The sequence below is a fragment of the Salvia miltiorrhiza genome, chromosome 3 (assembly GCF_028751815.1).
Source record: "Salvia miltiorrhiza cultivar Shanhuang (shh) chromosome 3, IMPLAD_Smil_shh, whole genome shotgun sequence".
NCBI classification, from domain to species: domain Eukaryota; kingdom Viridiplantae; phylum Streptophyta; class Magnoliopsida; order Lamiales; family Lamiaceae; genus Salvia; species Salvia miltiorrhiza.
The window spans coordinates 22,500,330-22,572,418 of NC_080389.1; the positions used below are offsets into that span (position 1 = coordinate 22,500,330).

At 39.6% G+C, this 72,089-nt stretch overlaps 3 protein-coding genes and 2 long non-coding RNA genes across 6 annotated transcripts; 2 read left to right on the plus strand and 3 right to left on the minus strand.

The window, feature by feature from the left end:
* Positions 1-3,283: 3,283 nt before the first annotated feature.
* Positions 3,284-5,546, minus strand: LOC131015642 (uncharacterized). The gene is made up of 2 exons (XR_009098622.1): positions 5,211-5,546; positions 3,284-3,466 (listed from the first exon to the last, which is right to left on the minus strand). It is a non-coding gene; the product is annotated as an uncharacterized LOC131015642 (long non-coding RNA).
* Positions 5,547-14,470: 8,924 nt separating this feature from the next.
* Positions 14,471-17,603, minus strand: LOC131015652 (uncharacterized). Of its 2 annotated transcripts, XR_009098633.1 has the most exons (4): positions 17,237-17,603; positions 17,106-17,140; positions 15,243-15,303; positions 14,471-14,737 (listed from the first exon to the last, which is right to left on the minus strand). It is a non-coding gene; the product is annotated as an uncharacterized LOC131015652 (long non-coding RNA). The 2 variants fall into 2 exon arrangements; XR_009098632.1 differs by lacking the exon at positions 17,106-17,140 and having other exon boundaries at positions 17,374-17,603.
* Positions 17,604-20,160: 2,557 nt separating this feature from the next.
* On the plus strand, positions 20,161-21,581 carry LOC131018537 (uncharacterized). Its single transcript, XM_057947253.1, has 2 exons — positions 20,161-20,484; positions 20,592-21,581. The coding sequence occupies exons 1-2, from the start codon at positions 20,161-20,163 to the stop codon at positions 21,579-21,581; spliced, it is 1,314 nt and encodes a 437-aa protein (XP_057803236.1).
* A 4-nt stretch (positions 21,582-21,585) lies between these two features.
* Positions 21,586-22,173, plus strand: LOC131015635 (uncharacterized). Its single transcript, XM_057944078.1, has 2 exons — positions 21,586-21,643; positions 21,721-22,173. Exons 1-2 carry the CDS (start codon positions 21,617-21,619, stop codon positions 22,000-22,002), a joined length of 309 nt encoding a protein of 102 aa, XP_057800061.1. The 5' UTR covers positions 21,586-21,616; the 3' UTR covers positions 22,003-22,173.
* Positions 22,174-22,416: 243 nt separating this feature from the next.
* Positions 22,417-23,239, minus strand: LOC131015633 (uncharacterized). The gene is made up of 2 exons (XM_057944076.1): positions 22,803-23,239; positions 22,417-22,728 (listed from the first exon to the last, which is right to left on the minus strand). Exons 1-2 carry the CDS (start codon positions 22,980-22,982, stop codon positions 22,459-22,461), a joined length of 450 nt encoding a protein of 149 aa, XP_057800059.1. The 5' UTR covers positions 22,983-23,239; the 3' UTR covers positions 22,417-22,458.
* Positions 23,240-72,089: the final 48,850 nt, after the last annotated feature.

Here is a 72,089-nt window from a genome sequence, read left to right on the forward strand (position 1 = left end):
AAGGGAGAGATGACGGTCGTCAAGAAGACGCGTGATGAAGCCCGTCAGGTTGTCAAGAAGTTGGAATCTGCCAAGTTGGAAGATGTTCGCCGGCTGGAGCAAGCTGTAGCGGACTGGAGAACTAGCCCCCCAAGACTTGGGATGTCCAGCAGTACGTGGATGAATTTAACGAGTGGAAGGCTGGCAAGGAGGAGCAAGAGGCGGAGCTAGCTAGCAACTTGGCTGGGATGACCACTGAAGATGACCATCCTCAGACGGGAGAGTGACTCTCTTAGGCGGAGAAGGGATTTTGTTGTTTGTTCGCTTGTTTTTATTGTTTTCTTACATTGCACTTATTTGAGACTTTACTATTTAGCCGGCTTCCCGTGTCGGCGTATGCATGCTTTATATTCAGCTTGGACTTTAGACCATTGTGTCCTGTTTGAGCAACTTCTATCTTTTTATTTGAAAAAACTCTTGGAAAGTTGAAACTGTCGACCATTTGTAATATTTGCCTTCTTCTATAAATCAATGTGGTTTGTTGAAATCTTGTATAACCATTTTACGTATAAATCCATTTAGAGCATACATGAGCCTTTTTTGAAATCATGGTTTCAATGTCGTATGGATTGATGCAGTGTAGCTTGTATATTTGAAAGAACACAAATATATCGAAGAGATGAATAGATGCAGCTTGTTATTCTCATCTTCATTTTATTGCACCAGCCTGGACCGGATGTTGGAGAGTTTATTTGTTTTTTGGGCAAGGCCAGGCTGGATTTTGATTTTCTTTTGGTTATACAAGTTAGAATCGACTGACGTTGGCCAACTTGTGATTTTGACTTGGGCGAATTGTGTCCTATCTTGGTGTGTTGGCTGATTTAATGCTTTCATGCAGCATGCCGGCTTGGGATTATTTTTTGAAGCAAAATATGGAATCGTAGAGTTGTTGGCTCTAAATTGTCCAAGTCAAGTATTTGAAATTGAAGCAAGTTGGAATTCATTATATTTGGGTCGTACTGATTTCGACCAACTGTGGCTAGTACCATGTGGACATTTGAACAAGTGGCTAATTATAGCTTTAAAAAAGATAAATATTTACAAACTTTGTGACTATCTCGTTGATTGCTCCAAGCTGGGTGGTTCGTTCAACTGGATGACTAGAGACCAATGGTCTTGAATTTCATGTTATGATGATGTTTATTTCCTTAATGATACAGGTTGATCATGTCCGTGTATAGGAGTCATCATTGGCGACTTGTATCTCGTAAGGTGCTAACATCGCGGAATAGGCCGAGACACGTCGATTTGAGGTTGGTGGCTGCACCCCGGAGAGTTTTCTACCTACATCTGGCGAGGATCAAACCAAATGTAGTGCTTGGGCCAGATTGTGCTCCGTAGAGTTGCCTACGTACCCTTTGACGAGATCAAGAGTGATGTAGTTCCGTCTTGGTGGCGATCCAGGCGGCTTGGTCAGCCTAAGTAGCCACGTGGGGTGCATCAGGAGTTTCAGATTCGTCACAACCGTCAGACATGATTGATGCTCGTAGAGATCTAAGGAAAGTGCGTTGATTCGCTTGATTGTTAGGGCCCCACAGTTGTAGAGGCTAAAATCTACAATTGAAGTTGACGTCTGCACGTCCGGATAGATTGGGCACTAGCAACCTGTCAACATAAGAACACGTAAGAGCCCTAGGTTGAGCACCGGGTGGGGGTGTCGACCGTAGAGCCTCCGACGCTCAAGTCAGTAACGGAATAGCAAAATAGAATGATAAGCAAATTGAAATAAGAGAGAAAGGCAGGCTGGAGTGTGCGGTTATTCCAGGCTGTAAGCGGCGTCGGAGGGTGGAAACGGTGACAGTGTGTTGTGATAATGGAATATGGGAGGCCGAGATAGGCCAAGTTGGCTAGGCGGCGGAGTAGAGAGAATTCAAGGAGTCGATAGCAAGTAAGATTTTTTCGTGTTTTTCTTTGATGATCTAGTCAGGCTGTTTATATAGTGGACATCCAGCCGCTAGGGTTTCTACAGTCTGGCCTCGTCAAGGCCCTTATCTCCCAGGTCGTTGCGATTTGGACGGGATTGTAAACATTCACCATTTGACTATGTCAGCTTGGCGAAAGATGTTTCTTAGGGTTGATGGCTAAGTCATGTGACTTCGTCAACAAGGTGGGCGGTAACCCTTGGGCCGGATGTGATACCTCCAGCCTGGTTATCGATTCAAGTTGATCTATAACTTTTTGGGCTAAATAGACCAATATATTTGACTGACTGGGCCTTTTAGGGTCGTGCCAGACTGGCGAGCTAGCTTGGCGGATTGACTTGATGGGCCAGGCTGAGTGCGAATTATTCAGCCTGACGGTTCAGACAGGTTGGTCTTGAAGTGAAGTATTCAACCTGGATCAATCCAGTTAGGCCTTTCTAATTTGACTTATCGGGCTGGGCTAACAAGTTTTCTTAAGTAATTAGACTATCATCGTTATCGACCCAAGTTGGTTTGAAGCTTGTCGGACTTGATGGACCGGGTAGCTTGACTCATTGGGTCAGCTTGAGATGTTAATTGGGCTTGAGCCAAGTTGACGAATTTTGCCCACTACAATAACAAAAAGAATAAGTATGGCTACATGATTACGAATAACGTTCACGTTATTTTATTTTTTTTATTTTTTTAGTATCTCTTTAAAAAATGTCACTATAATCACAATTTATGCATGAAAATTATAAATGATAATTGGGGTAATACATAAATTCTATTTTTATTTATTTTAATTTCACTAATTTATAATAACAGTGTACTCCCTTTGTCCCACCGAAGATGAGGCGTTTCTTTTCGACACAGAATTTAAGGAGTTAGTGCTTAGAAGTTTAAGTATGTTTGGTGGACTTGTGATTAACCTATATAATTAATAATTATGAATTATTTTTAACTCAAGAATTTAAAAATTATCATCTGATTATTTTTAAATTTTTTATTTAAAGGAGTATATTTTTATATCCTAAATAATCACTTTTTTTTTTCTGGTCATATAAATGAAACTGAAACAAACAGCCAGTCTTCGTCGGAGGGAGTGAAGACGGAGGACCAGAACAAGGGGGCGACGTCGATCTAGGGTTTTGAGGCCCGTGGCCGCCACAGTTGTCACGACCGAACTTAATTAAGGATAATTAAGCCGGAAAATCGCGACTAAAGGAGGGAGATTAGAAGCGGGGATAGAAAAGGGGTAACAATAGCGAAGGATCGTACTTAATAGTTGTAACGGAGGTAAGACTTATAAAATAACAGATGTTTAATCAAAATGACTCGAATAAGCTAGTAAGTTCGAATAGCTCCGACTTAGCCAAAATAACATAAGATTTATGAGTACACAGCGGAATAAGGGGTTCTGATTACATGTATGAAGACATGTACCCCCAAGAGTTCATTAATACATAAGACTAAGACAAAAGAAATCCCGCTTGTCACTTCATCACCACCTACCGCTGCTTAACCTGCACATTTAGAAATATATGCAGAGGCTGAGTATAAAAGTACTCAGTGGACACGTATGCCTAAGTATAAAAGGAAACATGCTTCGTAATATTTTAAATTGTCATGCCATCAAAAATAGTACAACAAGGGAGTTTTCGTTAAAAGAAGCCCAAGCTTACTAAAGTCATTTGTGATTCTTAAAGTTCACCTGATCAGACTAAGTTCTCTTCTAATCTATCATATCCGTAACTGAGTGCCGGAGAGGAGGCCACCTCTCATGGACACTTGATTGGCCAACACGCTAGATGACTCACGGTCACTGATGTACACTAGCCCTGGTAGGATAGCTATCTAATGCTCAGGACTCGAATTCGATTTTAATAGGCAGATAGATATCATACTAAAATTGAAACATTTATGGCAAGAAAATAGTTGAAATAATTCTCAGTTCAAAGATTTTGTAACGAAATAACTTGATCAAATGTAACATTTAAATCATTTGATGTATATGAAAATAAATCTACTTGTCTTCGGTGTCAATGAAGTAGAGCTCGGCGTCGTTCTAACGTCGGCTGTCACTCGTACCTTTAATGATTGGCGTCGTTGAGGTTGCCATGCGACAAAATAAATTCTCGTTAGAAACCAATCCAACTCAATCTCCACACTATAACCTTATTACAAGCTTCAACCTTATCTTATAACTCTCTTACTATTTACCCAAGTGAACCTCTTACAAATGGGACATCTTACCCAACTATAAGACTCTCATTCCTATCGGTAAATAGCACTCAATAGTCCACATAAGTCATTCACACATTAATAAAACTCAGGAATGCACAAGTACAAAATCCAGAATAACCGCACTCATTGCCTCTGCACTGACTTAACTTTGGAGAATAAACTGTTTTCACTCAGAGCTCATCTGAGTTCAAAATTTATATCAATGAAAACCTCTCTGAGACTATTTTCATTTAAAAAAAAGTAGGCTAAAAAACTCCAAGTGGATAAAATGATATGGCCATTTTCCCACCGTCTACCAGATTCGGCAGATTCGAGCAACTGGAAGTTTTGATTTTTGAAAAATAGCAAAAATTGCCAAAATAACCTGAATTTTGGTGTGTAAATATCTGACACATGTGTCTTCCCACCATAAAACGTTTAGAAATATAGAGTGGCAGAAAGATACAGAAAAAGAAGACTAAATGGTCTACCTTCCGAAAATTTTGGCAGAAATTGGCAGTAGGAGTTTGGTATTTTAAAAAGGTAGTAAATGAAGTCCAAATGACTTGAAATTTTACATGCATGTTCAGGACACTTCTATCGACCTACCATAAAATTTTCAAGATTTTTGGGTAACAAAAGATCCGTCGAATCAGTAGGTCAGTAGCTTATTTTAAAACTCTCAAATGGTTAAAAACCAAAACTTTCACTTTCAAAGTCTACTTCGCATATCTCATATAGATCTATTATTATTCACTCCAAACCACACACTTCCTCATACTAAAATTTCATTATTCATCACATATTATAACATGTAGCCAACATATAGGTGTTCAAGAGCTCATATTCAACTTATAAGCATCTAATCATATAGAGATATATAACTCATGGGTTGAAGAATACTTGCAAATTTTTTGTTTCCTCAAGGACCATGTTTTTCGAAAATTCCATGAACATGAGGGGAATGATTTTTCATGCTTCAAAACACACATGCATAACTCATATCATACGTATATACCCACAAAAGGAATATTAGCAGCTTACTCCAAGAAAACCAAGGAAAATGGAATAGATGATGCTTAGGATTTCTTGAAGCTTTTCCTACTTGATGCTTGAACTTGAAGTTTGGAAAGGCTTGAGGCACTTCTTTAGTTGGTGGGTGTGAAAAGGGAAAGTCTTGGAAGCATTGTCCTTTGTCAAAAATGGAGGAACAAGAAGAAAAAAGTGTGAGGGAGAGAATGGGGGAGGGGGCCGAAAGTTTGAGGGAGAAAGGGGAGGATTTCTTGGTTTTTGTGGTGAGCTCAGATGCCTCAATATTCCCTCAATCTTTGAGGATCTTCACATGATTGGTGGGTGAGTGAGGCAAGAGAGAGAAGAAGAGAGAGAGGGAGGGTGGAAGGGGGGGGGGAGGAGTCATGTGGGGGAGAGAGAGAGGAAGTTTTGTCTTATTAATTCTAAAATGAGGGGATTAAATCATATACTACCCCATTAAAATAACCCATAATTATACTATATGCATGCATCTCATAAAAATCAAATAAAACTATGAGGAAGTGAAGGTAGGAAAAAAAATTTCTTTCTCATTTATGATATTAATAATATCATAATAATAATGCATCAATAATCATGCGTGGATATTCTACTAAGTAAAATAATCACATTGACATTCGAAAATAGTGCGAAGTTGGGTTTCTAACGATTAGGGTTTGTAAGACCCGAGAAAATAAAATCGCTCCCAATTAAACTCTCCTTAAATCTTATCTCATCATACGCCCTGATGCATAAATACTCTACTAGTAAGAATAACCCCTTTATAAGACTGAATCAGGATTACTAGGCTCAAGAAAATATAGGGTGTTACATCCGCACCCCCTTAAAGAAAATTTAGTCCTGAAATTTGAAATATCACCTTCGGGAAACAACTCTGGGTATTTCTCCTTCATCTAATTCTCAAGTCACTTCTTCTTGATCCTGATGTCGCCATAAGACTTTTACTGATGTGATTGCCTTATTTCTTAGATGTTGTACTTTCTGATCCAAAATGGCTTCGGGTCTTTCTTCATAACTCGAGTTTGGACTAAAGATCATCTCTTCTTGGTGGATCACGTGCTTTGGATCATAAACGTACTTCCTGAGTTGTGATACGTGAAAAACATCATGGTCGTTCCTAAAACTTGGCGGTAACGCCAACTTATAGGCCACTAGACCGATCCTCTCTAGAATCTCATAAGGCCCTACAAATCGAGGTCTAAGTTACACCAAACCTAGTTATCCCTTTGGAGGGAGATACCTTTAGGAAGACCTTGTTTCCTATTTCGAAATGTAACTCGATTCGACGTGCATTAGCGTAAGATTTCTGCCCATCTTGTGCCTCCTTTATTCGTCCTCTGATCTGGCGGACTATCTCAATCATCTCACTGACCGTGTCCAGTCCTAAATTTTTTCTCTCGCCCACTTTATCCCAGTAAAGTGGTGATCTGCACTTCCTCCCATACAACGCCTCGTAAGCTGTCATATCAATTGTCGCCTGATAACTATTATTGTAGGCAAACTCGATCAACGGCAACATCGATTTCCAACTTCCGCCTCTGTCTAACACCACTATTCTTAACATGTCTTCGAGGATCCGAATTATCCTTTCGGATAACCCATCTGTCCGTAGGTGGAAGGCGGTGCTGAAATTTAGCATCGTGTCCAACTCCTTCTGCAAACTCATCCAAAACCTAGATGTGAACTTCGAGTCTCGATCTGAAGTAATCAACACGGGCACGCCGTGCAAGCGAACAATCTCCCAGACATACAATTGAGCTAGCTTGTCTGATCCATATGTGATTGGTATTGGTATAAAATTGGAAAATTTCATGAGTCGGTCCACTATTACCCAAATGGCAGTGTTTCCTCTCTTTGTCTTGGGCGAACCAGTCACAAAATCCATTGCAATGTGCTCCCACTTCCATTTCGGGATTTCCAGTGGTTGTAGCTTTCCATATGGCCTTTGGTGTAAGGCCTTAACCTCTTGGCATGCTAGGCATTTCTCTACAAATGACGTTATGTCTCTCTTCATGCCATCCCACCAGAAATGCTTCTTTAGATCCTGATACATCTTAGTGCTTCTTTAGATCCTGGTAGTATAAGGAGTATCATGAGCTTCGCTCATGATTTTATCCTTAAGTTCTTCGTCGTGGGAGATGCATATCCTTCCCTGAAAGAAGATAGCATTATCCGATGCTTCTTAGTAATTCTTGAGGTCTCCTTTTCTTATCGTTTCTCGAAGCTTCTCCATTTTCTCATCCTTTCTTTGTACTTCTACAATCATCTACCTCAACCTAGGTATTGTTGCAACAACGCTTATCATTCCTGGCGGTTTGACCACTTCTATGCTCATCTTGTCGAATTCTTTTATGAGTTCATTCTCTCGAGTGATGAGAGATCCCAATTGAGATTGAGTCTTACGACTCAATGCATCAGCCACTACGTTGGCCTTGCCTGGGCGATAGTTAATACCGCAATCTTAATCTTTCACTAGTTTGAGCCATCTTCTTTATCTCATGTTAAGGTCCTTCTGCTCGAAAAAGTATTTCAGGCTTTTGTTGTCCGTGAATATCTCACACCTAACTCCATATAGGTGACGTCTCCAAATCTTCAGTGCGTGCACCACTGCAGCTAACTCTAGATCATGGTTCGGGTAGTTCAGTTTATGTGGTCTAACCTGTCGCGATGCCTATGCTATCACCCTTCCTTCTTGCATCAGTACGCAACCAAGTTCATTTTTGGACGCGTCTGTGTAGATCACATACTCCTTGTCGGCTATTGGAACGGTTAACACTGGTGCGGTAGTCAACTTTTCCTTGAGTTCATGGAAGCTCTTCTCGCACTACTTTATCCAATAAAACTTTATCCCTTTCCTGAGTAGTTGCGTCATTTCTATGAACCTCCGATAGTAACCTGCCAATCCTAAGAAACTTCTTATTTCATTAGGGTTAGTAGGCGATCTCCATTCGCGCACCGCTTACACTTTTTCAGGGTCCACTTTGATCCCTTCTGACGACACAATATGCCCCAAGAACGTGATTTTCTTGAGCCAAAATTCACACTTGCTGAACTTGACATAAAGGCGCTCTCTTCTCAATGTATCTAGGACAATCCTCAGATGTTCCTCATAGTCTTTCTTGTTCTTCGAGTATACCAAGACATTGTCTATGAATACTAAGACAAATTTGTCTAAGTACGGGTGGAACACTCGATTCATGAGGTCCATGAACACGGGCCGGTGCGTTGGTTAATCCGAATGGCACAACTACAAACTCGTAGTGGCCATATCTAGTTCGCAAGGTCGTCTTAGGTACGTCTACTGGTTGAATCTTCAACTGATGATATCTGGACCAGAAATCTATCTTTGAGAACACACTCGCCCCCTTGAGCTGGTCAAAGAGGTCATCTATCCTTGGTAGAGGATATTTATTTTTGAGTGTTACTTTGTTCAATTCTCTATAGTCTATGCACATTCGCAATGTGCCATCCTTCTTTTTCACAAAAAGTACGAGCGCATCCCAAAGTGATACGCTCGGTCTAATAAACCCCATATCCAAAAGTTCTTGGAGTTGTATGTTGAGTTTCTCAAATTTCTTCGGAGCCATCCGGTACGGTGCTTTTGAAATGGAAGCCGCCCCGGGCTCCAAATCAATGGTAAAATCGATTTGCCTATCTGGTGATGGCCCTGGCAAAATCTCCAGAAACACATCTGGAAAGTCTCGCACAATTGCCACATCTTCTATGCTCTTTTCGGATCCTGGCTCTCCATGCAATCACACGAGGTAAGCTGGATATCATTTCTTCATTAATTTCGTTGCTTGCAGGGCGAAGATGATCATCTTTCTTCTCCCCATGCTGATTCCATGGAAATGTGTCGGTTCCCTTCCAGGAGGTCAAAATGAGATTCGTCTTTCGTTGCAAATGATGGTGGCGTAGTTCTCAGCTAGCCAGTCCATTCCTAGGATTATGTCCACGTCTCCCATCGATATAACATATGAGTTGTTCACTACCATCTTGAGTGATCCTATGTTCAGTTCTACGTTCAAGCACACATGTTTTACTGTCGTCATCCCTCCTATTGGTGATGATATACTTGACTCAACTCAAAACACCTATTGAATTGACTCGCAATCGTGCGAGGTCATCTTAGTGCAGTAAGATAACCCAAGTCGTCTCTCAAGGAAGATTTAACAGGGCTTTCAATTATATCACACATAGAAAATAGTAAAACCTAAACACTCTAATTGATTTGTTTGTTTGCACTATTATCCTAATGCATCTAATTAAATAACTTAAAATAAATCTAATTCTAGCAATGACAAAATAGAAATAAACAGAACACAAGTACCGATGCAGAAAATAAATATGAACCCTAGGCAATAATTAAAAGAGAATTAACTAACAACTACTGAAATAAAATACTAAAAATTGAACTAACGAATTGAAAATACCGAGCATTAAATCTACTGATTTAGAATGACATAAATAAATCAGTATATTGAAAAGTGCGACAAACTTCAATCAAAATCAAATAAAAGGAAATAACTAAATAGCAATAAATGTTTGAAAAGATGGAATCACAAGTCACTGCTTACAACTCCAAGGAATAGAAATCCAATGCTGAATTAAATTCTAACTAGAACAAAATACTTGAAAAACTCAAAGAACTCAAACCCTAGAAAAGTAATGTTTTTGGTGCCAGAACATGGGCGGAAGTGATAGGTAGGTAAAAAAGAATCCAACTCTTTAAATAGTGACCTCTAAAATAAAAACCTGAGCGCGATAATTCAAGAAAGGAAGGCCCAGCGGGCGCTGGGCCTTGTGCTCGAGCGCGGAGCAGACCTCGACCGCTGGATAACAACACTCGGGCGATGGGGCTTGGACCGCTGGGCAATTAACTCGGGCGATGGGGCTTGGAGCACCCCTCGACCGTTGAGATGGAGTCGCTCGCGGGAGGCAAAAGAAGCCTCGGCCGCTGGGAAGAAGAGTTCGACCGCAGGAGGCAAAGGAGGTGCCTCAGCCGCTGGCTTCTTGGAGCTCGGGCAAGGGATGGAAAAAAAGCCTCGATCGCTGGCTTCTTGACCTCGGTCGCGGGGTAGAAAGGAGGCCTCGGGTGATGGCTTCTTGGCATCGGTCACGAAGTGGATAGGAGGCCTCGAGCGCTGGATTCGGCTCGGGTGATGGGGCTAAGAAGAGCCCTCGCGCGTTGAGATTTAGCTCGGTCGATGGGGCTATGGGGGCCTCGATCACTGGGGAAGAGGCCTCGGCCGCAGGAGCTTTAAGAAGCTCGACTGTTGGCTTAAAGCGTCGGCCGCTGCTTTCGTGCACGTGCCATTCTTCATCTTTATTGCTCCCATTTTCCTAAATATAAAAATATTCTCCATTTAAACTTTTCTGTAACAAGTAAAACACTCTTCATCAAAATCACCAACATCAATAACTAAGAGTTCAAATTATCATCAAATTATTATCAAATAAACCCCCCAAATATGAACAATTAAGCATAAATCAATAATCAACTCCTGATCAGCTCTTTCCGTTTTAAGTCTTAAGGTGTCAACACATGCGCTTGAAATAAAAGTATGTGAAGCGCCCGTATCAAATAGGAGTACAACAGGAGTATTGAGTAGCATGCCCATACCTGTCAGGTTTCCTTGGTTGTCCTCGGTCTGTTTCTGCCTCATAGCATAAGGCCTTCCAAGTTGTTGCTATTGTCGCTGTTGTTGCTGAAACGGTTCTTGAGGTTGTGGCTGATACTGTGACTGCTGATGCTGTTGTGGCTGCTGATACTATGGCTGCTGCCCTGGGTGTGGTTGGGGTAAAGCTTGGATCGCTCGAAGATGCGGAGCCTGAATAGATGGGTTCAGTTTTGGACCCGTCCTATGTTGCTTATTCGGGCACCAATTTGCATAGTGCCATTTCTGGTTGTAGATATAACAGCTATCACTGCCAGCCTTATAGATTTCCACATGCCTTTTGTTACACTTGGGGCAAGGTGGAGTCCTTTGCTGGCTATTTCCCATCTGTTTCGGTGCGCTCTGGCCCCCGTAGCTCGGCGACTGGAAAGTCAGCCCCTGCCATGGCCTCTTCTCGGCTTGGCTCGGGTTACTGTTGTCCCATCTTCTCTTTCCCTTAAAATTCTGATCATGATTCTGATTATGTGGAGGTGTTGGCGTAGGTATAGTTGTTGGTCTTGCTCCCAGCATTGCTTCCTTAATGTCCAATGCTCGGCTGAGCGACTCAGTATAGGTCAGTCCTCCATGGCTTGCCAAAGCCATCCTGATCTCGTGCCTCGGGTCGGCACATAACTTTTCAGCCATTTTCTCATCCGTGTCAACCTACCCTAGCGCATACCTAGACATATCGCAGAACATCCTGTCATATTGAGTTACCGACATCTTCTCTTGTTTCAGATTGTAAAATTCGGCCTCCTTCTTGTTGGGATAGCTCTTGGGTATATACTTGTCATATAAGCCCGCTTTGAATTGTTCCCAAGTCAGATTTTTAACTGCTCAACTGTCATCATTTCCATCCTTGCTTCCCAGCAGAAATTAGCTGACCCCCAGCTGAAAGGACACGCAAGTCAGACGCTCTTGATCAGTGCAGCGCAAAAAGTTGAAAATGCGCTCAATAGCACATACCCAGGTTTCAGCCTCTGTCGGATCTCCTATCTCATTAAAGGTAGGTGGGTTCTATTGTAGGAATAATTCTTCAATTCATCATTCTGGCTACTGTTCGCTATTTTATTTTAACACGCCGCAAGTGTACGGGTGCAATTGTGTACAGTAGCAAGCAAGGTCGTATTCCACAGAGACTAATTATTATCAATTCCTATCCTAAATTATTCTACTCTATCTGGATAAACGAAATTGAGAATTTTGTTCTTAAACTAAATAAATAAATAAACACTGGAAAGAAAATAAATCAAGCTGTGAAACAGAGAAACAGATAAGACAAGATTTCCCAAGGCAAAGGTTTCAACAGATTCTCCTAACTAACATGTTCAATTCAATTAATAAGACGATTCCTAAGGCAATCTCTAAGCTAGTCCATACCCACTCCCATGGCATACAAACCGTTGATTACATGCAAGGCTACCATCCCTGGATCGCACTTCTAACATGTAACTCCTAAAAGCTCATAGGATTAACGCCCTCACAAATATCAATTCCCTTTAGAATTAAATATATGTGTTCTATGTTCTTAGTTCAGGTAATAATTATCATCTCCCGATCTCAAATTAAAACCTATGATTATGCTAAATTGGTGGCCAATCAATAAAGCAAACAATAATAACAAGAACATAAAAAGGAATAACAATCTCAATTAATTGAATCAAATAGTCAGAAATTCAAATCATGTTTACTCCCTAAACCCTGGGAAAAAGAGATTCTAGCCACACATAGACATATGAACTAGAATACAATTCTCAATAAAACAAATAAACATCCACAAGAAAAACCGTAGTAGAATTGAGAATCTTCAGTTCTTGATCTCGCTCCGTTCTCCGTCTCTCTCAGCTCTCAGGAAAAGTAAAATATGATATAAGCTGATAAAAAGTTGCAGAGAATAAGTTCTTGGGGAGTATTTATATGCCCTAGGTCTTGTAGCTCTCAAAAATACCCAAAATTGCTAAAAAAAACGAATTTTGGGCGGAAATACGGCGACTCGCGCGGCCACGTCGAGCGGCCGCATGACGAGACCGCATGACGAAACAGAACTCCTGACAGCTTTGCGCAGCGATTTTGTTTTGGCTCGTTCTCCTTCGTCCGAACTCCGATTTATGATCCGTTTGCGCTCACGAACTCCTATCGAGACGAACTACAACTTGTATTTCAGCCAATTCTTCCAACTTCTGCTTCATTATTTCTGAAAATTCGTTCAAACACAAGCAAGTAACAAGTTCTTGACCATAAACGAATATAAGCTCAAATAGACCATCAAACACACAAAATCCTCACAACTAAGCATAAAAAAAGACACACCAAGAGGTAAAAATGCATGTTTATCAGCTACACAGGTGGTGGGATAATTTTCGGTTCTAGCCCAGTTGTCGGACTTCTCTCTTCACTCCGAGGAATCCTTCCATTTCCTCGCAGACGTCCTCATCTCGGTGGCATTCTAATGAGTCAATACATAAGTTGTCAGCGCAATATAAACATAATTAAAGCATATTATTTTTTCTATAGTCGCTTCTTAACTCCTCGAGTTCCGTTTATGCTCAACTTAAGCAAACATATAAATAAAACATAACGGAATGACTTATCGCGAAAGACCAATAAGATCACTATATATATCATAATGAAATTGTCTCCATGAGGACTTTACATCAATATGAGAGTCTAGATTCAAGGATCTATCTAAGTACTACACCTGATGTACTGGCTATCTAGCGAAGCCATCACAAAAAGTACTTAGTCATGGGACGCTCTACTGTCTCGCGCTTCCATACTAATACTAATCAAAACACTATACCAACACCTTCGTTCGCGGTTCGGGTGATCACAATTCTAACTACTGCACATCAACATCGTAAGGTCCTAACGCTAGACTCGAGTATAAATCGTGAAGTCTCTATCAAGTTGTAAGTAGTACTAATTGAGGTTCGGAAGGAGGCAACTCTATTATGTCACGACTAGCTAACCATATATGTGACACACTCATCGCTATGAGTGATGCTTAAGATATTCATTGATTAAGGCAATAGCTGATTCGGTGTTCCGCTACACGTGAGCAATCTGAATGATGAACTATGCCCGTGTCACTATCTAGCACGTGACACATTTCTTTACACCTCGTTGTATCTTGATTGTCGGTTTCTCGTGTCTCCCTGAGTGACGTTTGATTTCCATTCTTGTAACTTACGCGTCACCTTCATCTGTAGTGAAAAGTAATTGTGTTTTCGCTAACTTGCTTTTATTATTTTCCTCACAATAGTGATCATGCATTCTTAACGCATCTAAGTTCATTGAGTGATCTTCTCAATAAAAAGGCATAAGTATGATAATAAACACTTGCACATTCACGCGAAATATAAGCTTTCGACTCTTGAAACCTTTAGTTGTTTTTCCTCCTTGTTGAGCATGGCGATGTGATGAAGTGCCGAGCTTTTGTCGACTGACTCTTACATACTAGGAAAATTGATTAACTCTGGAGTTTAAAGCAAATGAACTGCTCTGATACCACTCTGTCACGACCAGACTTAATTAAGGATAATTAAGCCGGGAAATCACGACTAAGAGAGGGACATTAGAAGTGGGGATAGAAAAGGGGTAACAATAGCGAAGGATCATACTTAATAGTTCTAACAAAGGGAAGACTTATAAAACAACAGATGTTTAGTCAAAATGACTCGAATAAGCTAGTAAGTTCGGATAGCTCCGACTTAGCCAAAACAACATAAGATTTCTAAGTACGCAGCGGAATAAGGGTTCTGATTACATGTATGAAGACATGTAGCCCAAAGAGTTCATTAATACATAAGACTAAGACAAAAGAAATTCCGCTCGTCACTTCATCACCACCGACGGCTGCTCAACCTGCACATTTAGAAATATATGCAGAGGCTGAGTACAAAAGTACTCAGTGGGCACGTATGCCTAAGTATAAAAGGAAACATGCTTTTTAAAATTTTAAATTGTCATGCCATCATAAACAGTACAGCAAGAGAGTTTTCGTTAAAAGGAGCCCAAGCTTACTAAAGTCATTTGTGATTCTTAAAGTTCACCTGATCAGGCTAAGTTCTTTTCTAATCTATCATATTTGTAACTGAGTGCCAGAGAGGTGGTCACCTCTTACGGACACTTGACTGGCCAACACGCTAGATGACTCACGGTCACTGGTGTACACTAGCCCTAGCAGGATAACTATCTACTACTCAGGATCCGAATACGATTTTTAATAGGCAGATAGACATCATACTAAAATTGAAACATTTATAGCAAGACAATAGTTGAAATAATTCTCAGTTCAAAGATTTTGTAACGAAATAACTTGATCAAATGTAACATTTAAATCATTTGATATATATGAAAATAAACTCACTTGTGTTCGGGGTTGATGAAGTAAAGCTCGGCGTCGTTCTAACGTCGGCTGTCACTCGTACCTTTAGTGATTAGCGTCGTTGAGGTTGCCATGCGATAAAATGAATTCTAGTTAGAAACCATTCCAACTCAATCTCCACACTATAACCTTATCACAAGCTTTAACCTTGTAACTTTCTTACTATTTACCCAAGTGAACCTCTTACGAAGGAGACATCTTACCCAACTATAAGACTCTTATTCATATCGGTAAATAGCACTCAATAGTCCACATAAGTCATTCACACATTAATAAACTCATATGAATGCACAAGTACAAAATCTGGAATAACAACACTCATTGCCTCTACACTGACTTAACTTTTGGAGAATAACTTGTTTTCACTCAAAGCTCATCTGAGTTCGAAATTTATATCAATAAAAATCTCTCTGAGTCTAGTTTCATTTAAAAAAAAGTTGGCTGAAAAAATCCAAGTGGATAAAACGATATGGCCATCTTTCCACCGTCTACCAGATTTGGCAGATTCGAGCAACTGGAAGTTTTGATTTTTGAAAAATGGTAAAAATTTCCAAAATAGCCTGAATTTTGGTATGTAGATACCCGACATATGTATCTTCTCACCATAAAAATTTAGAATCATAGAATGGCAGAAAGGTACAGAAAAAGGTGACTCAAGGGTCTGCCTTCCGAAAATTTTGGCAGAAACTGGCAGTAGGAGTTTTGTATTTTAAAAAGGTAATAAATGAAGTTCAAATGACTTGAAATTTCACATTCACGTTCACGACACTCCTATCTACCCACTATAAAAGTTTTAAGATTTTTGGATAACAAAATTTCCGTCGATCAGTAGATCAATAGCTTATTTTAAAACTCTCAAATGGTTAAAAACCAAAACTTTCACTTTCAAAGTCTACTTCACATATCTCATCATAGATCTATTATGTCACTCCAAACCACACACTTCCTCGTACTAAAATTTCATCATGCATCAAATATTATAACATGTAGCCAATATATTGGTGTCTGTGATGCACGGATTCGCGTAAATGTAGTATATTGCAGTATCGGATACGCACAGGGTGCGGGTGCGGGCGCGATTCGCGTGGGATTCGCACAAGATTCGCCACCAAAAAAAAAAAAAATTGAATTCGCGAATTGGGTGTGCCAACCTCACGAATCCGGCTGTGGCGAGGGAGGTGGCGATGGCGGCGGTAATCTCGCCGAACATTTTGAGGGGGAGAGGCACGCGGCGCTTTCAGTTTGTGTGAGAGTGTGTCGTCGTGTAGCAGCTTGAGAGAAAGAGAGATAGAACGGAGGCGACGGAGAGGAAGATGAGGGCGAGGGAGAGGGCCGATCGTCGGCTCTTCATCGCAGGAGGAGCCGCGACGGGCGATTTTGTGTGGATTGCAGGCGTGGGTGCGTGAACAGAGAGAGAGAGAAACAGATCTGAGATCTGTGCGTGTGTGCGTGTGATAGAGAAGGAGAAGAAATTTAGGGTTGGGTAATTTGGGTTAATTAATTCAGCTGGGCCTCTATAATTTATTAAAGTAGTTGGGCTTATTTTTAAATAAGTCTTGGGCTGCCCCGAATATTTCTCTTGACTGTCCAGTTTCTTTTAATTAAATGATACCCAGCTTCTTTTACTTAAATAAGACATCATTAGTTTAATTAATTTATTTAAAGAATAATTTGCATAATAATAATATTATTATTATGTATATATTTTAAGTAAATTAATTATCATATGTTTAAAGCATGACATGTATTACTTATCTCATATATATATATATATATATATATATATAACAGACGTATCCTTCACAAATCGCACCCTATAATTTTTGAAAATCCGTATTCCCGTACCTGAATCGTATCGCTCCCGCCCCCGCCCCTCGCACCTGTGCAACATAGATAGGTGTTCAATAGCTCATATTCAACTTATAAACATCTAATCATATAGAGATATATAACTCATGGGTTGAACAATAACTTACAAATTTGTGGTTCCCTCAAGGACCATGTTTTTCGAAAATTCCATGAACATGAGGGGAAGGATTTTTCATGCTTCAAAACACACATGCATGACTCATATGATGCTTATATACCCACAAAAGGAAGATTAGAAGCTTACTCCAAGGAAACCGAGGAAAGTAGATGATGCTTAGGATTTCTTGAAGCTTTTCCTACTTCATGCTTGAGCTTGAAGCTTGGAAAGGCTTGAGGCACTTCTTTAGTTTGTGGGTGTGAAAAGGGAAAGTCTTGGAAGAATTGTCCTTTGTCAAAAATGGAGGAATAAGAAGAAGAAAGTGTGAGGGAGAGAATGGGGGAGTGGGCCGAAAGTTTGAGGGAGAAAGGGGAGGATTTCTTGGTTTTTGTGGTGAGCTCACATGCCTCAATATTCCCTCAATCTTTAAGGATCTTCACATGATTGGTGGGTGAGTGAGGCAAGAGAGAGAAGAAGAGAGGGGGGGGGGGGGGGGGGGGGGGGAGTTTTGTCTTATTCTAAAATGAGGGGATTAAATCATATACTACCCCATTAAAATAACCCATGATATACTATATGCATGCATCTCATGAAAATTAAATAAAACTATGAGGAAGTGAATGTAGGAATTTTTTTCTCTCATTTATGATATTAATAATATCATAATAATAATGCATCAATAATAATGCGTGGATATTCTACTAAGTAAAATAATCACATAGACAATCGAAAATAGCGTGAAGTTGGGTTTCTAACGATTAGGGTTTCTTAGACCCGAGAAAATAAAATCGCTCCCAATTAAACTCTCCTTAAATCTTATCCCATCATACACCCGGATGCATACATACTCTACTAGTAAGAATAAACCTTTTATAAGACTGAATTAGGATTACTAGGCTCAAGAAAATACAGGGTTTACATCAATCTTCCCCCACAACCGCCGCTGGCCTGCTACCCTGAAAAATCTTCCGCCAAAACAAAAAAATCCCCCCTTCTACACCGTCGACCTTTCTCTCCCCACAACCGCCATGGTCTTCCTCCTCCCACAACCGCCGTCGTCGTCGCCTCCCTTTTTCAAAGACCCCCCAATTCTAGAAACCTTCAAAAAAATGCTCCAAAATCAATGGCCCTCCAAATTCCAGTGGTGAGGGAACTTTAGCAAATTCAGGCAAAGGTGAGCTGCTTTCAGCAGAAAATAATCCCCCTGCGTCACCGCCTTCGTCGTCTCCCTTTTCCAAGACCAAGCCCCCCCATCTCGTCGTCGTCACCGTCGGCCTGCTACCAAGCCGCCAATCCCACACCTCCCGAAATCGCCCCCCAAATCCTCAGCCACGGCGCTTTAATCACGCCGTCCAACACACGGCGATAGAGAGATGGAGATGGGTGATGATTTTGTTCGAAGAAAATATATATATATATATATATATATATATATATATATATATATAAAGAGAGAGAGAGAGATGGGTTGATTAAAGAAAAATAAGGGGTGTGATTAGTTTTGTTAATTAGAGCTTTAAATTGTTTAATTTTTGCCAACAAAGGAAATGCGTCAACTCGTTGGGACGGCCCGAAAAGGAATATGCATCAACTTCGGCGGGACGGATGAAGTATAATTTTATGAAATAATTAAAAGTATAATCACTGTATGAAATTACTATCATAATTATTGTCATTTGGTGTAAAAATTGAGCTCATGAGAGAGAAAAAGTTGGGATGTAAAAGTAAGGACATTTTCATCTCATTAACATAAAATTGGCTAAAATTTATTGAAATTAAGTTGGTGGATAATTATTGATTTCCATATCTCAAAACTGCATTTTGTACCATTAACTCTTTTAATTTGCACTATATATAATGACTATCTCAAATTTTACGTCTATTATAATTATAAAAAATTTAAGGTAAGTATCACTTTACGGCCCATCGTTTGAGTGTTTTTAAAAAAACGTCTCACCCTAAGGCTAATTACAAGACAGTACTTATCATTTCATTTTTTTTTCTAGTTTGTGGCCCACAAAAAATCCAACGCCTGAAAAGTGAAGTGTTCCGACAGACATCCATATTGGCAATACATGTGGACTATTTTAGATGACTTGGAAGAGATGTTGGAAATAAATCCACATAATAAGCTTGTGACATCGTTCTTTTTTAAACCATTACGAGGAAAAAAATTAAATTTAAAAACCAAAAAGTAGAAGAGCATCGAGCACACAAATTCAGAAATTAGAGAAGTGAAGAATGCCAAGCACTCGGATTCAGAAATCAAAGAAGCAAAGAATTAAAAAAAAAAGGGCAAAGGTGCAGATTCCCCCCTGTAGTCCACCCCCCTAGAGCTTTTAGCCCCCCAAACTCGGTCAAAGAGCGTTGACCTCCCCAAAGTCCCGGAAAAATGGTGCAATTAAGTCCAAACCATTGACGGGCGTTTAACGCCGTCTTCAAATTTTTTTTTTTTTTTTTTTCGCTGGGCCCCACCGCCAACAACCAAAATACGCGGGCTTTGTATGAAAATAGAGGAGACGAAGAGTTTCTTCCATTCCATTGCAAAACTTAGAGTTGCAGAGGGCAAATCGACGAAGAAGAAGGGTTCGTTGGTTGCGGTTCTGTCGATTCCTATCACTGGTTCCAAATTAAATCGAACTAAACTCTGGAAAAAAGGTAAGTAATGGCTAATCTATATCTCTCCATTTTTTTTTCAGAACATGCATGTACTGTGGGATTGAGATTCTGGTTGGTGAGGGATTATTTTTCATTTGGTGTATGAAAGCGTAACATAAGTTATGTTGTTGCTTTTTCCTGTTGTTGTGCAGCATGTCGAATCCTGAAGTTATATTTATTTTGAATTGGTGGGGTATATGGAAAAAAAACGATGAGAATGGTGAATGGATGTATGACGGTTATAACCATAAGGAGATTAAATCCTCAGTAGAAAAAATGACTTTAGATAGGATCGTATCTGAATTTGAGGACTGTTATGGTTCTAAACCTAAACTAGTGTATGCGGCAGACGTAGATTATCGCATTGATAAGGGTCTAGTTCCCCTAAGAAATCCTAAACAGTGTCATAAGGTTCTTGATTACCTAGAATTACTTGGCTATGAAGAGATAAATTTATTTGCAGATCATGAAATTGATGTGATGCCTACTTTTGTACCACTTGAGATGTTTTTAGAAGAAGATGAAGTTCTTGATAAGGGGGTTGAGAATACTGATGCTGGGGTACAATTAAATGACTTGATAGGATTAGAGGAAGTGGAGGTAACTTGGGTAAAGGAAGGTGAGATGAGTGATGATCTAGATAATACTCAGGGAGAGAGGGCTGGGATAAAAAGGGTGAGCATGGTGATGTAGAAGATGGTGAGCAGGGTGATGAGTTACCTGAGGTTGAAGAGGGAGAGAGGACTGGGATAGAAGAGGGTGAGCAGGGTGATGAGTTACCTGAGGTTGAAGAGGGAGAGAGGGCTGGGATAGAAGAGGGTGAGCAGGGTGATGAGTTACCTGAGGTTGAAGAGGGAGAGAGGGCTGGGATAGAAGAGGGTGAAGGGAGAGGGCATGGTGATGATGAGAATTCATCTGTATATAGTGAGTGTTGGGAGAGTGATGATGAGGTTAAAAGCTTAGAGCAGTTGGTTGGGAGTGTTGAAGGGGGAGAGGAGGGTAGTTTTGAATTAGGAATGACCTTTGCAGGGGCAAAGGAGGCTAGGGAATCAATCAATGCATATGCTGTTAAATTTGGGTACAAGTTAAAGTTCATAAAGAATGAAAAGACTAGGATTAGAGTGGTTTGCATAAATGACCAATCATGTCCATTTCTCATGCATGTCTCTAAAGATGGGGACATTGAAGGACTAGTCATCAAGACTCTTGTGGCAGATCACACCTGCTGCAAACAGAGGGAAGTCCCCAGTGCTAGTCAAACATACTTGGCTAAGTACTTTAAAGAGGTACTCTACAGAAATCCTAGGTTCACCTCTAAGGACATGCAAGGTCATGTAAAGGACCATTTGAAGCTTCATGTCAGTTTACACAAGTGTAAAAGGGCAAAAAAAGAGATTATATGCAAGCTTGAGGGTAGCTATAGAGAGGAGTTCAATAGGCTGGTTGCCTATTGTAATATTGTGAAAGAATGTATGCCTGGGAGTAAGATGGAACTCCAACTATCCACTGAGCATCTGCAGAACCAAAGGAGAGTTTTTAAGAGAATATTTGTCCTCTTAGAACCTTGTAGGTTGAACTGGATAGGGGGTTGCAGGCCAATCATTTCTCTTGATGGTTGCCATTTGAAAGGCAAGACATTTGGTGTTCTGTTGACAGCAGTTGGGAAGGATGGGAATGATGGAATTGTGCCCATTTGAAAGGTCAAGTTAGGGGAATTGGTCTATATGTCAAGATGGATACAGGAAAGCAGATTCTAAATGTAAGTTATTGTAAGTTTACAACTGGTTTTCATGATTTCAAGAACCATTGCTGAGAGTGAATGCATTCTGATCACAGCTTGGAGGATCACAATCAATTGTGATCAATGAAGGCTCACAAAATGAAGCAGATCCAATGACAAGGTTCCCAATACCAAACGAAACAGAGATAAAGAAGCAAAAGAGAAAGAGAGGTGAAGGCAGCTCCACTGGAGACACAGTGCAGGGAAAGAAACAACCAAGAAAACCATTCAAAGCTCCAAGAGTGCAGACAGTGGCTGTGGAGCAACAACAAGTCCTCAGAAGGAGTCCAAGAGGAAAGAATGTTATCTCAACTATTGGCTCAACAACCACTAGTTGAGCTACCATTTAGAATTTGTGTATTGACAGAGCTAAAACTTTGTTTTCTTTTGTTTGTTTTTGGAATTCAGCTAGACAATGAGCTTCCATATTATGTTTTTGTTTCAAACTCACAGCTTATGACTATGGCTTGAATTTGTTGGGAATGAATTTGCAGTCAATTTGGTGTTTATGTTTGTGCATTTATGTTTGTGCAAATTTGGTGTTTATGTTTGTTGGTAATGAATTTGCAGCTTATGTTTGTGCATTTAGTTTTCTGTGTAACAGGGGAGATTATATTCCCTTAGTATCACATGCTTATGATACAAAAACAGCAAGATACATTGAAAATTCATAATATAACAGGGGAGATTATATCATTCAATTAACAACAGCAAGATACATTAAGCATCATTCCATAGCATCAAAATAGAGTGGAGATTTACAGTAATTTCCATAGCATTTCACAAAGTTCATGCTATATAAGAAGCTTGATTATCACACACCATGAAATAATCAGAAAAATGCAAAGAAAACGGCTTCTCCTTCTAACACCCCTTGACTCTTCTTTCCAACTTGCAATCACTGACCAAAGATGATCAATTTCAGCTTCCAAATCCATGGGGGGCTTCGAAGTTTCATGCAGCTTTACAAGCTTGGTGTTTTCCTTCTTCAATGCATTTATAACTTCCCGACTTCTTTCACACATTGGTTCGTCATACCAATCAAAGAAACCACAATTTTGGGTCTACAAATTCAAAAATTGAGTATTAGTTCCATGTTTTTCACAAAAACAAAATGAATGATAAGCAATTGATGTACCTTCCAATTTCGACACCCGTAGAACCTTCTCCCAGGGTTCTCATCGGTCCATGAAGTCATTCTCTTAGCTTCCAACCTCTTGCCTTCAAATTTACAACGACAATGCCTAACCTCAACGTCGTTCATCATCTGCTGTCTACCACGCGACGAGGATGACCCGAATCCTGAGCTGGAACTCATGATAATAGCTCGAATCCTAGTATACTCAACAAACCCTAACCCAATTGCAGAAAATCTTGTCGATTTCTCTCAATTTCCTGCAAGATCGTTCGTAAATTAGGGTTCCTACTATTTGAACCCTAAATCCTAAATATAATACCGTTGTTTGGGGCCGTGGGGCCCAACGAAAATAAAAAAAAAAAAAATTTGAAGACGGCGTTAAACGCCCGTCAATGGTTTGGACTTAATTGCACCATTTTTCCGGGACTTTGGGGAGGTCAACGCTCTTTGACCGAGTTTGGGGGGCTAAAAGCTCTAGGGGGGTGGACTACAGGGGGGAATCTGCACCTTTGCCCAAAAAAAAAAAAACACAAGGCTGAGTGCGATGAGATAGAGGTGCGGGGAGAGGGGTGGGGGAAGAATCATGGGTGACGTTGTTTGAAGCGGTGTCGACAGAGATGGTAAGCTAGAGGCGGTGACTGATATTGTCTTGTTGTCACCGAAAATTTTGTAAAAGAAGATAGAAATGATAATTTTATTTCAATGCCAATTTTTAGAAAGAGACGAAAGGGGTGGGTTAGGGAGCGGGAGGCGAGGGGGCTCAAGGTGGCGGCATCAACCATGTCGTTGCGGTTCAACCGATAATTTGAAGGATGTGACGGCGATGAATTTAGGAAGAAGAGTGGGATGGCGTATGTGTTGTGCATTGTTGTGTACGTACGTGTTCAGGAGCGAGGTAGAGGAAGAAGATAAAAGCATACGCGTGCAAGAGAGAGAGAGAGAGAGAGTGAGAGAGAGATGTCAATGGTGGAGGTAGTCGTGGTGATAGCTGTTGTCGCCAAGGGAGAATGAGGCGACGACATAGTTGTGGGAAAAGAGAGAGGGATATGAGTTTGTGTGTGTGTGTTGTGTCTTGGGATATGAGCTTGTGTGTGTATTGTGTCTTTGTGGTGTGTGTGCACGTGAGTTCCGAGAGAGAGATGACTTTTTTTTTTGTTTCTAATCAGTTTTTAGTTCACCTAATATGATCAATATATATTGATGTACTTGGATGTCCGTCTAAACATGTCAATTTTTTTTGCGGGGCACGAATTAATAAAATGATGAGTATTTTCCTATAATTAAATTTAGGGTGGAACATTTTTGAAAAAACTCTCAAACGATAAACTAAAAAAATGATATTTACCCAAAATTTTAAATGATGGTATGACTGCAACGTTATAAAAATCCCGCTTTAAAGTTATACATTCCAATAAATATTGTATTATTTAAAATAATTTATCATATTTAAAAGGCTATATAGAGTGTTTCATCTTGTACTAAATTTGTACATTTCGTGTATAGTGATGAATCGTCATACATATACGAACACAATTTTTACAAAGAGTCTAAAAGAGGACCCAACTTAAGTTTAAGAAAGTTGGATCCTTTGTTACAACATTATTGTATAATACTCCCTCCGTCCCGGCTTTTGGTATTCAGTTGAGAACGACACGGATTTTAATAAAGTGATTGGTGTGTTGTAAGTGGAATAAGGGTCCCACCTTTTATGCGAGAGTTAAAATAATTATAGTGGAGTAAGGGTCCCACCTACTTTTACTAAAAATAGAAATGGATACCAAAATGTGGGACAGCCAAAAAAGGAAAGTTGGATACTAAAAGCTGGGACGAAGGGAGTATCTTTTATTATAACGAAATTTTATTGTCCCTACGTGTTAAGTAATACTTCATTCGTCCCTCAATTTGATGTCTCTTTCTATTTTCAATAAAAATATTTCACACACTCAACCATTTTATTAAAACTCGTGTTATTCTCAATGAGATATTAAATTGGAGGACAAAGAGATTAAACTTTTATGAATTTTCGTAAACAAGTTTTAATAAATTCTTAAATCTCATTTACCATGTAACAATCATTTGTAAGATATGATAGAATAATAATAATAATAATAATAATAATAATAATAATAATAATAATAATAATAATAATAATAATAATAATAATAATAATAATAATAATAATTTTTATTTCTTAAATCGTGAAGATCTATGGTAAATATTCATTTTAGCTAAATGAGTTTGTGTTTAGAGTTCAAATTGTATAAATGGTTAAAATTAATTTATTATTTTATACTCCCTCCATCACATATATATATATATAACACATATCTATTTCATCAATATTGTCTATATAATCCATATTATATGTATATGTATAGTGTGTGCATCAAGTAATAACCAAACAAGTGAGTCAAAGTTCCTGTAGAGCTTCTTAATTTTCATTTTTGTATCCGTGCAGTGGTTTAACGATAAAGTAGTTAATATTTAGGGTTAAATATTATAGATTTGAGTCAATCATGAAGTGATCTTTAATTTTTTTACTCCTTCCGTTCACAAAGAGTATGTGATGGAGTGGAGGGCACGAATTTTAATAAAATAGTTGGAAAATGTGATAATAGTGATAAAATGGTAGCATTGGGCCCATTAAATTGTAAAAGTAAATGCTGGATATTTTGTAAATATTGAGTGTGAGTGAGGTTTAAAGTGTAGAAGGGCCAGATTTCCAGAAAAAGAAAAACACACAATTTCTGTAGACAGACGAAAATAGTAATAAACACACAATCTTTGTGGACGGAGAGACCAAAAGGGATCCTAACTTTCATTGTTTTTTCATGTAACTCGTGCAATTTTTTTTTTTGGATAAATTAACAAGTAAATAAAGAAATTTAAAAATCGCATCACGATGGGCTCGAACCCAACATCTCTAACATTGGGCATTAACCACACTACCATTAGGCCAACACACTCACACAAAACTGCGTAACTCATGCAGTATTTTTATGTAGATAGGTTGCTACTTTCCCAACTTTCTTAGTTGTTCAATAAAACTCATGCAATATTTTTATCTAGATAAGTTCCTCCTTTTCTTTAGAGTAAATATCATACTCCCACCGTCCCGTAAGAGTGTATCACATAAGGGATGGTGTAGGTTTTAAGAAAAAAGTTGATAGATAGAGTGTTGAGTGTAAATGAGTGATTGTGGTTGAATTGGTTGTGGGGTTATGTAGAAAGGCAAAATCTTGTGTGCATCTGGGTGCATGGTGCACCCGGGTCAAATCTGACCCGGATCGGTAAACAATGAATAATTATTAAACACCTAGAGTATTTCGGACTCATTGCTATTATCTATAAGGTCATGTGTTCGATTCCTAGAATGCGCTGTGTTCTAGCAATTTGTTCTTTGTTTCTTTGGCTCCCCCTTCAGAGCATTTCCACATGTTATTTTCTTGTTCTTTTATTTTTTTCGTTATTTTTTTTCATTTTTGTTACAATATCTACATTTACAAATGATATTATATGTATATTTGAATGACACTTTTCTTCATTTCTTTGGCTCCCCCTTCAGCGCATTTCCACTTGTTCTTTTCTTTTTTTTTTTCGTTTTTCTTACAATATCTACATTTACAAATGATATTATATGTATATTTGAATGACACTTTTAATTTATGTATAATGATACTATCTTTTTTTTTCGTTTCTTTCTTATTTTTTTTTTAATTTCAGTTGTTTTTTTTTGTAAAATTTTGTTTTTTGTTCTTTTAAAAATATAATTTTAATATATTAAAGGTGTCATTTAATGATACTATTTTTCTATAAAAATTACAATATTATTAAATTGCGATTTTATTAAAAAAAAGAAAAGAAAAAACCTAAAAAAAACCCTTGAAAGCACAGGAGAAGCAGACTAAGGGCCGAGCCTCATTAAAACATTTTTACGGAAAACCCAGAGGGAAAAACCGTAAAATGGAAAAAGAGTACTCGTCTAACAAACGAAGGAAAAGGTGAAGAGCGGAAGGGAAAGTTTCTGGAACTCCGGCCTAACCATCGTCCCCAAACTATCCCGGCTCTCACCCAAAGGAAACAAGCAACACGGCCGGTAAGACGCCGTCGCCGGAAGCTCAAACAACAAAAACAAAAGATAAGGAAATCTACAACTAACACAGATACGCCGTCGCCGTGAGTTTTCCACAAAAATCAACCCCAAAAAACCACTCAAGAAAAGAAAAACCACAAAAGGCAAAACCTCGTCGCCGGAAAAAACCCACGAACCAAAATCCTCCCAAAGAAAACGGTGAGAAACTCGGCTGCTGAAATTCGAAAGCCAGAAAATAGCCCGATCACCAAGTGTTTGATGAATGGGCCGAACCAACTCCAAACTGCACACCAAATGCTCGAGATAAAGCCTGCACTACGCAAGTAGAAAATCTTCAAAACTGGAACTGCCCAAGTACGATTCCAGAGCAGTGAGACTCCCGAGCTGCATCCGATCAGCTGCAGCGCTCCGGGACTGATCACTAATTTCTTAGCAACAAAAACTGCAACTAACACAGGTAATTGTAGCAAGCAACAAGTAACCGAGTATCGTATCCACAGGGACAATTATAACGAATCACCTTAAGTAATTCTAACTAAACCCTAGTAATATTCAGGCAAACGAAAAGGAAGAGGATTGATTAACACTAAACACAAATAGCAATAATTAAAAGATCGTAGGAAAAATATCAAAGATAAAAGACAACTGATCCTAGGGTAGTAAATTCATTAACTAAATCTACATAATAAATCTATTAATCCTATGTACCAGTTTAATCCAGTTATGATGAGAGATCACTTAATTAATCAATTACTCTCGCTAGAGCAGCAACGATCGTAGATTAGTAAATTCTCTATCTCCGTTAGGTCTCAAGAAAATCTACTAACTCCCAATAGCTCCTAAGAATAGCTCCCTATGATCCACCTATCTCCGCTAGGTCTCAAGGTTAAAATCATATCATACATTCCTGAATCCGCTAAACAGTTATCTCCGCTAGGTCTCAAACCGAATAGCTAAACATGCAAACTATTGATTAGATAATTCACAAGAAATTAAGCACCAGGAATTATGAATCATAAACTGGAAGTCACAAAGGTATTAACAAATAAATCACATAAATTCAATCAACTATTTACAAACCCTAGAATCAGCTAAAGTAAACTAGCCAGACATAATAAAATAAAACATAAACATAATTAAAGAGAATGCAATTGTAAAAACTGAATTATATAAAAACCGAATAAAAACTGAAGTAGCGACTTGAATCTTCAATCTTGATCCAAGCCTTGAAAACTAGAAAGCTAAAAATAAAGCTAAAACTATAAAACTGAAATATGAATCTGGGTGTCGGGGGGTGGTCGAATAGGTCAAAAGAGGACCTATTTATAAGCTTCAAACTTCCTTCGGATCACCATGGAAGTTGCCATGCAAAGTAGAATTCTAAAGGTAATAGAATCGTGTGAAATAAGGCAACTCTCCAGCTGGATGCGCGCTTCTGGAAAACACTCCTACTCTCGCCAACTTCACAGCTCTCGCCAGAGGAATGGATGATTTCCCTGACCTCGCCAGAGTAATGGTTTGCCAGCGGAATGATGATCTGTCTGGCATTCGCCAGAGGAACGGTGAATTCTCTGCTATCGCCAGAGGAATGGTATCGCCAGCGGAATGTCTTCCGCTCTGGCCTTCCTCCGCTCTGGCAGCGGGGAAGTGAATCCTCTGGCATTCGACGGGGAAGCGACTTCTCTGGCAGCGGGGACTCGATCCCGCTGCGCTGGACTCCTCTGGTGATGACTTCGCTGGTATGTTGATTTCTCTGGCGAAGTGATTTCTCTGGCGTGTTGATTTCTCTGGCGTGACTTCTCTGCTCTGGAGATGTCGGCTCCTCTGGACTGGCTTTTGATTCCTCTGGCGCGTCGATTCCTCTGACACCAGAGGAATGGTGATTTCTCTTCTCTGAAGACCAGAACACCTAGAAAACGCCAAATTCATCCAAAGTTCTCCAAAATTGCATCCTTTCATCTTGAAAGCCTAAATCTCCTGCAAAGCATAGAATACACCATAAAACGCACCAAATTCCAGAAGATTAACTTAAAACACGCACAAACAAACCCATAAAAATAGTGTAAATTAAGCATAAATCAGGGACCACCGAGTTCCACAGAAGGTCCGACCAGCAACAGCCAAAAACTGAAAATCAGAAAACCTTTCCGTGCCAACCCTCTGAGTCCGAGCAGAAGAAATCAACAAATCCAACCCCCAACCGAACAGTCGGGCTGCACCACAGCCAACAAAACAACCAAACAAGACCGCACCATTCGAAAACGCAATCACCTTCACCGGATGTGGCTATGAGTGGCCATATCCAGATTCGCCGCAGTCTTAATTTCCTCAATGGCATGGGGCCACCACCCTTCCTCTCTTGAATAATTCGCCATAATATCAGCTGGTTTATTTCCTTCTCTATAAATATGAGACACTTGAATATTGAAACCAGAAAGAATGTTCAGAACTTTGTTCCAAGAAGCCACAAAGCGCCAAGGAACAGCCGTAGAACGCTCAGAAAGCAAATGAACAATATACGTAGAATCCGACTCTACCCAAAGATAATTCCAGCCCCGATCGTGAGCTATCAAGATAGCTTTAATAACTGCAAGGAGCTCAGCTTCAAAAGCAAACCCCACACCACCCTTATAATGAAAACAGCCGCGAACACAACTGAAGTTATCACGGAAAACCCCACCCGCAACAATATTACCTGGGGATCCCATCGCAGAGCCATCCGTGTTGACCTTGATCCAAGGCGACGCCGGGGGCCACCAATGAACCGCAAAAAACTCCATCGGAGGAGCAGCACGCGAAGTAACTCCAATAGTCCGAAGGATAATGTAGTCTCTCCAAGAATTATCCATATGCCCAAAATTGAAATTATTCTCCATTTCTTTGAAAGACACCTTAACAATCCTAATGACATGCCTATGATCAAACCATGCATTGTCAAAGATGCAAGAATTTCTTAGGGACCAGATTGCCCATAAGATACCAAAGATACCCGCTCGCCAATAACAATCCAGCTGAGAACTGAACTTTCGTCCCCAAGCACGAACTAAGAAGCTATGAATATCAGGGGCGACAATAGGTTCAGGGAATTAAAACCAAGTTAAAAACTCCAACCAAATAGATTGAACCTTGCTGCAGGACCACAAAATGTGATCCATGGTCTCCTCCGCAGCGAGACAAAAGACACAATGATTGGGCATAATCATTCCGTGCCTGATCAGCCGATCATAAGTAGGAAGACATCCATGAAGAACTCTCCAGCAGAGTAAAGATCGACGCACTGGAATATAAGGCTTCCAAATCCAAGAGCCCCAGCTAACCTTTGGAAACCTATGGCAATTACTGGAAAAAGCAAGAGCAGCAGTAACCTCGTCGTGCAGAGAAGGTTTCCAAAAACGAGCATCCTTATCATTCCCGAGAGGGAGAAGCAAAATGTCGGCAACAATCTCAGGATAATTATTAATAAACTCCTGAGTGAAATGCCAAATACCATCATAATAATAATTAGCCACAGAATGCTTAAGGAGATTCGCCACAAAATGAGGTATTCGACATTTATCATTGATTTTATAGCCCAACCAATCGTCGCACCAGAAGTTAGTGGCAGCACCATCACCAACGTAGAAATAAGAGTTATCAACCAGAGCACTAACTTCATCCCTTAGGCCCAGCCAAACAGAAGAAGAAGCAGAATCACACCGCACCCTGCCAAACACATCCAAATAGCGAGAATGAAGCATCTGAAATCCGAATCCCTTTCCACATATAATCTTCCAAGCCATCTTCATCAGGAAACATTTATTCATCATAGAGAACGAACGAACACTCAAACCTCCTTCTTCCTTAAGAGCACATACGCTGCTCCAATTAACCGAGCAAGACGGAGACTTCGTGATATCCCCGGTCCAAATAAAATTCCTACACTTTTCATCAAGATCATGTATCAAGGACCTCGGCCATTTATAAACCAACATAGAGTGAGTCACAGAGCTCTGAATAACCGATTTGACCAAACAGAGACGACCAGCCATGGAAAGAAGTCGCCCTCTCCATCTGGAGAATTTTGCCACAATTCTATCATGAATCGATCGAAAAAAAGAGGCTCTGCCGCGACCATGAAAAATAGGCACACCTAAGTAATTGAAGGGGGCCTTGCCACGCACAAAACTCAGCTCTCGCAAGATAGCCCGCTTTGAAACCGCATAAGTTTTAGAAGAGAAATAAATATGCGATTTCTTATTGCTATGAAATTGGCCAGACATCCAGCTATAGTAGTCAAGAATCTTCTTAATCGTCTTTGCATTTCTAACAGAAGCCTTGCAGAACACCAGAATATCATCAGCATATAATGAGTGGGAAACGGAAGATTGCGAGTCATAGCCATAGGAGTAAGATGACCAGAATCAACACAATTAATAAATAAGGAGCTAAGAACATCTTCAGCAATGCCGAACAAAATGGGGGAGAGAGGATCGCCTTGTCGAACACCTCTCGTGCAACCGAAATAGCCATGAATCTGACCGTTGTAGAGAATGGACAACCTGGCAGAGTGGAGGATGATTGCAATCCATTTAATAAATTTATCATCAAACCCGTAAGTACGAAGAACATTCAGCAAAAAATCCCAACGAAGAGTGTCAAAAGCCTTCCTGATGTCAATTTTGCAGGCCATGTTCTGACCACGCCCCGTGCGACGCATGCAGTTGAAACCCTCCAATCCCAGAAGAATACAGTCATGTATAGAGCGTCCATGAATGAAGCCGAACTGATTCTGGGAGACAAAATTCGAAGCAACAAAACTGAGCCTCACAGCCAACACTTTAGAGATAATCTTGAAGAAAAAATTGGAGAGAACAATCGGTCTCAAGTCAGACACCGAAGTCACAGTCTTTTTCTTCGGAATGAGAACCATAGTGCTGGAATTACATCCCGTTGGCAGATAAGATCCAAGAAAAAAGGCGTGAGCAACCCTCCAGATATCCTTCTTAATGATATCCCAGCAAACCTGGAAGAATTTGCCAGAAAAACCATCAGGACCTGGGGAGCTATTAGAATCCAAGCTAAAAACAGCAGTAGAAATCTCTTCATCAGTTGGTATTGCCGAAAGAATGGCATTCTGCTCATCCGAAACCACATGCTCGATGACAGCCTCAACAGCTGTAATTCCAACATCAGAGCCCGAATCATCAGTAAAAAGATTTGTGAAATAGTCCACAATATGCTCCCCAATACGATCTTGATCCACCTCCATATTTCCATCGATCATCACTGAATCTTACAAGGTTTATGTTTATAACGCAACGAAGCATGAAAGAAGGCTGTGTTTCTGTCCCCATCATTTAACCAAGACACCCGGCTTTTTTGCTGTAACAGACTGCTCTTTTGAGAGAGCGTCACATTAATATTTGCCTGCGCTTGTATCTCCCTGTCAAAAAGTTCATCCGTATAACCCTGAGAAGAAATATTGTTCTGAATATCCATCAAATCATTCTGAGCAGCAGTCACAAACTTGTCAACATGCCCAAAAGTATTTTTGTTCCAGCTTTGCAACGCCCGCTTCAGTCGTTTGAGCTTCACCATAACCAAGTAAATAGGACACAAAACCTCCGTTTGTTGAGACCAAGAAGCATCCACCATGCTCAAAAAACTAGGATGAGAAACCCACATGTTGAGAAACCTGAAAAAACGACGGCGCGTTTGAGGAGGCAAGCAACATTGTAAAACAATTGGAGAATGATCAGACGTAACCCTAGCAAGATTCTGAGTGTGAACGGAGAACCAAGAATCTGAGAAAGAATCCGAATATAGGGCACGATCAAGCAGAGACTCTACATGATTCGGCATGAAACGACGACCAGACCAAGTGAAACGCAAACCCACAATGGAGGATTCAATAAAGCCAATCTCGCCAATAAACGAGCAAAAGTCTCGGCAAGAGATCTATTCCAGCATACGGTTGCTTACTCTCTCGTGAGCTCCCTTGACGGCGTTAAAGTCGCCCATAATCACCATACTACGCGAAGCGAAACTAATCAGATCCGCCCAAAGCAGCCGTCTCTCCACATAGTTCGAAGCACCATGAACCACCGCAACACGAAAAACCAAAGAGTTCCAAGAGCAGTCAGCAATAATCACTTGGTCAGAAGAAAAAACTAACCGAAAATCCACAGCTGGATGATGGAAAATCCAAATATTAGAGCACTTGTCTTGCCTCGTATTCTGATGACCAGGCAGAAGATTAATAGAAGACCAGAAACTAGAAGTTTGTTTTTTGAAGTCCGACTTTGGTTCAATAATACCAACTATCATCGGAGAAAAAGTGTGACAGTGTTCCCAAAGGATACGTTTGGACTAATCCGTGAACCCACGGACATTCCAGGTAAGAATATTCATCAAAAAAATTACAATATCTGCATTCATAAATGATATTATATGTATATTTGATATTATATTTATATATATGAATGACACTTTTAATATATCTAAATAATAGTAATAAATAATAGTATATTTATATTAAATTATACTATCTACATTAATTATTTATACTATATTTATATATGAATGACACTTTTAATATATCTAAATACTATTAATAAATAATAGTATATTTATATTTAAATGATACTTTTAAAATATGTATATAAATGACACTACTACGACATAGAAATGACATTATAAGATTTCATCTTTCCACTTCTTTCTTTTTTTTTCGTTCTTTATCCTTTTTTTTTTCATTTTTCTATCATTTTTCTTTCATTCTTTCCACTTCTCTTTTTTCCTTTTTTGTCTTTTTTTTCGGTTCTTTTCTTATTATGTATAATGATACTATTGTTGTTAGTAAATTACACTATCTATATTATTAAATGATACTATTATATTTTGTTAGGTCCGGAGGGTCTCGAATAGGTGTATGGGGGCGGGGGGAATACACCTATAGGCTATTTTTGTTCGAAAATCAAAACGAAACTTTACATACAAACTAACTCAACCTGTTTACTGAAAAGAGCTTTGACCAAAACAGGGTTGTCGACTGATACTGAATACTCTTCAGTAAGGAGTTATCAGTTAAGTCAAAGACCTTAACTGATACACGTAAAGCTTCAGTCGAGTTTGATAAACAGAGATATGTTATGAATCTTACTGACTATCAGAGGATAGATCAGTTAGACTGATAACACACGCAGCGAAAAACTTTTGTTAGGTAATAGCTTGTGAGTTAAGCAAGTTGTCAATCTTGAGGTTTCTCTTTGCTATTAATCAGTTTTCAGTTTAAGAAGGTAAGAATACAAGTAAGGAAGTAAATACTGAAAGCTGTAAATAACACATAGATTTTTACGTGGTTCGGAAAACACTTCCTACATCCACGGCCGGTTGATCAGACCAACAACTTCATTGGACAAGTGCTTACAGGTGCACTGCAAATCGATGCTCGTGCTTACGGGTGCACAGCAAACCTGAACGTGTGCTTGCGGGTGCACACAACCGAGACGACTGAAGATCCAATCTTTAGTACCAACACACCTTGTTGGATTTCTCACTCCTAGCACACACTGGGCACTAGGACCTCACGGAGACAGAACACCTTTCTGAACTCCTTTCGACACAAATACTCAATTCGGTTGATTGAATAGAGGTTTGAAAACTTGCCAACTAGACTACAAAGAACAAGTTCTTTGCAGATAGTTTTACCTAGGCTTTGGATAAACAATATTTGACTAAGGTCTAAGAGAATATATGTAATCAGCAGTGACTTATTTTTGGCTTTGTGATTCTCTTCTTCGATTCAAACTTTGGAGAGGTTTGGTTTAGCTGAGTAACAAATTTGGCTGAGTTTCAGCTTATGTTGTTGTGAAGATTGAAGTGATCCTCGAGCACTATTTATTGGAGACGTCTTGAATAGATCTGTTGGCGGAGATTGTCTTCAAGATTTCTTCCGTTAGAGAGTAATTTGAACTTAGGTAGGAGATGCGACATGTCTGAAAAGGTAATCACCAAAAGGAATGGCCTCTGTAGAGAAAGGACGATCCTGAGATCTCTTTATTTAATGCGGCTGTGCTTCTAGAGTGCGTGGCTTCCTTTGAACGTTGAAGGCTCAGTCCGAGGAAGAATATTTAACTCATACTTAACTTTAATATCAATCTGCTGAATCCATGCAGCACGCATTAAGTAATCAGTCGAAACTGATCATTCGACTGATAAGTCAAATATCAATATTTGACTTTGCCTTATTCGTTACTTCAGTCGGTACCTTCTGTTGGGAACCTTGTGGAATATCCTAATCCTTATTTTGATGATACCAAAATTCATAGGTCTTAATTGTAATATACTAGAACAGTTTTGAACTCAAGTGTTAGAGTTTGTTTCTAGTTTAGCTTGCCATTTTGAAGACTGAAGACTGAAGGACGAAGGACTGAAGACTGAAGATACCAACTGAAGTATCAGTTGAAGAATCAGTTGGGAACTGATTACTTAATGCGTGCCGCGTGGACTCAGCGGACTGATACTAAAGTCAAGTATCAGTTAAACATTCTTCCTCGGACTGAACTTCCAACGTTCAAAGGAAGCCACGTACTCACAAAAGTATAGCCGCATTAAATGCAGAGATCTCAGGATCTCCTTATCTCTGCAGAGGTCATTCCTATTTGGTGGTTACTTTATCAGAGTCGTCACATCTCCTGTGCCTCAAGAGAGTCGTTTCCACCAAACAAGGAACCTTGAAGATTGAAGCCTCAGCCCAAATTCGAATTGCTCTCCAACGGAAGAAATCTTGAAGACGTTCTACGCCAATGGATCTATTCAAGAGTTCTCCTACAAATAGCGCTCAAGGATCACTTCAATATTCACCGATTCAACAACATAAGCTGAAGCTCTGCCAAAATCGCTACTCAGCCTAAAGCTTAACCTCCCCAATGCTTGAATCGAAGAAGAGAATTCCAAAGTCAAAATCAGTCACTGCTGATTACATACATTCCTTTAGACCTTAGGCAAACCTCTGTTCACCTAGAAGCCAAGGTCAAACTTGCTCCAAAGAACTTGTTCTTTGCAGTATAGTTGGCACCCGTTCAAACCTCTTTTCAGGAAGAAAGATTAGAGTGTTTGGGTGATTCGGAGTTCAGAAAGGTACTCTGACTCTAAGAGTCTTAGCGCGGGTTGTGCTAAGCAAGAGAAATCCGACACGAGTGAAGTGTGGGTACTGAAGAAGTGGTTTCTTCAGTGGTACGGTTGTGTGCACCCGGCAAGCACACGGTTTGGTTTGCAGTGCACCTGTTAAGCACTTGCGGAGTGGATTGTTGGTCTGATCAACCGACCGTGGATGTAGGAAAGGGTTTTTCCGAACTACGTAAAAGTCTCTGTGTTGTTTACAACTTTCAGTTTTACTTTCCTACTTGTGTTGTTTGAATTGATAAACTGAATACTGAATAACTGCAAAGAGAAACCTAAGACCAACAACGTGCTCAACCGAGGCTATTGCGAAACTAAGTTTAATTTCTACTGCGTATGATATCAGTCTGACTGATCTATCTTCTGATAGTCATGAAGAGTGTTATCATCTCTGTTTTAGCAAACTCGACTGAAGCCCTTACATGCATCAGTTAAGTTCCAGTAACTTAACTGATAACTCCTTACTGAAGAGTTTTCAGTATCAGTCGTCAACCCTGTTTGGTCAAAACTGTTTTCAGTTAACAGGCGTCACTGTTTGCGTGTTAAGTTTCGTTTTGATCTCTATCTTGAGATCCCTCAGTTTAAGGAAGAAGAAAAATAGCCCATAGGTGTATTTCCCCCCCCCATACACCTATTCGAGACCCTCCGGACCTAACAAGAATCTGTGCATGCAGTTTTAATCATAAACATCATAAATAAGCATCTGCAGACAAAGTACTTGTCATGTATGTACCACATCTACAACTCATCATCATCAAAGGTACTGAGAAGTAGGCCTCCCTCTCAAGTACCGTGACCGGCCGACCCGAAGACGGCTCGCAGTCACCTCTGTGCACAAAATCCCGCTTGTGGCAGGGCCGAATTCGTCTCATCTCATTAGTAGAGGGTAACATATATGCTCAACATCAAAAATTGGCAAGTCAAACAGTTCTCAAACATCATTTATCTCAAAACATTTGATAAACTCATGACATCATCAATTCATTTTTAGAAAGCTCATATGATATAAGAATTCTCAAAATATTGCCCACATGAAGTCCTTCGTTTAAGCTCGGAAAGAAAACAGGCGACTTACTTCTTTGTCTCGCTCGAGCCTTCATATATCATCATCATCGTCATCGAAGGTTCATGTGATAAAATAAACCTCAGTTAGAAACTCATTTACTAAAATCCAATCTCGTCTCAAACTATAATTTATCACTTATCTTCTATTTACCCAAATAAATCTCAATCCCTAGGTATACTTAACTGTAACACCCTGTATTTTTCCTTATTAGAAATAGTTTTTTAACACTAATGAGAGTACCGAGATATCGAGATGCTAGATTATTTAATTTTATTTCTAGATGAGACCGAGTGTCTTTTAAATAGAGATATGAGCTGACCAAATCCAATGATTGAGTTAGAGTGAAGAGATTTGAAGAAATGAGTTGAGTGGAGATGCTGATTGAGTTGAGTTGAGATTTTATTTAATTTCCGTATACCGGATATAGAGTTACCGGATACCGAGTTATCAGAGATTGACTGTCCTATTAAGAAAATAGGAATAATGGGTTGGAAATAGAATCGAGAAAGAAAGAGTGAGAGCCCTTGATGAAAAGAGTCGGTCTGAGAGACGTTTAGTTTGTCCGTGTTTTGCCGATTGCTTTGACGTGATGTTATGTGAATTTACGTGACTGATTGATTATGTGATTTTTGTTACATGTGCTATTATGAGCAAGTTATTATGATTTTTTATTGAGAATTTTAGCGCTTGAATTTTTAATTGAGGCGCGATTTATTTTTACTGAGAAATCAAAGAATGTCGGTTTATAGAATTTTTTCAAACAAAATATTTTCAAATTATTTTTCCCATGATGAGGAATATTATAATTGAGTGAGTGCACTAATATTAGTGCTATATTTATTTTAATTTGGTCACATGAATAATTATGCTATGGCCTTTCACTAATGAGTAACATTTCATAATTATCTTCATTATTCAATCACCACTCTCTCTCATTAATATTTTAATTCCTCAAGCATGTGCCTAAATACCAAAGTTGCCAAGAGGATTAGTGCATTAAATGAGCATTAATTAAGGGTGTAGAGATTAGGGAGCCAAGGCATTAATTGCCAAATATTCTCAAGATTTGAGAGATCAAACCAAATCTACAAAATTCTCTCTCTCCCTCACCCTCACTCACGCGATACTCTCTCTCTCTCCCTCATCTCTTACTTTCCTCCATTAACCACCATTGTAGAAGACCTCAAAAGCTTCATAGATTCATACCAAGAGCTCAAATCCACCTCTAAATCTAACCTAAACACCTCTATCTCCTAGAATTCAAGAAAATCCATGGAAGTTTAGTCTTGAAGTTAGAAAGAGAAAGTTTGGTTCTTGGTGTAAGCTTGGATAAGTGATCTTTAATTTCATAGATCTAGCTTCTATGATGTTCTATGTGAGCTTGTGTGGAAGATTGAAGCAAGAAATCACCCCCTTCCCTTGTTTTGAAATTTTCGAAAATTTGGGTTTCTTACCCTTCAAAAAATTTTCTTTTTCTTTCCTTAATTTGGGGTGAGAAATGTGATCTATGATATGTTTGGTGATGATTGATGTGTGTATTGAAAAGCTATGTCTTGAGATGCAAAGTTTGGTTGAGTTTAGTTTACCCAACATTGGGAATTTGTGAGTTGATGTTTGAAATGATGAATTGATGATGAGTATGAGATTATGAGATGTCTAAGATGATGATTGATGGAGTAGATTGAGGATGTGATGTTAATTGATGACTTTGATGTGAGTTAGTTTGATGAAATTAGGGGCATCTATGCCCTAAATTGTTAATTGATGGATTATATGTGAGATTAAATGGTTTTAATTGATAGATCTAAGGTTGGATTGAGGTTTCATATGTATTTGTGGAGTTTCAAAAAGTTTAGTTTAACCAAAATTAGGACTTTCATGCCTATGTGTTTATTAAATGAATTGGCTTAGAATAAATGAAATTGAGCATGATATTAGAGTCTAATGATGTTTGGTTAGGTTAAATGTTGGCTATATAAAATTTTGACTTAGTTTAGTTTACACAAGTTTTGGGTATTCATATGTTGTGAGGTCAATGATTGGTTTAATAAGGTTTAATTGCTATACGATATTATGTGAATGTTTGTCATGCTTTAATCAAGAGTTTAAGTTGATACGTGATTTTTCTTCCGAGTTTAGTTTGCATGATAAAAGAGAGTCTATGTATGTATAATGAGTTATATGATGCATGAGGTCAAATATGTGTAATTGAGTACTTCTGAGCATGAAAATGAGATGAGATTTGAAATGATGCGTTCTTTGAAACGTTCTTTGAGATTTGAGTTTGAGTTGTGATGAGTAATATGTTCATACTTGAATTTTTTTGAGTGTCCTAAGTGTTTAAGATGAGTTTTGAGAAGTTTCCATTAAGGAGTGTAGAGTTGAGCATGTTTGCTTGTGTGATCAAGTCGAGAGTCATTTTTGAGACGCCACTGACCTACTGTTTTCGATGGATTTTTGTTACCCAAACACCATGCAAAATTTTATGATAAGTATATATGAGAGCATACCAATAAAATTTCAAGTCATTTAGACGTCGTTTACTATTTTTATAAAATGGAAAACCAAAACTGCTACGTTCTACCGAAATATTCGGTGAGTAGCCAATAGAGTCACATTTTCCAGTATCTTTCCCTAACGTTTTAGAGTTGAAATGTTTATTGTTAAGACATTTGTGTCTTATCTAAGTACCCACCAAATTTCAAGCCTTTTTGGAAACGTTTACTATTTTTCAAAAATCGAAGCTTTCGATTGCTCAAAACTGCCGAATATGGTAGACTGTAGTAAAACAGTCATATCTCCTAAATTACTTGGAGTTTTTCATCCTACTTTTTTTTTAATGAAAATAGACTCAAAGGGGTTTCAAATGGTATAGGTCACGACTACAGTGGAGTTCTGTGACGAGTCTGGTGACGTTTTTAATTCGAGTCAGTGCAGAGTGAAGCTTGGTTGTGACTTGTCTATGTGTGAATTTATATGCTTATGTGTTTATGCTTGTTTATGTGCTTGATTGCTTGAGTTTGATCCGAGTTGAGAGTTAAGTCGAGAGTAGAACTTGTGAATCCTTAAAGGATAAGTATACCTAGGGATTGAGATTTACTTGGGTATATAGAAGATGAGTGATGAGTTATATTTGAGATAAGATTGGAGTCTTCGGTAACCGAGTTACTAACTAAGGTTTATTTTATCACATGAACCTTCGACGATGATGATGATATATGAAGACGAGCGAAGTAAAGGAGTAAGTTGCCCCTTGCTAACAGGAGCTTGAGCTAAGTTGTCCAGGTGGGCATTATTTTGAGTATACATATATTACGAGCTTTCAAAACTATTATGATGATGATATTTATGAGTTTACCAAATGTTTTTGAGATAAATGATGTTTGAGAACTATTGACTTGCCAAGTTTTGATGTTGAGCTTGTATGTTACCCTCTACTGATGAGATGAGACGAATTCGAGTCCGGGGCAGTTGATAGCTATCCTGCCAGGGCTAGTGTACACAGAGGTGACCGTGAGCCATCTTCGGGTCGGCCGGTCACGGTGCTTGAGAAGGAGGCCTACTTCTCATTACCTTGATGATGATGATGAGCTGTAGATGCGGTACATACATGTCGAGTACTTGTCTGCAGAGACTTATTTATGATGTTTATGGTTAAAACTGCTTGCACAGGTTCTTTTAAGATATAATTCTTGTGTATTGATGAAATGTGGCAAGTTCAATCTATAGCTCTAAGAGCAGCTTTTATTGTTTTTCGGCGTATGTCCACTGAGTATTATGTACTCACGCCCTGCATGTATTTCTAAACGTGCAGGATAAGCAAGGAGTGAGATTGGTCTGGTGCTGGTGGGGAGTTGTTTCATCCGTTGTTTTCTTTCACCGAAATCCCATTTTTGGTGATAAAATCTTAATGAGGAGTTACTTTGTTTTGAATCAAGCAATTTACTCTCGGTTATGTGTCTTCATACATATAATCGGTTCACCTTTTGCTGCGATACTCTGAACCTTATGTTTCTTTGTGAATATTGAGCTATACCTGCTTTGTATTTATTTATGAGAATCCTGATATTTATGAAGTTATGACGACGATGACGTTTATTGTTAGGTCCTGAGGGTCTCGAATAGGTGTATGGGGGGGTGGGGAATACACCTATGGGCTATTTTTAAACAATCCTCAATTAGAGGGATCTCAGTCAGAGATCAAAACGAAACTTTGCATGCAAACAAAGACGCCTGTTTTACTGAAATCAGTTTTGACCAAACAGGGTTGACGACTGATACTGAAAGCTCTTCAGTAAAGAGTTATCAGTTAAGTTGCTGGAACTTAACTGATGCATGTAAGGGCTTCAGTCGAGTTTGCTAAACAGAGATGATAACACTCTTCCTGACTATCAGAAGATAGATCAGTTAGACTGATATCATACGCAGCGGAAATTAAACTTAGTTTCGCAATAGCCTCGGTGGAGCACGTTGTTGGTTATTAGGTTGCTCTTTGCCGTTAATCAGTATTCAGTTTATCAATTGAAATAACACAAGTTAGAATGTAAAACTGAAAGCTGTAAACAACACAGAGACTTTTACGTGGTTCGGAAAAACCCTTTCCTACATCCACGGTTGGTTGATCAGACCAACAATCCACTCCGCAAGTGCTTAACAGGTGCACTGCAAACCAAATCGTGTGCTTGCTGGGTGCACACAACCGTACACTGAAGAAAACCCTTCTTCAGTACCCACGCTTCACGCGCGTCGAATTTCTCTTGCTTAACACAACCCGTGCTAAGACTCTCAGAGACAGAAAACCCTTCTAACCTCCGAATCACTCAAAACACTCTTATGGGGGGGAGGTTTGAACGAGTGCCAACTATACTTACAAAGAACAAGTTCTTTGAAGCAAGTTTGACCTTTGGCTTCTGGGTAAACAGAGTTTTGCCTAAGGTCTAAGAGAATGTATGTAATCAGCAGTGACTGATTTTTGGCTTTGGAATTCTCTTCTTCGATTCAAGCTTTGGGGAGTTTAAGCTTAAGGCTGAGTAGCAATTTCGGCAGAGCTTCAGCTTATGTCGTTGAATCGGTGAAGGTTGAAGTGATCCTCGAGCGCTATTTGTAGGAGAACTCTTGAATAGATCCGTTGGCGTAAATCGTCCTCAAGATTTCTTCCGTTGGAGAGCAATTTGAATTTGGAAACGGCTCTCTTTGATGGACAGGAGATGTGACGTCTCTGAAAAGTAACCACCAGATAGGAATGACCTCTGCAGAGATAAGATCCTGAGATCTCTGCATTTAATGCGGTTGTACTTTGTGAGTACGTGGCTTCCTCTGAACGTTGGAAGATCAGTCCGAGGAGGAATATTCAATTGATACTTGACTTTAGTATCAGTCCATTGCGCGCATTAAGTAATCAGTCTTCAACTGATTCTTCAACTGATACTTCAGTTGGTATCTGCAGTCTTCAGTCCTTCGTTCTTCAATCTTCAGTCTTCAGTCTTCGACACCGCAAGCTAAACTAGAAACGAACTCTAACACTTGAGTTCAAAATAATTCTAAACCTGGGGTGAAAACAGTTCCCCCTTAACAATAGAACCTAAAAACTTGTACTTAGAGTTAAGAACGAAACAGTTCTAAAACAGAACAAGGAGAAGACAGAAAAACATAATCAGAGCCTGGACAAAGAGTCATTGTCTTCAGGTTGAGATCAATAAGAAGTTCTTTTCATTAATAAAAGACTGATAAGTCATCAGTCGAGGTACAGAGCAACACTTACATTGGAGTAAAAAGAAAAACAAAAACATCATGGGAAACCCATGGACTCCAGCAGTCTGCTTGGCTGCGCCTTGAACTTCTTGATCTTCATCTTCTGTCTTCGTGTCTTCATGTTCCTAAGCTTGTTCCACTCTCACTTGTGTTCCGTTGATTTGAGGTCTTTACTGGAACGTCGTCCTTACAACTTCTGGTGATCCTTTGCTGTCCCATCTACAGTCAAGAAATAGAGGACAGAAGCAACGTTAACGTAAAGGAAAGGTTACTCACTGACTCCATCTCTGACTTTTTCCCTTTTTTGGAAACATCAAAAAAAGATCTGATGATGGAGGCTATGATCAGACGGTACCCAACTCCTAGTCTCAGAAGCTCGTGAGAAGATTCGAGAACAGGGTGAGTCCAGATATGCAGAAGAGGAGAACGCCAGTGATGAGGTGAGGAGATGAGAGAGACGGAGAAGTGGAAGAGGGCAAGAAAACGTAGAATACGAAAGATAGAAGAAGGCTGCCTTGGAAGGAGACAAGGGCTGCCTTATGGGGAAAGAGATAGGTTGGTGAATTGGAAAGAAAAGATGGATGTGAGAAGGAAGAATCGAACCGGTGGCAGCTGAGAAGACTAACACCGTCGATTCACCGGCACTGGGTCTTTGAAGAATAGACCTGGTGCGGCTGAAGATGCCAGCCAACAACGAGAGAGGTCTCGTTGTTTGTTGCAAGCCAGGGAGAAGCGCAATATATGCGATAAGGAAGATCTCCTCCAGAAGCTGTGAAGCTTCTTGGCGCCAGGCATGAGAATGGAAGACACTCGCTTCGCTGGATACAAGTGAGGGTAGAGCAAACTTTGACGTTGGAGAGACGTTGAGATCCAGTGGAAGGGTCCGGTGAAGACCAGGTATTTGAGCGTCATTCTTCCACTCCATGACTTTGCAGTCATAGATTTCTCCTTTAGTCGGAACAAATTTTCTCTGCAACTTTGGAAAGATTGAAAATTTTTCTCACAGTGAAGGCTGTGGAGAGTTGTTAGTTGATGCAGAAAAATCGTGAAGACAACATGGTATAAATAGACAAGATGTGAACCATGTAAGAAGATGAAAAGGTTTTTCGAAAATTGTGCCTAAAATGTATTTGAAGAAAAATTCACGTCCGCCGTCACTGCGAGGGACTGAGACTTCAAAAATTTGAGAGACATCATTGCATTCTGTCATGTCAATGAGCTTCTCAAGAAATTTTATTGCAGAGGCAAAAAGGTTGGAAAGATTTTCGGCAAAAGATCAGGACAAGTTCAATCAAAACAGATTTTCCCTTTTAAAAACTCTTGTCCTTCTCGAATATTCCATTTTCCAACAATCAGTTAAAGTTTTTGAAAGAAACTGATCAGTTAGAGAAAGATTTTGAACTGAAACTCAAAACTCTTAACTGAAATAACTGATTTAAAAAGTAAGCTTTTAAAATACTTACTGATCAACTGAACATTGTAGTCAGTTGATACCACTTGATCCTGGTTGATTCATCAGGATGACTTCTTCTTCAAATGAGCGTTCTGACTTCATTGCTTTCCACGTTGGCGATCGTAGAATCAGCAGTTGGTTGACCACCAGTCACCAAGACTGTTTGAGAAGGTCTTTAAACACATCATCACTCTTCAGGGTTGATGAGGCCGATCTTTCCACATAGATCATTGAACCTCTCTTCTGGAAGAGCCTTGGTCAGCAGGTCCGCTCTTTGAATTGCAGTGGGAATCCATTCCACAGAGATATTCTTCTTTTCGACATGATCACAGATGAAGTGATGTCGAATAGCAATATGCTTAACTCTGGTGTGATGAACTGGATTCTGGGAGATTGCAATAGCACTGGAGCTGTCGCAATAGATAGGAACTTCCTTTTAGTCGATCCCATAGTCCTTCAATTGATGGACTAACCACAGGATTTGTGAGCAGCAGCTTCCGACAGCAACATATTCAGCTTCAGTTGTAGAGGTGGCGACTAATGTCTGCTTCTTTGAAAACCATAAGATGAGCTTGTTGCCTAGGAATTGACATGTTTCAGAGGTTGATTTGCGATCAAGCTTGCATCCACCGAAGTCTGAGTCTAAATACCCGGTGAGCTTGATGTCGTCGTCTGCTGGATACCACAATCCTAAATTGGGTGTGCCTTTGAGATATCTTAGTATCCGCTTTGCTGCATCCAAATGAGCTTCCTTTGGATCTGATTGATATCTTGCACATACCCCGACTGCAAATGCGATGTCTGGTTTGCTCGCAGTCAAATACAGCAAAGATCCAATGATTTCTTTGTACTTCGTCGAAGAGATAGATTTTCCTTCTGAACCTGGATCAACTTTCCAGTTTGTGTTCATTGGGATCTTGACTGATTTCATGTGTTGAATACCGAACTTGGCTATCAGTTCCTTGGCATACTTGGACTGACTGATCAGTATTCCTTCGTTGGTCTGCTTGACTTGCAATCCGAGAAAGAAATTCATTTCTCCCATCATGGACATTTGGAACTTGTTGGTCATGATGTCAGCAAACTTCTTGCATATGCATTCGGATTTGGATCCGAAAATTATGTCATCGACATAAATCTGCACAAGCAAGAGTGAACAGAGTTCTGTCCACAGATCCTTTCTTGAAACCTTGTTCAACAAGATACTCCGAGAGAGTATCATACCACGCTCTTGGTGCTTGCTTCAATCCATAGAGCGCTTTCTTCAGCTTGTACACCTTTCTGGGGCCAGCAACCTCAAACCTTGGAGGTTGTTCCACATAGACTTCATCTGTGAGCACTCCATTGAGAAATGCACACTTGACATCCATTTAGTGTACCTTGAAACCTTTGTGAGCTGCGAAGGCTAAGAAGAGTCTGACTGCTTCCAATCTGGCAACTGGAGCGAACATCTCGTCGTAGTCGATTCCTTCTTCTTGACTGTATCCTTTAGCTACAAGCCTTGCTTTGTTTCTCACAACGTTTTCTTCTTCGTCTTCCTTGTTCTTGAAGATCCATTTCAAGTCAATCACCTTTGCATCGTCTGGTCGATCCACAAGCTCCCAAACTGAATTCCGGTTGAATTCATTGAGTTCTTCTAGCATTGCGATGACCCAATGAGTAGACTTCAGAGCTTCTTCAATATTCTTGGGCTCTGTAGATGATAAGAAACAGCTGAAAATCTTATCTTCATTGATGCAGTTTTGATTGATGTCGAAGACGAGGTTGCACATCGATCTCCGAGTCTTAACGCCATCTGATGGTTCTCCAATGATGTTCTCCTTTGAGTGGAGTTCAAACCATCTTCGATACTTCTTGATCTCTTCTGGAGATGGTGGGGCTTCTTCGGTCAGAATGGTTCTGAGGTGTTGAGCACGGTTCTGAGGTGTTGAGCACCTTCTGGAGCAGGGGAGAGTTGAGCTGGAGCTACTTCAACACGTTCAACTCGATCTTCAGCAACTGGAGTTCCCCCTTGACTGATGCCATCTGCATTGGCTCCAGTCTGAACTTCAGACCTTTGGCTGATCTTTTGATACTGAAGCATCTCAGTATCTTCATCTTTGCCATGTCCCCACACCAAGACAGTAGAGGGCTCGGTGTTGTGGATTTCAGCTTTGGAACCTTCAGTGATCTGAACACACTTTTCAGCTTCTTGTTCCCTGAAATCATCTGTAGACTCATCAAAGAAAACATGAGGTGTTTCTTCAACACAAAGAGTTTGAGAGTTAAACACTCGATAGGCTTTGTTTGAACGTTCTGTTCCAGAGTATCCAAGGAAGACTCCTGGATCAGCCTTGCTATCGAAGGTGTTTAACCTCTTCTTTTCATTGATGTGGATGAAACACTTAGAACCAAAAGCATGAAAGTAGGCAATCGAAGGCTTTCTGTTCTTCCATAGCTCGTATGGAGTTTTTCCATGTCTCTGAGTGAGGAATGAGCGATTCTGCGTGTAGCATGCGTTGTTGACTGCTTCGGTCCAAAACTTCAAGGGGAGTTTTGATTCAGCTAGCATCGTCCTTGCTGCTTTCCTTCAAAGACCGGTTTCTTCTTTCTGCAACTCCGTTCTGCTGTGGAGTTCTTGCTGCAGAAGTTTGATGACTGATTCCTTGTTCATCACAATACTCACGAATGACAGTATTGAGGAACTCAGTCCCACGATCTGATCTGATGCTGATGATGTTGACTTCCTTTTCAATGCTCAGTCTTCTCAGCAGCTTTGGCAGTTCCTCCAGCGTTTCTTTCTTCTTGAAGAGAAAGATAACCCAAGTATATCATGAATAATCATCCACAACTACTAAGGTGTACTTCCTACCGTTGTAGCTTCTTGGAGTGATCGGGCCAAACAGATCCATGTGAAGTAGATGCAGAATTCTTTCAGAGGAGTGTCCTGACTTTGACTTGAATGACATCCGCGTCTGCTTTCCTCTTTGGCATGCTTCACATTCTTGCTTCTTCTGGAACACAATAGAATGAAGACCTTCTACCAGTTGATGTTTAGCAAGTTTGTTGATCGTCTTGAAGTTGAGATGGTTGAGTCTCTTGTGCCATAGCCAGTTGAGCTCCGAGCTGCTTTTGCTGATGAGGCATGTTTCTGGTGGGCTGTCTTCCCATGAAACGACGTAGAGACTCCCTTGTCTGAATCCTTTCAGAACCACCTTCTTCTGATTGTTTCTAACAGTGAATTCATCTTTCTTGATTTTCACTGTGAAACCGCTGTCACAAAATTGACTCACAGACAACAGATTATGTTTAAGACCAGAAACAAAGCTAACATTACTAATACTGGCGTTACCCATGTTGAGCACATCGTAGCCTTTTGTTTCTCCGATTGAGTTGTCTCCGAATGCAACTTTTGATCCAGCTTTCTCAACATACTGAGATAGATATTCTTTGTAGCCCGTCATGTGCTTCGAGCAGCCACTATCTAGATACCACGTTCTGATTGAAGCTTTAACCTCTTCCTTCTTTTTGTGTTTCCTGACATTGACCTGCAAGGAAGAGTTGCTTCAGGCACCCAATCAAGCTTTGGGTCCTTCGATGTTAGCTTGAGTTCCCTTTGGAACCCATATCTGCTTCAGAATTGGTCTGGCTGATCTCTTGCGCTTTGTTGATTGTCTGATTGACGTTGTTGGCGCTTCAGTTGGCACACGAGCATTCTTCTGTTGAGAAATTCCTTTGAAGGCCTCACTCTTGTAGCAGTTCTGTCTGATGAGTGGTTGAGGTCTTCTTTGCTCGGCGAAGTATCTTTCTGGAGATACTCGAGTCTTTGCAGAGTTATGGAGACTTGACTGACGTCCAGTTGCTTGTTGTTGTGGATGTCGCTTGGCTCGTCTGGACTCAGTATTGTTTGGTCTCCATGGATGTTGTTCCTTCTGAAACTGAACTGATGTCAGTCTCTGACTGATGTGGCCTTTCTTCCCCCTAGATTGGTGAGGAAGATTCTTCTTGATTCCTGATGTTCCTTCCCCAATCTTTGACTGAAATCTGCTTTCCAGTCTTCTCAGTAGGATGATCTGGTTGGGGGCCTCATTTGCTCGTCTGTAGCTCCGTGGAGGTGGAACATTCGATCTTGCCATCAGTCTGCGTTTGCGAACTTCATCCATATCATGATCTCTTGATTCTTCTGATGTTGTGATTTCAGAAGGATCGTCCTTTGAAATGATCATGATCTTCTTTCCTTTGTCAGCTGCAACCTTTCCTCCAATGCTTTTAACAAGGCCTTTCGATGGAAAGTTGCTCATCATGGGAGACTACATCATGCAGTTCTTGACTGTTTCTTCCAGCTTGTGATTGAGCCTCTTGATCTCATGAGAAGCTTTCTCACATTCTGAGTTGGAGTTTCTGAGCTTTTTCTCCAGTCGGCTGTTCTCCATGATTAGCTGATCAAGACAAGTTTCATCCGGAAAGTAGATGATTGTCTGATTCTTAGCTCGTTCATCATTGATCTCCTTGTCCAATTTCTGATTCTGCTTGAGAAGATCTTCGAACATTTTCCTCAACTGACAGTGATCAGTCATGAGCTGATCAAACTCGTCAGTTTCATCGGATGAGCTATCTCCAGATTCTGAGTGGTCTCCTGAAAGCATAAGGAAGTTATCAGTATAAGGAGTTTTTGAGTGAGAGATTACCTCTGAGCCATTCATTCCATTGTCGTAGCTGTTGTCAGCCACGCTTTCTGATTCATTAGCCATCAGGGCTCGGCTCTCATCGTCTGAGCTGGAACTATCGAAGTCGGATGATTCTGATGTGTCTTTGGAAGAATCAGCATCGTCAGCAACCATCACTTTCTTCTTCGAAAAGCTACGATCTTTCTTAGCTTTTAGTTCTCTACGCTCAACTTGAGTCAGATCAGGGCATTCATTTCGAAAGTGTCCTTTCTTTCTACATCCAAAGCATTCCATGTCTTTGATGTCGTAAACGGCTGACTTCATTTCTCCGCTTCGATCTGTGGAATGTCTGGAGTTGCTTTCTCTTTCATTTCCTTTGTAGTGCTGCTTGTGAAACCTTCTGTACTTTCGGAACTTGGACTCCATCTTGTTGAATCTTTCAATCAACAAAGCATATTAACTGAAGAAGTCCTCTGGGTTGAGTTCCGTTGGTTCCTTGATCTGCTTCTTGCCTTCTCTTGTTGAGGCCTTCAGTGCAACTCCTCTTGAGGTTGATGGACCATCTTCGTCTGATCCTCCAGCCTTCTTGTTTCCAAGATTTCTCAGAAGGTCGAACTCATTTGCCATGAGATCGAAGAAAAGCTTGTTTATCGGGAGCTGACTGAATCCTGGCTTATGCTGATGAGCGACTGAGTAGATCTGCCATTCTCCACGTGGCAGTGCTCGAAGAATCTTCAGGTTGATTTCTTGTCTTTGGAAATGGATTGAACTTCATTCAAAATTTGGTTGAATCTAAGTTCCATTTCCTCGACAGATTCATTCTTGAGCATGAGGAAGGAGTCGAACTTCTGGCAAGCGATGGATAGCTTATTTTCCTTGATTTCCTTAGAACCTACGCACATTCTTTCCAGAATGTCCCACATCTCCTGTGCAGTTCCGCACTTGATGATCTTCATGACATGCTTGTCGGGAATGGTGCCGGAGATGATGCTTTTGGCGAGGTTGTCTAGCTCATCTTGCTTCCTTTCTTATGTGGTGAAGTCTGCTTTTTGCTTGGGCTGGACCTCATCGTAAGGATCTTGTTGTGGATTAAAAGGAACCTTTTTGACAGTTTTGGTGATGGTGATTGGTCTGCTGGTGATGACTTCCCACATTCGGCAATGTTGGGCGGTGAGGAAGCTTTCAAGCCGAAACTTCCATATGTCGTATTTTTCAATACTAAACATAGGTAGAGAAGATAATCTGCTGCGGTTAGTCTCCATCTAAAAAGAGAGAACAAATAACAGCAGATAGAACAGATAGCAAGCACAAAAAGAAAGAGAGAACTTTTTCGAGACCTTTGAGAAAAAGGATCTAGTTCAATTAGAACCTAATCAGATACAGATAGTTCTTGCGAACAACCTGCTCTGATACCAATTGTTAGGTCCTGAGGGTCTCGAATAGGTGTATGGGGGGGGGGAATACACCTATGGGCTGTTTTTAAACAATCCTCAATTAGAGGGATCTCAGTCAGAGATCAAAACGAAACTTTGCATGCAAACAAAGACGTCTGTTTTACTGAAATCAGTTTTGACCGAACAGGGTTGACGACTGATACTGAAAGCTCTTCAGTAAAGAGTTATCAGTTAAGTTGCTGGAACTTAACTAATGCAAGTAAGGGCTTTAGTCGAATTTGCTAAACAGAGATTATAACACTCTTCCTGACTATCAGAAGATACATCAGTCAGACTGATATCATACGCAGCGGAAATTAAACTTAGTTTCGCAATAGCCTCGGTGGAGCACGTTGTTGGTTATTAGGTTGCTCTTTGCCGTTAGTCAGTATTCAGTTTATCAATTGAAATAACACAAGTAAGAATATAAAACTGAAAGATGTAAACAACACAGAGACTTTTACGTGGTTCGGAAAAACCCTTTCCTACATCCACGGTTGGTTGATCAGACCAACAATCCACTCCGCAAGTGCTTAACAGGTGCACTGCAAACCAAACCGTGTGCTTGCCGGGTGCACACAACCGTACACTGAAGAAAAACCCTTCTTCAGTACCCACGCTTCACTCGCGTCGAATTTCTCTTGCTTAACACAACCCGTGCTAAGACTCTCAGAGACAGAAAACCCTTCTGACCTCCGAATCACTCAAAACACTCTTATGGGGAGGAGGTTTGAACGAGTGTCAACTATACTTACAAAGAACAAGTTCTTTGAAGCAAGTTTGACCTTCGGCTTCTGGGTAAACAGAGTTTTGCCTAAGGTCTAAGAGAATGTATGTAATCAGCAGTGACTGATTTTTGGCTTTGGAATTCTCTTCTTCGATTCAAGCTTTGGGGAGTTTAAGCTTAAGGCTGAGTAGCAATTTCGGTAGAGCTTCAGCTTATGTCGTTGAATCGGTGAAGGTTGAAGTGATCCTCGAGCGCTATTTGTAGGAGAACTCTTGAATAGATTCGTTGGCGTAAATCATCCTCAAGATTTCTTCCGTTGGAGAGCAATTCGAATTTGGGCTGAGGCTTCAATCTTCGAGGTTCCTTGTCTGGGTGGAAACGGCTCTCTTTGATGGACAGGAGATGTGACGTCTCTGAAAAGTAACCACCAGATAGGAATGACCTCTGCAGAGATAAGATCCTGAGATCTCTGCATTTAATGCGGCTGTACTTTGTGAGTACGTGGCTTCCTCTGAACGTTGGAAGATCAGTCTGAGGAGGAATATTCAACTAATACTTGACTTTAGTATCAGTCCATTGCGCGCATTAAGTAATCAGTCTTCAACTGATTCTTCAACTGATACTTCAGTTGGTATCTGCAGTCTTCAGTCTTCAGTCCTTCGTTCTTCAGTCTTCAGTCTTTAGTCTTCGACACCGCAAGCTAAACTAGAAACGATAACACTTGAGTTCAAAACAATTCTAGTCTATTACAATTAAGTCCTATGAATTTTGGTATCATCAAAACAAGGATTAGGATATTCCACAAGGTTCCCAACATTTATACCCTTGAGTTGATTTATGATGCTTTGCCTTAGCATGTTTTTATGTGAGCTTCCGCTTCAGTTTCAATCTTTTATTCTTGTCATTTCTTATCCTTTTATATTAGTCGTATCGATACTCGGTCTACGCTATCACTAGCGTTGGTATCGGACTGCGATATTAACTCCTACTGATTTACAAGTCCTACTCTCGACTTAACACTCAACTCGGATTAAACTCATAGCAATCAAGCACATAAACAAGCATAATCACATAAGCATATAAATTCACACATAGACATGTCACAAACAAACATCATTCTGCATTTTCACAAATTAAAGACCTCACCAGACTCGGTACAGAATTCCATTAGATTCAAAACTTATACCATTAGAAACCTCTTTAAGTCTAGTTTCATTAAAAAAAAGTAGGATGAAAAACTCCAATTAGATTAGGAGATATGACTGTTTTCCTACAGTCTACCATATTCGGCAGTTTTGAGCAATTAAAAACTTTGATTTTTGAAAATAAGTAAACATTGCCGAAAAGGCTTAAAATTTGGTGGGTACTTAGCTAAGACACTCATGTCTTAACAATAAAAATTTGGGCTCCAAAAAAGTTAGGGAAGGATACAGGAAAAGGTGACTCTATCGGTTACTCACCGAACATTTCGGCAGAATGTGGCAGTTGGGGTTTTACATTTTAGAAAAATAGTAAACAAGGTCCAAAAAACTTGAAATTTTACCAGTATGCTCAAGACTCTCATATATACTTATCATAAAATTTTCATGGTGTTTGGGTAACAACCTTTCGAAATCAGTAGGTCAGCGACCTTAGATGGTTTCTCAAACATGACTCCCAACTCAAACACACAAGCAAACATGCGCAACTCTATACTCTTTCAATGAAAACTCCTCAGAACTCATCTTAAACACTTATAACACTCAAAAACATTCAAGCATGAACATATCACTCACCACAACGCAAACGCGACTCTTCTCTTACATCCCAAACTCAAATCTCAAAGAATGTTTCAATGAACGCATCATTTCAACTCTCATCTCACTTTTATGCTCAAAGGTACTTAATTACTCATATTTGACCTCATGCATCATATAACTCACTACACATACATAGACTCTCTCTTATCATGCAAACAAAACTCGGAGAAATCTCACGTATCAACGTGGACTCTTAATTAAGGCATGACAAACATTCACATAATGATCGTATAGCAAATAAACCGTATTAAACTAAGCATTGACCTCACAACATATGAATACCCAAAACTTGTGTAAACTAAACTAAGTCAAAATTTCATATAGCCAACATTTGACCCAACCAAACATCATTAGACTCTAATATCATGCTTAAATTCCATACTTCGTTAATGAAAACTCTTCAAAACTCATATTAAACTCTTATAATGCTCAAGAACATCAATACAAAAACATTTGAATCATTAGACTCGGCTCGGTGGCCAGAGCAGAGATTACTCGGTAGCCAGAGTAGTGTGAGTTTAACAGACTGAGCAGAATCAGCTCGGACGCCAGAGCAGAATAGCTCGGCAGAGCAGAGAAGAATAGCTCAACAGAACAGAGCAGAAAAGCTCGACAGAGCAGAGCAGAAAAGCTCGACAGAGCAGAGCATAAAAGCTCGACAAAGCAGAGCTGAATGACTCGGCAGAGCAGAACAAAATAGCTCGCCAGAGCAGAACAGATACAGCTCGCCAGAACAGAACAGAAATAGCTCGCCAGAGCAAAACAGAAACAGCTCGGCAGAGCAGAAAATTAACACCAATCCAACCTTAGATCTATCAATTCAAGCCACTTAAACACATACATAAATCATCAATTAACAACTTTAGGCATAGATACACATATACCTAATTTTCATCAAACTAACCCACATCAACATCCTCAAATTACATCATATCCTCAATATAGACCATCAATCATCATCAAAAACACATCATAATCTCATGCTCATCATCAATTTATCATTTAAGACCTCAACTAAAAAATCTCCCACTTTTAGGTCAAACTAAACTATGCAAAAAATTGCATCACAAGACCATGCTTTGCAATACACACATCAATCATCTCAAGACACCACATTAAACATATTTCTCACCCCAATTTTAAGAAAAGAACAAGAAAGATTTTTGAAGGGGAAAACTCCCTATTTTCGAAAATCTCAAAAAGGGATAAGGGGGTGTTTTCTTGCTTCAATCATCCAATAAAAACACACATAGAACATCATAGAAGCTAGATCTATGCAATTAAAGATCACTTACCCAAGATCAAACAAAGAACAAGGTTTTCTCTCTCTAGCTTCAAGACTAAACTCTAAGGATCTCTTGAATTTAGGAAGTAGAAAGTGTTTAGGTCTTGATTTAGTAAAGGATTTTGCTCTTGGTATGATTCTAGGAAGCTTTGGAGGTCTCTTCAATGGTGATCAATGGAGGAAGAAAATCGAGAGAGAGAGAGTGAGGGTGAGGACGAAAATGAAGAGTGAGGGAGAAGTGAGATAAACTAATGTCTTGTTAAGGAAGAGTGATTATGGACAAAGTACTATTCACTCATTAATGCATTGTCTCCCAAGAATCTCTACACAATCTCTACACTCTCTAATCCACTCGTCCAAACCACTTGCCACATGACAAACAAAACATCTCTCACATCGACTCCTCTCTATAGGGGTTCTCGCTCTTTTTCTCAACTCCATTTCTAACTCGTTATTCCTATTAATATAATAGGTCAGTCAGTCTCACCGGTAGTTCTATATCTGGTTTTGAAAAAATAATAATATAGTCTCTTCTCAATTCAATCAGCATCTCTATCTCAACTCGTTTTCTCAAAGCTATTCACTTTCTAACTTTGTCATTGGTTCCAACAACTCATATCTCTATCTATAAGGAAACTTTGTCTCGTCTAAGATAATCAAAAATTTTAACATTTCAATATCTCAGTACTCTTAATAGTGTCTTGGCACTATTGCTAATAAGGAAAAGTACGGGGTGTTACACTTAGCCAAATATATCCTACCTTACCAAAGAGCCTACATTACAACCCTCAATAAAGACCTTTTTGATCTTGGTTATAGGAGCACACATTGAGTGGTGGAGAGGTGAGACGATTGACAAGCTTATGGTTGAGTACTTGTTTTGCTTGAGCTGAGTGTAAACACGTCTATATCTTTGATCAATACATTTGAGAGTGAGAGTACTTAATTTCTCTATCTTTTTGGTGAGGGTTGCAAGTCGTTGAGACCACAATTTGAGTTAGTCACGATTGTGATTTCTTGATGATAGGAGACACAAATGCATGTTGGTTTTGTTGAAAAATCTAAACCCGAAATATCATCCATTTTTCTCTGCGCTATTGTTGATTCACCTATTGTTCATCTTTGTTTTTTTTTGTCCGAGGACGGACAATGTTTTAAGTTTGGGGGGTTGATTTACATGCATTTTTCCTCTCCTATGTCGCGTTTATTCCTAGTTTTTGGGGTGATTTCATTGAGTTCTTGAGTGTCTTTGTGTTGATTTGCCTAGTTTTGTGGAATAGACTACTCGTCCGTGCTTGTGCTATTTTTACAGGTTCTTGGACTCAGTTTCTGAAGTTTTGGATGAAGTGTAGTGAAGTACGTGAAGAGATGAGTCCATAGGCGCAAACGGGGCTCAAATCGGGCATCAGATTAGCAAGAATGGGCGTCGGGAAGTCCGAGTGTAGAAGGACACGCGGCCGCACGCGAGGAGCACATGACGGGAGGTCGCGCGGTCCGGGCATGCGGCCGCATGCCACGGCCGCGCGACGATGGCAGATTTGCTGGACTACCCACGCGGGCTAGGCGCGCGGCCGCGCGAGCTCACGCGGTCTCGCCATGCGGTCGCGCGAGCAGGCCGCGCGAGACGCTGAGTTTCGCCCATTTTTCCGAATTTTCACTTAAAGCGCGATTTTGGAGTATTTTTTGAGCTTGAAGACCTAGGGCATATAAATACCACCCAATAGCTTATTCCAGGCATCTGGGAATACAATTTTCTACATCTTTTGGAGAGCTGTGAGAGACGGAGCAAGAGCAAGATTGAAGATTCTCAACTTTACTACGGTTTTTCATTGTTGAATGTTTATTTGTGTTTTTGAGATATTGATTTTTAGTCATATGTCTATGTGTGGCTAAAATCCTTTTTCACAGGGTTTAGGGAGTAGACATGATGTGAATTTCTGACCGTTTGATTCAATTAATTGAGATTATTTTTCCTTTTTATGTTCTTGTTATAATTGTTTGCTTTATTGATTGGCCACCAATTTAGCATAATCATAGGTTTTAATTTGAGATCCGGAGATGATAATTATTACCTAAACTAAGAACATAGAACACATTTATTTTTATTCTAAAGGGAATTGATAATTGTGAGGGCATTAATCCTAGGAACTTTTAGGAGTTAAATGTTAAAGTGTGATCCAGGGATGGTAGTCTTGCATGTAATCAACGGTTTGTATGCCACAGGAGTGGGTATGAACTAGCTTAGAGATTGCCTTAGGAATCATCTTATTAATTGAATTGAATGTGTTAGTTAGGAGAATCTGTTGAAACCTTTGCCTTGGGAAATTTTCTCTTTTTTGTTACTCCGCATTCTCATAGCTTGATTTATATTTTCTTTCAGTGTTTATTTATTTATTTTGTTTTCAAAATCAAAACTTTAAATTTCGTTTGTCCAGATAGAGTAGAATAATTTAGGATAGGCATTGATAATAATTAGTCTCTGTGGATTTGACCTTGTAACTGCTATACACAATTGCACCCGTACACTTGTGGCTCGGATAATACTTTAGCATGAACTTCTCACAAGCTTCTCCCCAAGTGGTGATGGAGTTGGGCGGCAGAGTTAGCATCCACGTCCTTGCCCTATCCTTAAGAGCATATGGGAAACACTTGAGCTTTAGTTGATCCTCCGTAAGATTCAGCAGTGGGATGGTTTGAACTTGCGTGCAGAAATCACGAATGAATTGCAAGGCATCCTCACTCGGCATCCCGTGAAACAGAGGTAGCAAACTCGAATCATTCGGCTTCAAGTTGTAATTTCTGACTGCGGTGGGAAGCACAATAGCCGAAGTGTTCATGTCCCCTATGACGGGCCCGGTGAAATCTCCCATGTACTCCATGTTGTTTTGTGCCATCTCTTCCTTGTTGTGCTGGGCTGGCTCTTCTTCTTTCTTGTCGTCAACACTGGACTCGGCTTCTTCCTCTTCCGCGGGCTGCTCTGAATGGTCAGAGACAAAGCTCGCTGGCTGCCCTATAGGCTTTTCCTCTTCCATTTCTACGCTCTGCTCTGGAAAGTCAGAGTCAGAGTCAGAGCTGGAGTAGAAACCGTCAGTTCTGTCACGTGTTTCTCCGTCAGAGCTAGACTTAGAACCGTCTGCTCTGTCTTCTGCGAAAACTCCTTTGCAGTTGTTCTTCCTGAAAATCCCTTCGCTCGTACTGTACAACGGAGACACAAGTTTGCCTTTAGGACGAGATTTAAACGACGGATTAAACGCACCGAGTGGAAAGAAAAGTAAAAACAAAACGAGAAAAACTGAAATTTAAATAAAGCAAGTAAAAGAATAAAGAAAAGTGAAACAACTAAACGCCTAAAACCTTCCCCGGCAACGACGCCAAAATTTGACTCAACCTAAACACTACGCTAGATTGACTCGCAATAGGACGAGATCTATTGTAACGTGTAAGCTAACCCAAGTCGTCTCTCAAGGAAGATCTTAAAAGGCTTTTAATTATATCGCAAGAAAGCAGTAAAGGTTGGTTTAAAAACGATAAACTTAAACGTAAAACTTAAACGTGAAAAGTAAACTTGATCGTAAACTTAAACTTGTAAATTTAACTAGGCAAGAAACTATTAAACCCTAGACAAGAATTAAACGCTTAAAGTAAATGTAACTTAAGAATTTAAAGACTTGTAAATTAAAGCTTCTAAACTAGGCATGAAACTATAGTGCAGAATTTAAATTGCAGAATTGAAATTGCATAATTGAAAGTGCAGAATTGAAATAGCATAATTTAAAGGAAAACATAATTTAAACAAAGCAAGTAAATAAACGTAAATACGAAATACCATAAAATGTCTCGAGAAGCAACCTGTCACTTGATTACAACTCTAAACGAAGAACTAAAGTAAAACTTGAAAATAAACTAGAACAAAAAGTAACTGAAACTTAAAGAACTAAAGAAAGCTTGTAAAACCTAAACTTTGGCTGCCTAGCGGAAGAATGACTCTCAAAAGACGGAACAAAGATTAGGGCAAAAGGAATTGATTCTAACTAAGTGCCGGAGGCAGAAGGATGTTTTCTTGATTCACGTTCAAGCCCCTATTATAGACTTCTTTCAACCCTAATTAGCATCAAACTCGCCTTGCAAAACTGGACTCTTAAGGAAATAGAATCGTGCATTCAAAGGTAAGTCCAGCTGGATCGTGCTCTGCAAGTAATCTTAACTCTGGCGAGAAATTGTAGCTCTGGAAACGTAAGCGAACTCTGGAAAGGTTTGACAGAGCTGGAAGTCAGCTCTGGATACTTTACCTCTGGAAAAATAGTCAGCTCTGTCGATTCTTCCCAGCACTGGAATATGTTTACTTTGGCGCGTAAGTCAACTCTGTCGAGTTTAGCTCTGCTCTGACAAGTTTTGTTCTGCTCTGGAGATTTCAGCTCTGACTAGGGAAGTTCAGCTCTGGAGATGGTCAGCTCTGACTATGAAGTCAGCTCTGCTCAGGTACAGAGCTATCCGCGCAGCTCTGCTCGGGCGCAGCTTCTCTGCTCTGCTCTGGCGCGGACTTTTAGCTTTGAACACCATTTTTGCGCCTAAGTACGTGATTTATGCTTAATTGTTCTATTTTTAAGGGTTTGCATGAGCTTTGTTTTAAGATAATCTTCTGAAAATTGGTGCGTTTTATGATGTATTTTATGCTTTGCAGGAGATTTTGGTTTTCGAGATGAAGAGTGCAAATTCTGTAGAGTTTGGGCTAAGAATTACGTTTTTGTGCATACTCTGGCATGTCAGAGAAGCGAAGCCCCGCATGCCAGAGCAGCGAAATGGGAAGCCAGAGAAATGCTCCAGAGCCAGAGCAGCGGAACCAAGTCAGAGCAGAGAAATGCGCTCTGTCGCTGCAGAGCAGAGGAATCATGCATGCTAGAGCAGAGAAATCAAAAGTCAGAGCAGAGGAGAGAAAGCCAGAACAGCGAAGTCTCGTTAGAGAAATCAACATATCAGAGCAGAGGAATCACTAGTCAGTGAAATCACCAGTCAGCGGAGTCATCGCCAGAGAAATCAAATCCAGAGAAATCAAAGCCAGCGGAGTCATCGCCAGAGAAATCAAAGCCAGAGAAATCGAAGCCAGAGGAACCGAATGCCAGAGCGGAAGCCGTTTCTCTGGCGAGAGCCTCGAATTCGGCCAGAATGGAGATGACTTGTAGCGCGCGTCACAGCTGGACTTACCTTCCTTTGCACGATTCTATTCCTTTTAGAGTCCGGCTTTGCATGGCAACTTCCATGGTGATCTAGAGGGATTTGAGGTCTATAAATAGGGCCATACTTTTCATTGTAATATCATCATACTTTGCCCTAGTTTTAGACGCCATCTTGGAGATCTGTTGGCATCCGAAGCTTAGGATTTACTTGCTTTCTTAGTGCTTTCATAGTTTCGAATTTTATTATTTTTAATTAGGTTTCAATTTAGTTTTGTTTAGTTTTTATTCTTGGATTTTGATTGAGTGACAGCAATTACATGTTCAAGACATTTACGGTATTTCGTATTTAAATTCAATTTATTTCTGTTTAATCATGTTTACGTTTTTCATTCGTGTTTATGCTTTCCTTTTAATTATGCAATTTAAATTATGCACTTTAGTTTCATGCCTAGATTAGTTGGTTTTTAATTTACAAGTATTTAATTTCTTAAGTTAGGTTTAATTTGAGTTGTTTAAATTCTTGCCTAGGTTAAGTTTAAATTCAAGTCAAGTTTAGTTTAAGTTTAAGTTTAAGTTTAAGTTTCAGTTTTTAAAATCAAACTCTTTACTGTTTTCTTTTATTGATTTTTCCTACGATACTACTAAAAGCCCTTAAAGACTTTCCTTGAGAGATGAAACTGGGTCAACTTACCATCACTAGGATGTCCTTGTTCTATTGCAAGTCAACTTAGAGGTGTTTCTAGATTGAGTCAAATTTTAATATTGCTTTGGGAAATGGTAAGGAAGCCACAGGTATGTTAGATTTGGGGGCGGGGATTAACTTGATGCCTTACTCTATTTTTCAACAATTAGAGTTAGGTAATTTAAAATCTACTCGCATGTGCCTCCAACTTGCTGATAGGTCCGTCAGGTATCCCCGTGGTATAGTAGAGGATATCCTAGTTAGAGTCGGGGGTTTGATAGTGCCTGTTGATTTTGTTGTCCTTGAGATTGGGGATGTGCACGAGAATGGTAGAGATCACACTTTGCTATTAGGAAGACCCTTTATGGCGACCACTAACACGTTGATTGATGTCAAAAATGGAACTATTAAAATGACAGTGTTAGGGAAATCGGTGTCTTTCTCGGTGCATGAAAATCGGGCTATGCCTTCTGCCAACTTTATGAATGAATGCTCATATATAGATGTTATTAATGGCTTGGTTGAGAAGGTATTTTTACAGGAGCAGGAATGCGTGGAAGTTTGCGCTGGATCGGCCGACATGGAGGAATTAGCTAGGGAAGCTGAAGAGTTCAGCGCTGCCCAGCCAGCTTTGCCGAGCTCAGTACAGTCCAGCCATACCGAGCTGCCCTTAGATGAACAAATAGGAACCAAGAGGTCAACGCTGGAACTGAAGGAACTCCCTGCCAATCTCAAGTATGTTTTTCTAGAAGAAGGCGAGGAGAAGCCAGTTATCATCTCGGCTACTCTGACTCTAAAGCAAGAAACAGCGCTGATCAAAGTTTTGAGGAGAAACAAAGCAGCACTGGGATGGAGCCTAGGAGATATACGTGGCATTAGTCCAGCCACATGCATGCACAGGATAAACCTAGAGGAGGGAGCTACACCCAAGCGAGATGCCCAGCGGCGCTTGAACCCTATATTGATGGAGGTTGTGCGCAAGGAGATCCTTAAGCTTCTTGCCGAAAGGGATTATCTACTCTGTCGCCGATAGTGAGTGGGTGAGCCCAGTGCATGTCGTACCAAAGAAAGGAGGAATGACGGTTGTGCGCAATGACAAGATGGAGTTGGTGCCGACACGTCCTACCACGGGATGGCGGATGTTCATTGATTACAGGAAACTCAATGCCGTCACAAAAAATGATCATTTTCCTCTTCCTTTTGTTGATCAAATGTTAGATCGCTTAGCAGGGCATGATTTTTATTATTTTCTTGATGGCTTATCAGGTTACTACCAAATCGCAATCGCGTCGGAAGATCAAGTCAAAACTACCTTCACCACACCTTTTGGGACGTTTGCATGGAAGAGGATGCCGTTCGGGCTGTGCAATGCACCCGGGACGTTTCAACGATGCATGATGTCCATATTTTCTGACATGATTGGTAAATTCGTGGAGGTTTTTATGGATGATTTTTCGGTTTTTGGGCAGTCCTTTCATGATTGTTTGACTAGGATTGATGTAGTGTTGCAAAGGTGTATTGAAAGTGGCCTAACCTTGAGTTGGGAAAAGAGTCATTTTATGGTTACACGCGGTATTGTCTTGGGTCATGTGGTGTCTAAGCATGGACTAGAGGTCGACAGAGCTAAGGTGGAGGTAATCCCAAAGTTGCCGCCCCCTATTGATGTCAAGGGAATTAGGAGTTTCTTAGGTCACGCCGGTTTTTACCGGCGTTTCATTAAAGATTTCTCTAAAATTAGCCAACCTCTATTCAAACTGCTAGCTCAGGACGTTCCTTTTAATTCTGATGATTCTTGCATACATGCCTTTGAAACATTAAAACTTAAGTTGAGCTCTGCCCCGGTTGTGATTGCGCCTGATTGGTCATTGCCCTTTGAGATCATGTGTGATGCGTCTAACTCTGCTGTAGGAGCGGTGCTAGGTCAGCGTGTGGATAGGATGTTACGTGTGATTTACTATGCTAGTTTAACTCTGAATAGTGCACAAGTAAATTACACCACTACTGAAAAAGAGATGCTTGCTGTGGTCTTTGCCTTAGATAAATTTCGAGCATACATCATTGGGTCTAAGGTCATTGTCCATAGTGACCATGCTGCGCTTCGATATTTGATGACTAAACCTCAAGCTAAAGCTCGTCTAATCCGTTGGGTCCTACTGTTGCAAGAGTTTGATGTAGAAATCAGGGATAGGAAAGGGAGCGAGAATCATGTAGCTGACCACTTTTCCCGCTTGGATAAAAATCCGATAGAGTCGAGTCTTAATTGCATCCCTGAATCTTTTCCTTTTGAGCATACATATGCATTAACCTTTGATAAGTGCAGCACTGCCAAACTCTGCTCTGCCGAAGCCAGCTCTGCGCTGGCCAGCTCTGCCGAGATCACCTCTGCCAGCCTTGCCGAACTCAGCGCTGCTCAGTGCAGCCCTACGAGCGCCGAGCCCTGGTATGCAGTATTGTCAATTACTTAGTTTGTGGTATTCTACGACCTGAGCTAACCTCGCAGGAGAGAAAGAGATTTTTAGCTCAGTGCAGGCACTACTATTGGGAGATTCCTCACCTCTTCAAGCTTGGAAAGGATGATGTCATTCGACGGTGTGTGCCGGCAGAGGAGCAACAACAAGTGTTGAAAATGTGCCATGAAGATCATTATGGTGGACACTTTGGCGGGCAGAAAATAGCACATAAAATTCTGCAATCAGGTTTGTTTTGGCCTTCCATTTTCAAAGATGCACACATTTTCACTCTTGCATGTGATCGGTGCCAGAGAGTAGGGAATATCGGCCGCAGGAATGAGATGCCCCTCCAAAGCAAATAAATTGTCGAAATTTTCAATGTGTGGGGCATTGATTTCATGGGGCCATTTCCTACTTCGCATGGATTTCAATATATTTTACTTGCTGTAAATTACGTGTCCAAATGGGTTGAGGCTATCTCCACGCGGACTTGTGATGCTAATGTGGTGCTTAAGTTTGTGCAAGAGAACATTCTTTCTAGATTCGGATTTCTTAGAGCTATCATTAGGGATGGAGGCAAGCACTTCTGCAACAAGTTGTTTGCAAAGCTCATGAAGAAGAATGGGATCACGCATAAAGTTGCAACACCATACCACCCACAGACCTCTGGACAAGCCGAGACGAGCAACCGGCAAATCAAGGGAATTTTGTAGAAAACGGTGCAGCCCTCGCGCAAGGACTGGTCCGCAAAGTTGAATGATGCTCTCTGGGCGTACCGAACTGCCTTCAAGGGCGTGCTTGGGATGAGTCCGTACCGTCTCATCTATGGTAAAGCCTGCCATCTGCCGGTGGAGATTGAGCACAAGGCTTATTGGGCGATCAAGGCTGTCAGCTATGACTTGGATTCTGCTGTGAAGCAGTGCACGCTGCAAATGGAGGAATTAGATGAGCTACGCAATGAGGCGTATGAGAATGCGAGAATTTACAAGGACAAAGTGAAGCGACTCCATGACCGTCGTATCTGCCATAAGAAGCTTTGCCCTGGGATGAAGGTACTTTTGTTCAATTCTCGACTGAAGTTATTCCCGGGTAAGCTGAAATCTAGGTGGAGCGGTCCATTTTTACTCAAGGAGGTGTTCGAGCATGGTGCGGTAGAGCTATTGAACGAGCACACAAAGGAGAGTTTCCGAGTGAATGGCCATCGAGTGAAGCCGTACTACGAGCACCAGAGCTCACCTATGGAGGTGGAGTCTCAAGCTCTACACAACCCTAGCTGAAATTTAGCTCGGAAGTCGGGCTGGAGACTTTAACTCTAGCGCTTGGTGGGAGGCAACCCACCATTGGTTTGTTTATGTTTTTCTTGTTTGGTTTTTCTTGTTCTTAAGTTGTTTGTTTCGTGTTTTTTTTCCTAAGTTTCGGTTGCTTTGCGGATACTATGATGCTTGGTGTGCATGTCTTGTTTTCAGCGCTGCAATTCTCAATATGCCGCCAGCGCTGCTGCCACCACCGCTACTGCATGCTAGCGCTATACTTCTCCGCGCTGCACTTCTCCGCGCTGCACTTCTCGGCGTTGTACTTCTCCGCGCTGCACTTCTCCGCGCTGCTCTGCCAGCGCTGACCTGATTTAGCGTGGCCACTTTCTACTCTGCATAGACCGTGAATTCCCCTCTTCACCACCTCACACGATGCTTCAGTTTCTCAATGCCGATAATCAGGGACGTATTCTCCACTCTTTTTATTTCTTTTGTGCCCTGAGGACATGGCATGCTTTAAGTGTGGGGGGGTGTTTTATTGTGATTATGCTTTCAATTGGGCGAGATTAGTCTTTCTATGCTTAGTTTTTGGTCTCGAATCTTGCTTATTTTTATGAATTTGTGGAAGAGAATAAGGTTTTCGATGAGAATTTCGGGTTTGTGAATGAATGGTGGTTATTCTTATTTTACTCTTGATATATGTTTCTTGTTTATGCAAAGAATTTGAGTTTTGTTGCAACATGATTGTAAGTTAGTACAACGTGATTTGTCCGGTAGATGCTAGAAGGAGTGTTGTCATTGTGATTGCCTACGATCGTATCTTATCTGTGAAAAAGTTGGACGAATTGCCAACTTCAAAATTGCCAGCTCTGAAACATCTGGCCTGTTCTGAAACCGTGACAGCTCTGAGTCTCTGCTCCTCTAGTCTAACTATGAGCATGGGAAACCACGTGAAAAGACTTTGGAGTGCATCCAAATGGTTTTTATTTCATGAATTATGGCTCAACTGTCGAAAATCTTAAGCACACAAAGTGTGAAAAATGGTGATATTGATTATAAAGGCGATCACATTAGGGAATTCACTTCTAGCGGAGAATTGGATCTGATCGAATTACTTACATTACTCTTTTGTTGCTTGTTAAACTTTGAGTTACTTGCATAATCGAGAGATGTGTGTTGATTGTAAAATTTTGAATTGACTTTGTGAATATTTTGATGGAAATTAGCATTGTTGAAATCAATCTCTTCCTAGGATTCATATGGATTTTGCTTGAGGACAAGCAAAAGGCTAAGTGTGGGGGGGGTTGATTTATGCTTAATTGTTCTATTTTTAAGGGTTTGCATGAGCTTTGTTTTAAGATAATCTTCTGGAAATTGGTGCGTTTTATGGTGTATTTTATATTTTGCAGGAGATTTAGGTTTTCGAGATGAAGAGTTCAAATTCTGGAGAGTTTGGGCTAAGAATTACGTTTTTGTGCATACTCTGGCATGTCAGAGAAGCGAAGCCCCGCATGCCAGACCAGCGAAATGGGAAACCAGAGAAATGCTCCAGAGCCAGAGCAGCGGAACCAAGTCAGAGCAGAGAAATGCGCTCTGTCGCTGCAGAGCAGATGAATCATGCATGCCAGAGCAGAGAAATCAAAAGTCAGAGCAGAGGAGAGAAAGCCAGAACAGCGAAGTCTCGCCAGAGAAATCAACATATCAGAGCAGAGGAATCACTAGTCAGCGAAATCACCAGTCAGCAGAGTCATCGCCAGAGAAATCAAAGCCAGAGAAATCAAAGCCAGAGAAATCAAAGCCAGCGGAGTCATCGCCAGAGAAATCAAAGCCAGAGAAATCGAAGCCAGAGGAACCGAATGCCAGAGCGGAAGCCGTTTCTCTGGCGAGAGCCGCTAATTCGGCCAGAATGGAGATGACTTGCAGCGCGCGTCACAGTTGGACTTACCTTCCTTTGCACGATTCTATTCCTTTTAGAGTCCGACTTTGCATGGCAACTTCCATGGTGATCTAGAGGAATTTGAGGTCTATAAATAGGGCCATACTTTTCATTGTAATATCATCATACTTTGCCCTAGTTTTAGACGCCATCTTGGAGATCTGTTGGCATCTGAAGCTTAGGATTTACTTGCTTTCTTAGTGCTTTCATAGTTTCGAATTTTATTGTTTTTAATTAGGTTTCAATTTAGTTTTGTTTAGTTTTTATTCTTGGATTGTGATTGAGTGACAGCAATTACATGTTCAAGACATTTACGGTATTTCGTATTTAAATTCAATTTATTTCTGTTTAATCATGTTTACGTTTTTCATTCGTGTTTATGCTTTCTTTTTAATTATGCAATTTAAATTATGCACTTTAGTTTCACGCCTAGATTAGTTGGTTTTTAATTTACAAGTATTTAATTTCTTAAGTTAGGTTTAATTTGAGTTGTTTAAATTCTTGCCTAGGTTAAGTTTAAATTCAAGTCAAGTTTAGTTTAAGTTTAAGTTTAAGTTTAAGTTTCAGTTTTTAAAATCAAACTCTTTACTGCTTTCTTTTATTGCTTTTTCCTACGATACTACTAAAAGCCTTAAAGACTTTCCTTGAGAGATGACACTGGGTCAACTTACCATCACTAGGATGTCCTTGTTCTATTGCAAGTCAACTTAGAGGTGTTTCTAGGTTGAGTCAGTACGCAATTTTGAGCCAAAATCTCCAAAATATACTCTTCCATCTATAAAATCAGAATCTCCTGCAAAGCATAAAACAAACTCATAAACGCACCAATTTCTAGAATGTTTAACTTAAAATAAGCACATGCAAACCCTCAAATTTAGAACAATTAGGCATAAATTAGTGAGAACGGCTATCTTGAAGAGCAGGAGATGCGACATCTCTAAAAAGTAATCACCAAGGAGGAATGACCTCTGCAGAGAAAGGACAATCTTGAGATCTCTGCATTGAATGCGGCTGTACTTCTGGAGTGTGTGGCTTCCTTTGAACGTTGGAGGTTTAGTCCAAGGAAGAATGTTTAACTGATACTTGACTTTAGTATCAGTCCGCTGATTCCACATGGCACGCATTAAGTAATCAGTCAAAACTGATTCTTCGACTGATGCTTCAGTCGGCAACTTCAGTCTTCAGTCTTCAGTCTTCAGAACAGCAAGCTAAACTAGAAAAAGAACTCTAACACTTGAGTTCGAGTAGTTCTAGTCCATTACAAAAGAAACCTATTGATTTTGGTATCATCGAAACAATGATCATGATATTTCATTAAGTTCCCAACAAGAGTGCCTCTTAGCGGTTGTGGTTAAAAGGAGAAAGTGGAGCCATGTCCCAAAATGGAAGTGATACACTCTTATGGGACGAACGAAAATGGAAAATGTGATACACTCTTACGGGACAGAGTGAGTATTAAACTTCAAACTATATCCATTTTATCAAAAATGTTTCAAGCTATAAGAAATATTTTTTCAAAAATTCCAAATTATTAATTTTGTACCAAAAATATCCTGCGTCGATTTTTCGGTCTCCGCCGGATGCCACAGTGTAGTTTATATTTTATTATTTTTAATGACATGACACAAAAGTTTTGTGACATATCACTTTAAAAAATGACATCGTTTTGTGTCACATCAGTTGATTCAAATCGCATTGAAGGTCAATTTATCAAACATCGATTTATTTATTTTTAAATGATATGGCATAAAATAACGTGATCTTGTACCATATCTTTATAAAAATAAAATATAAATTTTACGGTGACTTTTTGTTGAGCTCTGTAATGACTTCGGGGACCAAAAATAGACATGCGACAATTTTTATATAAATCTAATAGTTTGGAGTTTTAAAAATATTTCTTATAGTTCAAGATATTTTTGATAAAGTAAGTATAATTTGAAGTTTAATATGATATTTGTCCTTTTTTTAAAAAAAATTGTTACAACCAAAAAAAGAAAAAAACACCCTCACTCTCTAGCTCTCCTAGGGTGACTCGAACCCCCGACCTATTGATTGGAGGAGAAGCGTCTTACCAACAGACTGCGCTTCATCGTCGAAATTTGTCCTTTTTTTTTATCTGTAGGTCCTATAATATCTTTCTTTATTTGATTCTATATTTTATTTTTATTCTATACTCTTTGTTTCCTAAGTTGTCTACTTGTCTGTGGAGACAGTAAATTACGGATTTATCTAAGCCAGGTAAACAGTGTGAACATAAACATATGGCAATTTCTTAATAATAAACACTGTTGATACTATCAATGAAAATAATTCAAAGGGGAAAGCTGAACAACATCCAGAATATGGGCCTCATTATTAGTAGTGAAAAACTGTGCAAAAAAATTGAGCACTTTCCAGGTGGATTCCAGTGCATGCACCTGGCTAAGAAATAGTGGACTAGTATTCATTATTGGGGACAGGAAGGTTATTATAGTCATTTATGAAGTCCCAATCCTGAAAAATTAAATTAAATTACAAAATTTTGTTACTTGATCCTGATGTCAATTACTTCTATTTTGGCTTTTCCGTTTACAAGTGGGCCTTTTATCTAAAAGATGAGAGAATTTCCATCAATCAAGTAGTTCCCATAGATTCTTTTGGATTCAAAACTTCGTGGGACGACAACACATTTATTCGATTAGTATTTCATATTTATTCTATTTCCCTAAAAGCCCAACAGGCAACAAACAACTTTTTTCCATTTTTCTAGACTTTTTACATTTATTTATCCCTGTAAAATTGATAAATCGATGAAAAATTCCGAAATAGCCCCTATCATCGGGGAACTTAATTATTGTTAGAAAGTAATGAAATTGAAGTTGCACACCAATATTACTTTCAAAAAAAAGTTACAGACCAATATTATTTGCTGCATAGCTCTTCAATCTTCTTTCTTAATAATTGTGTTGAATAGTAATGAGCCATTATCAATAAAAATGAGATGCAAAAAGTACAATAATTATGTGAAATTAGCTAACGGAATGGTGAATTACTATCTCGAGAAGTTAATATTTTTTTTTCTATTTTTAAAAGACGAACAAGAGAACATAATTATTGTTATGCGATACAAATATTGAAAATTACGAGGGGGAAGATTATTAGATTGTCTTTGTCGTTATAACCTGCAAAGCTACCAAACACTGAAAGAAATATTTGATTTGTTTCATGATTTAGACAAATTTGTTTCCTTAAGTTGTCTATATGTTTGTAGGCCAATGTGCAAACTTGGATTTATTGTGTTGATATGTTTCTTTGAACATATCCCCTAGATTTACGTACCCACTCACACACACACCACTTTGCTTTGGAAAATACTCTCTAAGCTTAGCCACATTGTGTGAGGAATGTGTGTGAACGCATCAGAGCCGTCCATCATAGTGGAGTCACATGCAGGCATGTGATGATGGATATAAGGTACCAAAGGAGTGTTTTGGACTGATGTTGAAAGATCCAAAACTGAGTATATATCACACAAGTCAACTCAACTCTCTCTCTCTCTCTCTCATTTTCCTGCAGTGGAATCAATGATCAGTTGAAAAAAGGGGGAAGAATATTGTCAATGATTTTTAAGCTCATTACTGCATGTTGTTACTACAATCGAAGTGTGATTGTTCGCATGGACCATCTTTTTAATGCGGTTAGACCATCAAAGTCCAAGCTGGATTCTCTCCTATGTCATTGTGAAATGGAAGGTTGAGTTTTTATATAAATCAAATTTATTGTATAAAAAATGTATTAATAAAATAGTATGAATTTGCTGAGAAGTACTCACTCTGCCTCCTAAGAGACTATTACTTGGTGATCACATGAGTTTTAAGAAAATATTTGATAGATAATGTTTGGCGTCATGTCTTAAAATAAAAGTGATCCACTATTTTTTAGAAAAAGTTAATGTGTGGAGTCATGTCCTAAAATAAAAGTAATATTTTCTTACGAGACTTATGAAAATGAAAAAAAAATGGTAGAAAGTATACTTTTATGAATTTTTTCATAAACAAGATTTAATAAATTCTTAAATCTCCTTTACCATGTAGCAATCATTCATAAAATATGATAGAATAATACTCCCTTCGTCCCATTAGACTAATTTTATCGGTGCAAAAAAAGAAGGTGATCAACCGCCACGTAATTAGAGGGGGGAAAAAATAATTGATAATCTCCAATTCAACATGGTCGACCTTATTGAATAAAAGACCAGGTTCGGTCTCTCTTTCCTCAAACTTGGATGAATGATATCTTGACACTTGTCCATATTTAATTGGGTTCAACAGATTTTGTTAGGATAATTGATTAAAATCATTATATTTTTTATATAAAATATTTAAAAATAAAAATAAAAATATCAAAATTTATATTTTTTCATCTCTATAAATAGAGACCACTCTTGCTATATCCTCAATGGGCGGCATTTATCAAATCTATTCCTACTCCACAACTTCGAAAGCACCAGTTGTTTGCTCAACATCAAGAGGCTGCCCGAAAAGATGTTGACCGAGCATTTGGAGTTTTACAAGCACGTTTTGCTTTTATCGAGCGGCCATGTCTTATTTGGGATCGTGATATTATGGGGAAAATAATGATTGCTTACATCATCATGCATAATATGATAGTGGAAGATGAAAGAAGCACTTACCTTAACTATCATGATCCTACATAATTCATCGAAGATCGACTAAGACATAATACTCGTCGAAGTGAATATGGAGAGGAAACTAATGATTTCGTATATTCTATGAATAGGATTGCAAGCCTAGCGAGCTATATGAGAACTAGGTCTCAACTTCGCAATAGAGAAGCTCAAAGCACTCTATTACATGACTTGATCGAGCATATATGGCAAAAGTTTGGCGATGATAATAAATGTTTAGTATGTATTTTTTTTTCTATTTCGAGTTTCGATTGTTGTAATTTATATATTTAGTTTATCGTAATTTAAATTTTTATTAGTTTGTTATTTTTTTTAATTTCAATTATTTTGGTAATATTTTAATTTATATTTAATATTACTAAAATTATTACGATTAAAAATAATAATGAAATAATTATATAGTATAATGTTGTGGTTGGGTGGTTGGGGTGGTCATTGATAAATCAACAAAAATAGAGGTGGTTGGGTTGTGATGAATATTAGTGATGTGGAAGATAGAGAAATTAATTAAATATTGAAGATGGTTAGATGGTTGGGTGCTTAAGTGGTTGCTGATAAACATAGCCTTACAAATGTCCCACTTTTCATAATGGGACGTCCCATTACAAATGTCTCATTCCTTTTTTGACAATATATTCTCTCTCTCTATACCTAATATTTAAATAATTTTTTCTAACTCACTTTATCTACATTCTACACATTACTTAATCTATGTGGCCAAAAGTAATGAGACATTTGTAATGAAATGGAGGGAGTAATAATAATAAATTTTATTTCTTAAATCGTGAAGACCTATGGTAAATATTCATTATTTTGCTAAATGAGTTTGTGATTTAGGGTTCAAATTTTATAAATGGTTAAAATTAATTCATTATTTTATACTCCCTCCGTCACATAAGAACAATACGACTAATATTGACAATATTAATTAAATAGATATGTGAAATATGATATGAAATAAAATATAGTGTTTTTTCACTCACTAAATATGTGAAATATGCTATAAAATCAATATTAATTAAATAGATATGTGAAATATGATATGAAATAAAATATAGTGTTTTTCCACTCACTAAATACAATGTCACTAAATGTGCTCGCCGAAGCTAACTAATATACAACTTCTCTATGAGAATACTTTATAAATCTTCCTGACTATCAGATGATAGATCAGTCAGACTGATAACATACGCAGCGGAAATACTTTTGTTTCGTAATAGCCTTTGTTGAGCACGTTGTTAGTCTTGGGTTTCTCTTTGTATTTAATCAGTATTCAGTTTATCAAAAGTAAGAACACACGTAGGAAAGTAAAACTGAAAGCTGTGGACAGCTTGTTTTCCTTGTTTTCCTTGGATCCTACGCACATTCTTTCAAGAATGTCCCACATCTCCTTTGCAGTTTTGCACTTGATGATCTTGTTGACATGCTTGTCTGGAACTGTGCCGGAGATGATGCTTTTGGTGAGGTTGTCTAGCTCATCTTGCTTCCTTTCATCTATGGTGAAGTCTGCCTTCTACTTGATCTGGACCTCATCGTATGGATCCCGAGCTGGGTCAACAGGAACTCTTTTGATGGTTTCGGTGATGATGATTGGTCCGTTGGTGATGACTTCCCACATTCGGCAATGTTGGCGGTGATGAAGCTTTCAAGCCGAAACTTCCATATGTCGTATTTTTCAATACTAAAC

Excerpts from the sequence above, each read along its gene's own strand:
- LOC131018537 (XM_057947253.1), top strand. The coding sequence starts at position 20,161 with ATGACTTTAGATAGGATCGTATCTGAATTTGAGGACTGTTATGGTTCT. Across the intron at positions 20,485-20,591 it reads TAGGATTAGAGGAAGTGGAG|GGTGATGAGTTACCTGAGGT; the intron begins GTAACTTGGGTA and ends GATGGTGAGCAG.
- LOC131015635 (XM_057944078.1), top strand. The coding sequence starts at position 21,617 with ATGGATACAGGAAAGCAGATTCTAAAT. Across the intron at positions 21,644-21,720 it reads CAGGAAAGCAGATTCTAAAT|CTTGGAGGATCACAATCAAT; the intron begins GTAAGTTATTGT and ends TTCTGATCACAG.
- LOC131015633 (XM_057944076.1), bottom strand. The coding sequence starts at position 22,982 with ATGAGTTCCAGCTCAGGATTCGGGTCATCCTCGTCGCGTGGTAGACAG. Across the intron at positions 22,729-22,802 it reads ACGGGTGTCGAAATTGGAAG|ACCCAAAATTGTGGTTTCTT; the intron begins GTACATCAATTG and ends TTGAATTTGTAG.